The sequence below is a fragment of the Echeneis naucrates genome, chromosome 15 (assembly GCF_900963305.1).
Source record: "Echeneis naucrates chromosome 15, fEcheNa1.1, whole genome shotgun sequence".
NCBI classification, from domain to species: domain Eukaryota; kingdom Metazoa; phylum Chordata; class Actinopteri; order Carangiformes; family Echeneidae; genus Echeneis; species Echeneis naucrates.
In genome coordinates, this window is record NC_042525.1 from 7,392,043 (window position 1) to 7,457,764 (window position 65,722).

Genomic DNA, 65,722 nt, shown 5'->3' on the forward strand with positions numbered 1-65,722 from the left:
CAGAGATGGGGACGGCTACATTGACTACTATGAGTTTGTGGCAGCTCTTCATCCCAACAAAGATGCTTATAAACCACTAACAGATGCTGACAAAATTGAAGATGAGGTAATATCTTAAGCCCTAAAATTTTAATTCTCCCATTTCTAGAATCAGGGTCTAATAAGATCATTCTCTGTCCCTAGGTGACACGTCAAGTTGCAAAATGCAAATGTCCAAAACGATTTCAAGTGGAGCAAATTGGTGCCAACAAATACCGGGTAAGTGATTTTCAGCTGCTAGGATTGTTTAAAAGACATCACTCATCTTAATCTCCGAATACACACTCTGCTACAATTCTGAAATGTTTTTAAAACTGAAGTAACTTCTTTTTTTCTGGGAAGATCTTTGGGAAGGTAAGAGATAAACATGCTGAAAAATGTGCCAGTAAAAACTCTAACCTTTCCATATTTTTATTATCTTTCGCATTGCCAGTTCTACCTTGGAAACCAGGTACATATAAATGTCCTCCTGTGTTTGTATCTTTCTGTTCTCTTCTTGATCAAGCCTTACGCCTTCTTTCATTTACCATGTTTGCTTCCCAATTAACACTCTCTGCCCAGATTCCTGGCTGATGTTTACAGACTGGAACTCAGAAGTAGAAATAAAAAACTGGCCATTCGATTTAATCCACATGGAACCATGGCCTTAAATGTGTTTTCAGTCCAACAAATTATGGTTTCTGAATTTAATCTGATCCTGGAATTTGTTTTAAATTAAAAACAGTTTTTCAGTTGTTGTTTGTTGTTTTTTTTACTTTTTATATTATTTCGTTTTTGTGTAAATTAAGACAATCCAGGTAAAAAGAAGCACAGCAATTGTTGATGTGAATCTGCTTTTGAGTTTCAGAGAATACAATATAAGCGTGCCAGTACCATTTCAGCCCATATTTTTTATTGGTCCATGGGCATAAATTCATCTGCTGGGCATTTGGGAAAATAATGCTTTCTGTGTGCTTGCCTTCGGCGCTTCAGTATCATGGGAATGATTTTTCCTCAACATTGGCTGACACATACTGTAACTGAAACTGTTTATTGAATTATATTTATAGTTGGTCAACCAAGATGATCTCAATGAACACTTTACCTTTCATTTTACCTACTGAGTTAATATTTTGTCTTGACAAATTGCATGTTGTATTATAAAACTCATGACTGATCTGGGTTCATATGCCACATGCTTTCTGAAGCTTGTTGGGTTAATGATGTTAGTGAGAGGGGATAGAAGCTTCTGTGGTGGTTATGAACTAGTTTGTTTTTATGTATCACACTACATTGAATTGAAATGATTCTTTTGACAGTTTGGTCTGGTTCACTGCTTACATGACTCCTTAATCGGCGATGAGACAATAGCAAACAGGGAAAATCAAAATCTTACTCCCCACCTACACGTTGCAGTTTTGGAAAGCTGTATTCTGGTAAATAGTTACTCTTAAGATGTTTCTTGTTCCTCCTTTTCCTCCAGATCATCCTCACCCTTAATGTATTTGATCACTTAAACCACCAGTGGCATTGAATCATTCTGATAATCATACAAATGCAAGATTTCTTTTACCAGTTTAAGAAATACCATAATATAACAGACACAGAGTGGAGGGTCATCAGTGTTTGGTCTTGTCTGCGTGTTACACTGTGGTGGATTAGACAGAATTGAACTGAACCATTCCTCATGTTGTTCTCAGTGTGTCATTGGAGCTAGCTGCATTGGATCTGCATCAGTGTCAATGCATCCTGCGTATTTGAGTCATAGATGTAGAAAGTGCAATAAGTGCTGGATTGTAGGAGGTTACTGTTCTTTCATTTGATCATGGTGTGAGATTTTTTTTATTTGATTTAATTTTTTGGACAGAAAGGCATGCGGCTGTGATTGTGTTGTGTTGACTTTTGTTTACTTTTTATGTGTGTGCTAATGCTCGTGGTCACATCCAACTGGCTGACTTCTGTCTCATGTCACCTCATAAAGCTTGAACCATACACATCCATGACCTGCTGAATGTACTCAAAGTTTGCTGTGTGTAGTTGGACAGATGAAGGCAAGTTATTATGCACTAGTGCCTCCTGGTGGTGTAATAATGTGCCTTCGGTTAATGTTTTTTTCACAGCTCAACCTGCAGTAACTGGTGAGGCCACACAGTAAAGTCAGCCAGTATATCCTGAAAGTACAAATCAGCACCTAGACAACTAGACAATATTGTACAGATATCATTGTGGAGCCTGATTGCTGTTTGCGGGTGACTTATGTTAATTAGTGCACTGAAGTTTACAAAAACTGGAAAACTGATGAACTTTTTCGTGTAGTACTATATACATAGATATTCACATAAAATATTATATTGGTATATGAGTCAATATTAGATAATTGACCCGGCAATAAACCAGTCAGACTCGACATTGGATAGTTGTACATATTTGAGAAAATTTTAAGTATGACAAAATAAAAACAAGTAATTTTAACATGAATTCATTTAGTATTAATGAACTCATATAGTCTAGAAGTATACATTTGAATAAAACAAACCTGCACACACTATCAGGAGAAACCAGTTGGATTGACCTCTGTGAGACTTAAAATTGAAAATTGATGTTTGCCAAAATCCTGGTTGTGTAAACATGGAAAGGAAATCAGAATTGGGCATAAAGCATTGTTGATGGATTTAATCTCTGAATTTAATCAGAAACTCTTGATCAAAGCTAATTCCAGAAGAAAACAGTGAATGGATGAACTATATTAAATTTGATTCTCCAAACTTCTGGTTTCCAGTGTTGCACAGCTTGTAAACCTCAAATGAAGAGACTTCACATCCACAAATCAGCATTTTCACACTACCTCTCTCTTGTTTCCCTCCCCCGCCGTAGTTTGGAGACTCTCAGCAGCTTCGTCTGGTGCGCATTTTACGTAGTACTGTGATGGTGCGGGTGGGAGGAGGCTGGATGGCTCTTGATGAGTTCTTGGTGAAGAACGACCCCTGTCGAGGTGAGTAGAATAGTTGAGGTTTGGATCTGAAGGGAGTTTACACTGACAGGATTATTATATTTTGGGTATTAATGTCTTTTTTTTTTTTTTTTAAATCCCTTTAGGAAACTCAGGTCTCCATAAGTCAAAGTATGACTTCCCATTTTAAGAAACATTTCTATATTCCAGCATTGTATTTATAGTAAAACTTATATATATATTATTATTATTATTATTATTATTGTGCAGATAATTTTAGGAATGTTAAGACAGATACAGAATCAAAACAAAAAAAGGTGTGTGATTAATATTATCACAGTTTCAATAACTAGAATATTACTTCAGAATAACTGGAAAAGGATCAGTATGCCCAAATGTTTGTGACAGATTAAGAGTCAAATCTTCAGTTTGAAAGTTTATTTAAAACACCAAACCTCTCCAGACCCAGAATGAAGAACCGCTGTAACCACATGTATCAAATCTGAAACCTTCTTCTCGGTGACCTCGTCCAGTGCTTAAGCTGTCTGTGCTTATTTCTGCTCTCATAACTTTCCTCCTGCTCAACATAATATTGTTTCTTCTAGTTCATCACCACGGGAGCAAAATGTTGCGCTCGGAATCAAACTCTTCAATTACTCAGTCTCCCATAGGTTGGCAAATCTCACACTTTCTCTCCTTGCTCCATGAACCCACCAGTGGTATGTGTGTCTGCACATCCGAGTGTGTACTGCTTGTGTTGCTCCTGGTCTGTGTTACTACCATAGCCATGTGTGGCCATTCGTTGAACAAATGACATGTCTCATACTGTACAAACCAGCTCCAGTCGCAACAATCATTCACCTCCGGCTGGTTTTCATGCATGTTTGTGTGAGTCACATCACCTGCTGTCACTTTCTCTAAAGCAATTTTTTATTTTTTTTTTTTGGGGGGGGGGACTTCACCAAAATTTTTATTTTTGTCGCTCTCTCTCAGCATGTAGCGAGTGATTCTGAGCTCAGCTTCTTTTTCAGTTTCAGGTTTGCTTGACAATCAATTGAAAAAGCACTTGAACATCATGTAAAAGGTTCAAGAGATGCTGATATTAAAACCTGTAAAAAAAAAAAAATCCTGGAACAATTACTTAATCACATAATGGACTGTTTTTTGACTTTAGATACTAGTAAGCCAGTTTGCTTTGAAAAAAATTGTGAAAAATATGTTTGGTTTTGTAATTTTTCATTGAGGTGTGGGAACATTTACACACACACATTTGAAATTAAATTTTTTGTCACCATTTAATCTGCAGTCCAAGCAAACAAAGAATTTAATCCACAACTGTTGCAGCAGTAACTGGACAGTATGGATGGGATGTGAAACTGCATGAGGTCTTGTGTTTTTATCGTTTACTCAAAATCACAACTCTTAATTATTTCATTTTAAATATTCTGCTTTATGCAAAAGCAGGCTTTCACATCACTGTAACACTTTATTTTACAGGATATGTATTCAACTAATACAGTCCCAATTATTTATTTAGATGTTTTGTGGGAATCCCTTAGTAGTGTGGCGGTTATTATGGGCAAAACAGACATGAATTCTCTATTACTAAGTTTAATAACTTAAATGGAGCAGGAAAACTATGCTCTGGATACATACTGTTGTAATTTCCTGGATATTTACCAAGAAATATTGGCCAAAAGTGAGGAAGTCTGAAATTAAAGTTTAAAATAAAGTGTTAACTCACATCACATCATCACCAATGAAAGAATTCTCCGAATAGTATTAATAATCAAAGTTGTATTTATGCAGTACGGCTTATTTGGGGTGTATCTTCGTAGCTAAAGGCAGGACCAACATGGAGCTGCGAGAGAAGTTCATTCTCCCAGAAGGTACCACCCAGGTGATGGCGAGCTTCCGCTACCGAGGCCGGAGATCTCGACCGTCATCTAGAGGAGCTTCTCCCAATAGATCCACCTCCAGTCAGAGCTGTCCAGTCCCAGCACACCAGGGACTGTCCAGTACACCAAAGGTGAGAGGCTCTGCCCTGCAGTGAGAGCAGGTTGCTGTTTAGTACTCTGTCACACTATAGACTGATCATTCCACAGTATGATTTCACTCTGGTCTAGCTGCCTTAGTTTATTTGTGTTGCATTATTTGACCTCTTTCCTGTTTATTTTTTGTATTTCCTCCATATAGTGTTTCTTATAGTTTTTGATTTTTGAACGCATATGTTTTTTTGATTTGCCATTGTTCCCCAGACTCCCCAACATATAACCCGCAATTATGATAAGCCCTGGCTTACAAACAGCAAACCCTCCACTCCTCTTAAATCATCAGACTCCTTCGGGAGCCAAGGTTCATCCTCAGAGGTATAGTCATATAATAGATGTGGAACGCTTCAGAGTTCTGACCCAATTGAAATCTATCACTTTTCTATATATATGTGTATATATATAGAGTACTAATTATCTTTTCATCTGGCGGGGAGAAACTTGAAATGGTTTGTTTTTTGTTTTTAGTTTTTTTGTTAGAGATTTCAGTTGGGTCCACAAACTTAAACGCTTTTGATTACCTATAGGCTGGATATTTTATTCCTATCTGAAAAAAATATCTGCCTTATTTTAATGCGACTTTAGTGAGAAAATTATTTATTAAATCTGCATGAATTACTATTAACACTGTAAGTTTAAAATGTGGACCAAATACTAACTTCTTCTAAGAGAAATGCACTGATTTCTGCAGAAAGAAGCACTTTGAATGTGTAACTAACTCTATTTGATGTGCTTGTCACGTTCTTCAACCGATAGGACCATTTTCTAACACTGTCTCATACTGTCAGCTGCAACCAAAAACAGATGAAAGTAATGGAAGGTATGCCATTCGCAGGGTACACCAGTCCAAGGCAGCAAATTACGTCTTCCTGGGTATTTGTCAGGCAAAGGATTTCAGTCCGGTGAGGAGGGAAGCTTGATCAGCGCTGCTGTTCTTAAAGCCCGAGCACAGGCGATAGGTGGTGAGTAGAGAGCATGAGAGCATCTTCACTCTATTCAGTTTTATTTATATAGACACATGACCAGAGGACCTCCACAAGAGAAGTTTTCAAGGAGTAAAGATATCAACAGTAGGCCCAGAATTGTTGAGTTAGCAACACATAGCCTCAGACTGCAAAGTGCGTCATTGCTGTTCAGATAGTGAATGACTGCACACAGTGGCATACCTACAGATCATTTTAAACAATAAAAAATATATCATAATTATGCATAATTAAAATGATTGATCGTGTTTTATGTCTGGATTGTAAATTATGCTGAATTCTCTTCGGTACTGTTCCCTTTAGTGGTTGGTGCTTATGGGTTACTCCTCTCCTCATTAATACAAGGACTTAATTTTATGCTTCTAGAGTCAAGAAGAAATTCCAGCCGACCTGGAAGCAAAGCTGGAAGCCGAGGGAGCAGTCGCAGAGGTAGTGATGCCTCTGACTTCGACATCTCAGATATCCAGTCTGTGTGCTCAGACGTATCTGAGACAGTTGGAGAGTCTAGCAGGGCAAAGCCACGCTCTGCTTCCCGCCAGCGTGGAGGTAAACCCTCCAAGATCCCCACCCCTCAAAGAAGAACCACTCCTACAAGCAAACTGGCCAAGGGATCCAAGCGATAGTCAGTGGCCTTTAAAACAAACAACCCAGGAGCTAGTTGCACCCTAAACACATCACAGACACTGGAGATATCTAATTTAAAAGACTGCAAATGTGTTGAGTGTTATTTAAATTGTTGCAAAGATGTAAAATATTCTGTTGAGAGGCAATATGATTTAATTTTCTGTAAGAATGAAATGTTAATGGCCTTGTGTATTTGTTTTTAATGTATTTTTTGTGAAAAATGTCAAATTGTTTTTATTGTATTTTATTTTATTGATGCAAAACCTGTATAGGTTCAACGAACACTAGGAAACCCGGGGAATGATTACGTTGTACGGCGAACTCACATTTCTACACACCAATGAAGAGCAACACGCAGGATAGCGTTGAAAGTTACCGAATGTATTTTAATTTATATATGCTGATGTTTGGAGTAGCTGGTGCATCATGGTACCAAGTCAGGCATTGCAATTATCTATTTAAGTGCTATCATATACTGCCAACACGCATTTAAAGGGCAATGCAATATACTACAATAAATCCCTGTAAGCACTGCTTTCAAAGAAACCTTTGAAAAAAACTATTTAAGAGTAAGTAGCATAAACCTCGTAATCATGAAGCTCCCAAGTCCTCTTTGTTTGTCAGCAGCTACAGCCCCTGTTTTGTTTGACCACCCCACAGCAGCGTGTGCGTTGACCTTGACGAGGTGCCACTCCATGTAGACATTCTTGTGTGCATCTATGTCGATGTATGGTTAATTTCGGTAGAGCTGAAATTGTTACTGTAACATTACTTTGTAATAAACCTGCTTGCAGCAAGCCACCAGAGACTGGTGCAAACCACAGAGTCCTCTCTGCTTTGCTGGTTTTACCGAACGGATGACTGACATGTTGTACGAGCTTTTGACATTTGACCAATAATTTAACATCCAGCACAAGCTTCTGTCCACATTCAATAGATCTAACTGATAACCATCAGAAGAGCTATTCCTGAGATGATGAGTACGGTAAAGAAAAAAATGTGAACAGCACTGAAACTGTGGACAGGCTGGCTTGCAGCTGAAGCGGCTCGAAAGTCCTTCCCTCTGACTGTACGTCTCTGTTTCATGCAGCTGATCTAGAATAATTCAAAAAGTCACCACAGTGACACACACAGGCCTGTGAAAGTGGAGCAGAGACAGGAAACCCTTATTGTTTTAACATTTATTAGAATTTATTTAGGCCATTATGTGTTTTCTCCACGCTTACCCTACAGCCTAGTGGTTAGAGATCCAGTGTGGTGTTTTAGATGGCTGGTGTGGTTTTCTCTGAGTGGAATGTTTGCAGAGCTTCTTGTGTTTAGCTGTGACATACTACATCTTTCTCACAGAGGGATCATGCAGGTGGTAAAACTCAACATTAACTACAACTGTGCCAACTGTGTTTTAATTCAAGCAATTATAGACTTATTGTTTAGGACTTGTTTCGAAACAGTGCCCACTAAATGTAAGATCTACAAAAGCTCTACCTGGAAAAATAAACAACAAATTCCCAGATAACTGAACAAAGCTTTCAGAATAAGCTTATTCTTAAATGGCTGTTAACTTTCTCCTTACAGCAGCCTTAGCCCCCATCAAGGCCCTTGTGTTTTCAGCTACATTTCCCTCATATGATGACTCAGTTGACTTGACCGTGTTATCTTGTAGTGACTGTAGGTAAAACTGGCCTATGAGAAGAAGCAGATCCCCTGGGGACCAAAGGTGGAGTGGAGCTCAGGGACCAAGCTCCTCTGAGACCCAGAGCTTCTACTCTGAATGGTCCTCCTGTTCGGCTCAAGCACTGGCCCCGGGATGGCACTTTAGAGAAGGGATATATCTTCACACCAGGTACTGGAAAAGATCCATCCACAGGAGCCGTGGGACTGTCTTTTTCAAGAATATGTGAGTAATTCTCATGTTCTCTGTCATTTTTCTGCATTTTTATAATAAGATAGTAGGAAATGATATAAATTGGAATTGTCTCTAATGTGAGGTTCCTAATCAAACAAAATACTGCATATTGGTTTAACTGTGTCCTGTAATTTGGTGAAACTTGAGAAATTTTGTATAGACAACACCAGTGCAACTTTTGATACAGCTTTTGTAGGTAGGTTTAGGTTTGTAAGAATACAATCTTATCATATGGTGTAATTTTAGAGAGATGGAACATATTTCATCAAAGAAAGGATCTTCATCTTTTATTTTTTTTTTGATGCTTTTATTCTTTTTTAAATATTTAATATTTATCCATCATAATGGACAAATTGTGATGGTCCCTGAGCTCCACTCCACCTTTGGTCCCGAGGGGATCTGCGTCTTCTGATAGGCCAGATATTATTGCTTTTAGTGCTTTGTTCATTAAATAAACATAATTGAATGGCAGGCTGCTAAGCAGAGCATATTCACAAAGTGTTACAAACTAATATGGATATTGAAACTCGTTCCAACTCACATGCTAATTTGGGAGTTAGGGATAAATCTGCAGCCTCTGTTTCGATTTAGGCTAATTTTTTCTACAAAATACGCATTTGTCAAGCACATTTAACTGAACTACGCCAATGAAATAGTGTTTCATTATAAATCATATTTTTAATCACATTTATGAAAATGCTGATTTATTTTATTGCTTTACTGCAGGCACTTGTAACTCCTGCCTTCCAAATTTTGAAAATGTCAGCCTGCAGAGATATGCTGGTGTTTGCAGCACTTTTCGTCTACTTAGGATTGGCCCATTGTCAAAAATTGCCAAGTAAGTAAACATTTTCATATCGTTGTACTTCAGCAAATTTACGCCTGCACAGACACAGAGACATGTAATGAATGCTGCTGTTTTTTCTTCATATGAACTCACCCATTGAAAATATCTCAGGCAAATTAAAAATATCTTTTCCACCAATACTCTACAAGATACAAACGATCTTTAACTGTGTTTCTAGTTTTGTTGTTGTATTTTGTACTTTTTTACTCGGGTTGATCACTGTACTACAACCTTCTGACCAACAGATGTCAGTGTTATTCAGTTCTTAGCCCATTCTTTGCCGCCACAGCAGTTAAACTAGTATTACATTTCCCTGCTGTTGGAGACGGTGTAGACACTCACAGGTCAGAAGGTCAGGTCGTGTATATGAATGTTTGAAGTGCTGTACCGGAGTCTCTCCCTGAGACCATGAAGTTAGCAATGTGTTCTTTCTACCTGTGGTATTGTAATTATAAATAAAACAGCAGAAATTATATTGATAATAGCATATTGACAATAATTCAAGACTTCAGATTTCAGATATTGTCAGCAGCAGTCATCCCCTCCAAAAAAAAAAAAACAAAAAACTGTGCACTTACACACTTAACTATAATCAAAGGAGCAGCTTGTTAACATGCAGCAGCAGCAGCAGCAGGTATTGAGTTTTCCACAAGCGTATTCTGATTTTCCACTCAAGTCTTAACATTTGTAATTTGAATCTTTCACCAGCTTTCATCCACATGTTTTAACCTCACAGGAAACACCACTGCCATGCTGATCTCATTCTAACTGCAGCAAAGAGCATCCAGTGTTTAGAATTCAGTGGCCAAATCCTCCCATGACAGACAATAAACAGCCTTGTCATGTTAAGGGGTTTAATAAATAACCACATTGTGCCTGTGAAAAGAGAGCACAATCAATAATAATGAGTAATGCAGCTGACATGAGATTTAGAAGTCATCCAAAAGCCTTGATGCTGCATTGCTGTGATGCCAAGCTAAGCTCAGTGTTTGTACTGTGAGGTTTTGATCTCCTGGAGGAGTTTCGTGTGCCTGAGTCAAGAGGAGTGAGGAGGGTGGATGGCTCTCAACCTGAAGCAGTTGCCTACCGTGTCAATCCCTCCATCCATCTACGCAAGACCATGAGGTACCGACCACTTTCGCCTGCTTAACTTCAATGGAGCAGCAAAAGGGTTTAAGTGTAACTGGAAATGTTCTGCTGATTTCCAGTGGTTTAACATTTCATTTGGCTAGAGCAAGGTAGAATTGTAAGCCACAGTGTGTCAGCCCACTGTGACGTCAGTGATGTCACAAGGCCCTGGAGGACACCTGCACATCAGGGCAAGAGCTGAACCCCTTGGTGGAAGATAGAACAAATCATGAATGTTTCTACCCAGATGGAAAATATCAGTAATGTTTAAACCGCACAAATATAATTCCTCACACTAATACTTTAGGTGTTTCAAATTTATATAGATACTGTTTGCATGCAACCTGCCTTACTCATAGGAGAGCAATGATGGCCTGTTCACCACTTTGGTCCACACTTAAATATCGAAATGCTGTTATTAACATGCTAATGTTAGAGTCTGTAAACACAGCCTCGCAGAGCTGTGAGCACGGCTGTAGCTCATTCAGTCTTTGCCTGACAGTGAATCCCAGATATTATTGCTTTTAGTGCTTTGTTTATTAAATAAACATAATTGAATGGCTGGCTGTTACAAACTAATATGGCTATTGAAACTCGTGCCAACTCACATGCTAATTTGGGAGTTAGGGATAAATCTGGGGCCTCTGTTTCAATTTAGGCACATTTTTTTCAAAACAAAACCCTTATGGTCTCACAATTGTTGCTTTGTTAAGGAAGCAGCCGCTGTATGATGTTAGCCAGCGCCCTAAACCTCACTCTTGTGCCACAGTGATGTGTATCCAGATGGCCTTCCCTCCGACTACTCCATCATTGCGACTTTTAAGGTGACAAAAGACACTGCCAAGAAATCCTGGAACCTGTGGCAGGTCACTGATCCCCAGGGACGAGAGCAAGTTGGCTTACGTTTCCAAGGGGATACACGCTATTTAGACTTCTTCTACACTGGCCCCCATGGAAGCCAGATGCTCAGGACCTTCCATGGTGTGGAAAAGCTTTTTGATGGACAGTGGCACAAGTTGGCGCTGAGTGTGAAAGGCGGGCAGGTAAAGCTTCTGATAGACTGTGAAGAAGTCAGCGTGGAGAACATTGATGAGTCAAGGCCAGTGATCCGTCAAGGATACACCTCCATCGTCAAACGAGCTGCAGGAGATCGTTCTGTCTCTGTACGTTGACTGCTTGGTTTTCTAAAAGTTCAAAGTTATAGTTCAGTATCTCTCGACTGGCATTAAAAGTCTGCTGTCTTCCCAGGTGGACCTCCAGCAGATGGATGTGTCATGTGACCCTGAGAAAGCTTATTCAGAGGGCTGCTGCGAGCTTTCCAGTGTAGTGAGTCATCAGCTGTTCAACAGTGTTTCACTCCCACTGTTACAGATGTGTTTGGAATTTCAAAACTCGTTTCTTTATCTGCCCATGACAGTGTGGAGGGTATGCAGAGATTGGTCTAACAGCTGGAAGAGCATCTTGTAAATGCATGCATGGACAACCGGGCATTCAGGGACCACCAGGGCCAAAGGTGAATGCCAGCACAGTGGAAGTTGGCAGAACACACTGTTAGAGCGACCGAGTGCTGACATATTTTTTATTCCTCCGCAGGGTCACAGAGGTCTTCCAGGGAAAACTGGAGACCCAGGGAGACAAGGAAACTGGGTAAATTATTGCAAAATATGTGACACAATGGCCGCATGCTGTGGTGTGTTTACTTGGTTCATTATTAGCTTGAGCAGCACTCCCTTTCCTTTTGCTGGACAATAAAGAGTTAAAACGGATTGTGACATTGTAAAACCTTCACTTGTGAGACAGCAGTGAAGCTGTGGAAAATGGCAATAGAAGTGCAACTGAGACACGACAGGATGGAAACAAATCTGGAACCAGAAGCGCTCAGCGATAGTAAACACTGGGGCTCCTTTCATAGTCTGAAATCTCACGTCCGTTTTGCAAAAGAGTTAAGGAAGCCAAGATAAACAACAAGCAATACCAATGCGACAGTAAATTTAGCTCTGAAATAGCCATTTGTATCCTAAAAAACAAAGAATATAGGATTTAATCTCAATCTGGCGTAAGATCACAGGATTTTGTTATAGCTTTGCCTTTCCATTTGGAAACTAAGCCAAATCTAATGAATCCCACACACAGGAAAACCAGGCAGTTGAGCAACAACCATGCCCTCCAGTGTCTGGTAATAAGGCATTAGTCTGCACAAAGATTGTGTGAAAATTGTCAGATGTTTTGTTTCTCAAATGCTTTTATTTTCATCGACAAGGCTGTTAAATGCACCACAGGAAGACCGAATTGTGAAACAAGGGAACGGTTTGAGAGAGAGATAATGAACAAAATATTGCACTGCAGGAGTCGGTTACACTGGGATCAGTGGAAGAGCAAATATACGCTCACAGTTGTATCCATCAGGGAGCTGCAGACGTGATTATTTCCACGTTAAATTTATGACTTGTTAATCTCTTTGATCCTTAGTGGTTACTGTTGGAGCAGATCTGAGTCTTTTAATAACAGTCCGGAGAACATATGTTAGATTTTTTTTTTTTTTTTTTTTTAAATACATATGTGATGGTTTGGTATATACAATGCCCTTTGAACTCAAGTAAATCCCCCACGCTGCCTGAGAACAGACAAATGTACACATGGAGGGCCATGAGTAGGTTCAGAGAACATTTCCAGAGCTGTACATCTGGGAATAAACATCTGTCTTGTGTAACTTGCAAAGAGTTTTGACCTTCTGCCAGCTTGTGAATCACAGAACCCCAACATGTTTATCTCCTCCCCTGCTGGCACCTGAGGAGGGCATTTCCTGGCACAGATATATGAACTGTCCATCTCATTGGTGGGTGGTCCTTTTTCTCTTCGGCGCTATAGCCGCCTTAGAACTGTCGTAAAGTTCACGGTCATGCCTCTCGCCCAACTGTCGGCCATCTCTGAGGTTAGCCTCCGCCTAGCTGACTCTGCTCAAAGACAGTATTAGGTGAGATGGTCAAATAAACTGACAAAGGCAAAGTCATCTTGGCCTTGTGTAGTCTGTTTGTTGACTCAGAGAGACAGCCAACTGGAAAACACTTGTCCTTCTACTACTGGGGAAGTCGGCATCTGTGCAAACAATAATGGCTGATTTTGTTGCATCAGTGACTAATGTTTCCTAAATCCTGTTGAATAAGCTAGAATATATTCCCCCACAAATGTGAAAAGTGGGAGTGTAATCAAAAATTATAGCATGTTCACATTTAAATACAACTAACATGATTTTTCAGTCTGTTTTAAAAAAAAAAAAAAAAGGTGAGACAGTGAGCTCTCTTATCTAATAGTAAGTTCGAGGAGAAACTCAATACCACTCACATGACTGCGCTGTAAACGTGTAGCTATAAGGGATGCTACATTAGCTTAGCTTAGAAACAGGAAGATGACAAGCAGGTAGAATGTGTCTTCACCGACATGATCTCTTTCACATTTTGTTCAGAATCAACAGTTCCACAAGTTAATAATGAATTTAAGAGTTTGCACTTTGTAAAGCAAACTGTCTTCTCCAACAGTGTGAACTTTACCTTTTCCTTTTTCTTCCTTTTTTTGCAAGTTGCAATGAATTCACAATAAAACTAATGGCAGGAGAAAAGTACAGGCTGCAAGGGACGCTGTTTCGAACTCTTGGGTACCCTGACAGGGTTAAAACAGCGGGCAAGAAAGTTAGGTAACGGCTAGTAAGTTTGTTCAGAATCGCTGCAATATTACTGAAATACACAACAGAAACTCTCTGAACAAACAATTAAAGGAAAATATTGATAACTGTTTGTTGTATACAAAGCCACAGATGGTGAATAGTTTAACTTAGTTCAGCATTGGAGACTTGGCTATAAATAGGGAAACAGAAAGTCTGGCTTTAATTATCTTCAAAATTATGTTCATAATAACCATCAGCCAAAGAGTAAAGTTTACTTTTCCTTTGGACTGAGCAAGTTGAAGTGTCTTCTGCTTAATATTTACCACACAGGCGTGAGCAGGCACCTAAGTCAAATATATACACCAGTATGGCCAACAATTGCTTTAATTGTTCTTGTCTCTTTATCACCCGCCTATCTCCACACTGAGGGGGAAATCAAAACCTTCTTCCTGAGTGTTTATTTGAAGAAAGAATGCCAGATGTCAGCTGAATTTCAAACTTTCAAACAAAATTATTGAATTATTAGTGATCTCTGACAACATCCAACCATCCATCCATGATCCATGTTGCTTATCTGTCAGGGCTGCAGGGGGGTGTAACCGCAGCTGACACTGGGTGCAGGCAGTGTTCACCATGGGCAGGTTGCCAAGTTACCATTTAAAACTGTATTTAACAAGCAGGTCAAATCACAATCACTAGTGATTCTGTGTGCTGTGTCTTGCAGGGGATCAGGGGAAACACGGGAGAGTATGGCAATACTGGTGAGCCAGGCCCAAAGGTAAGACCTCTATATTCTCCTTTGAGGGCTTAGACCTTGTTTTGGCTTGTTCTGATGACACTTTCATTAAAATGTAAATGTTTTTCCTCAGGGTGAAGTCGGAATCAAAGGCGAGAAAGGAATGAGAGGACTCTGGGGCCAAGTGGTAATTAATCACACCCAGATTTATTTTTTTCCTGACGCTGATTCGTAATGAATTTGTCATAATGATATTGTATTAACAGGGAGACAGAGGCCCTCAGGGGCTGAAAGGATTAAGAGGGGCTGCTGGCTTCAAGGTAAGTGTCTCTTCTGGGTTCAGGGTTTAACTGGACTTGTTTAATTAGGGAGCCACTTAATCAAGTTACATGCTTTTCATTGGATTTGCGGGCAGTTTATTACTAAAGTTAGTCTGAGTTTATAGATAAGGCTGAGGGTTTATTGTCAACGTTATAACTTTAAATACAGGGTGTTCGTGGGCCACCTGGGGACATTGGAGAGACGGGGAAATCAGGAGAACTTGTGAGTTAACCTTTCAGACTCAGCATGGGCCCTTTTGTAAGTGATTATATAATTACTGTATTACTAACATTTTGGCCTTCTCCAAGGGCAATAAAGGGGATAGAGGACACGAAGGGATTCCTGGGTTTCAAGGGGTTAAGGTAACCACATTTCATCCTTTCTCTATCTTTTTTTAATGTGTTGATTCTGTGATTTAGCAACATCGTGTTTCTATTTTAGGGTGAAAAAGGACCAACTGGTGCGAAGGGGCGTTCTGGGCCTAGAGGAAAGCAGGTGGGTTGTTGTGGGATTCCCATTCCACAATCCACAATAACCCTTCCATAATTTTGTGACCACTATCTTCAAAACCCCCTCATTTGAGCGAATAGAGCCAGTAAATCATTTTTAATGTGGTCAGAATAAAGCATGTCTTTGGCTTATGAGCCGTCTCCATAAACAACATTAGTGTGGCTGGATTTTGGCTGAAACATGGGGGCTGAACTATATCAACATAAATTGGTGAGTCACTGAAAGAAGAGCTCAACTGCAATGATAACCTACACATGAGGGATAGATTATGCATGAAGAAAGGCTCCCGGGTGACAATGCCTACTGAATCAAATGTTTTAAAATGTAAAATGTTTATGTCTTCTTCTGCTTCAACACTTCAACAGGGTATTGTGGGAGATCCTGGAGAGAGGGGAGCTGCTGGAGAGAAGGGGAAACCTGTAAGTATCACAAGATAATCACAATGCTGTGAAATTGTGATTCCTTCGAGTTTGTCTAATGAAACATCACAAAGACTTTAAAATGCAGCAGTTTGATATTTGATGGTTCTTGTCTAAAAACTAGGGGGTCCCAGGACCTATGGGCAGAGCTGGCACTGTTGGGCCAAAGGTAATTTATTTCAGACACACCAAGCGCCTCACTTGCACCTCAATTTATCTGTTTTATAATAATCATAGCGTGTCCCTATAGGGCATTATTGGAGATCCAGGCTTACCTGGCAGAGATGGAGATCCAGGAATAGAGGTATTTTTTTCTTGATAATAATGTCTTAATGTTAAACTTTGGAAGTAGTGCACATGTTTTGTTACAGCTGTCAGCTGCTTTTTACAGGCTTATCAGGGACCACAAGGTCTGAGTGGAAAAGTTGGACGAACTGGAACAAAGGTAACTCTGTGGTTTTGGGAATAAATGGAAAAATTTGTTGTTTTTTTTTCAGATGTATTCATTTTATTTTATTTTTTTCATCATTTGCCACTTTTACAGGGAGAGAAAGGTGTCCAGGGGCCAGCAGGAGAAATGGGTCCCCAAGGGCGAACTGTAAGTCACTTTTCAGTCACTAAAGACAAGCACATAATGCATTTTATACATGAAGTAGTTTGCCATCTCAAAGGAAAACCATGAAGAATAAAGCAGTCCCTTAGGTTGGTTTAATAAATGTTTTATTCTTGAGGGCCCAAGAGGTTACAAGGGTTCTGCTGGGAAACCAGGAAGACCTGGATTTATTGGCCCACCAGGACCTAATGTAAGTGCTCCAGATGAACTTTCTAAATTCTCCTAAACACTTGTTCCATTTTCTTCTCAAGCCATTAAACCACATCATCTCTTCATAGGGACATGTCGGTCTGTCTGGAAAACCAGGACTTAAGGTAATACATCTTCATCCATTACACATTAGAGATGTGATGAAAGCAAAATGCCTAATTGCTGGCACATGTGTTACTGTTCAGGAATTATTTCACTGGGTCATTTCATCACTTTAAATTAAGGATTCGAAGATGGATTCTTGTTTGAAACTAACTTTTCTTTTTTTTTCACTAGACTTTGTTTTTACAATTTAAGGTCAAATGAGAGATTAGCACTTAACGAGACCAGGAAAGCCGTTCTTCCACCCTTAGGTTGAGTAAACACCAACGGTTTAGTTCAGAGATGGACCGTTAGGGTATGCTGGTCTATTCTGTCCTGTTCTTCCCATCTGGATTGGAGGTCACAGCCCACGCTGAACTCCCCCTCAGGACCTGTTCTTGGTGTTTACAGAACATCCCACGCTGATTAAAGAGGGAGATATTCATGGAGAAACCACTTTTCAGCTGTTTATGTTTTTGTGGCATATTTGCGGCAGGCTAATTCAATACAAAAAAAAACAAAAAAAAAAAACAGCTGGAATTGAAATCCAGTACTGCTCTGTTTATAAATTAAATGAATATTAATTCTAATAATGAATAAAAGTGAATTAATTCAAAAGGGAAAGCCTAACCATATTTTAATTAACATGTTACCAAAAACGGAAACACGGAAAAACGGATTTAAGGAACAGTTGATGGTAAAACCTTTCTACAACATACTGGGAAGCATCTTAAATTAATTTCCCAAGGCCAGTGACCTGTGTGCACAACCCAAAATGTAATCTGGAATGGTAACTCTGCATGTACGACCACGGCAGAGCGAACAGGGGGTTTGATTTGTGTTCATTGCAGCGTTAATTTGATAGTTTATTCACGTATACAACAGTAAGAAAAAATGTATTGCTTCAGAAATCCTGATAGACCAAATTCTCGCAAACTTCCCAATACCAATTTTTATCATTTGCTTTGTGCAGGGTGACACAGGAATCCCAGGAATCCAAGGAGCCAAAGGTGCACAGGTACTGCGATAAAAAGTTAATCATCTCTGTTCATCATTACAGCCTTTTCATGTTTTCTCCTTAACACGAATTTGCTCTTTTCCCAAAGGGAGAAAAAGGAGTTAAAGGCCCAAAAGGAAAGGTGAGTAAAATAGAAACATAATAAAAACATTCATAAATGTAGTAACGCCAATAACCGTGTTAGTTACTATTAAAGCTGCCTTCCAAAACGTTTCACTGTTACTATGTCCATGCAAAACTGATTTCTCCACCTTCACTCTGATGGCTGTGCTGCTTGTGTCAGAAATTCAGACCTGCTTGTGCTGTCATCCTGCTCTTTAGGTTGGGGACAGGGGAGAGCAGGGTCCCCAGGGTGGACGGGGAAAGCGTGGCCCAGAAGGCCCCCCTGGGCGTTCAGGTCCTGTTGGAGTCAAGGGTGTTCGAGGTGAAGGAGGACCAGATGGTTTTCAAGGTCCTCCAGGTCCACCGGTAAGTAAAATACAAGCCTGTGAGATTCACTACTCGTAGACTACAACTATAACTTCATCTATCTGTGAGTGATGGCACAGAAACAGCAGAGTCATCATTTACACTTACATTTCACACTGACTGGCACACGCTGTGTTTAGTAACCAGTCTAGTGTCAAAAACACATTTAAACACTTCTTCATTAGCCTGTATTTTGTAGTGACTCACAATAAGGGTTTCATTAAGTGTGGCTGTAAATCCATAATGAGCCTCAGGAAATATTACTGGCTTCATTTCTTCTGTGAAGCAGCCACTGCTTCAGCATACTGCATCCTGTAATATAGCTTATTACATGTCCAGAGTTGGGATTTGTCCATTGATGGATGTGGTAATGATTTGTCACACAGGGCCCGACCCTGTCTGCTCAGCATGTGATCGATGTTTGTAAGAGAGTGGTGCTCGAGCAGATGTCCACTTTTGCCAACTCAGTGAAGAGGACATGTGCTGCAGTTTGTCCTCTTTATGGAGATGTGCCCATGGGAGCCCCTGGTCCCCCTGGACAGACAGGACCCCCTGGACCTCCTGTGAGTTTTGGTGTCCATGGTCTAGGTACACTATATACACTAAATCATCATGATCTGTCGCCTCACCTTCTGCAGACCTTTAGCTGAGACACGCTGCTGGAGTGCGGTAAACTCTCCATACATTGTTCGGTTTTGCTTCTCTGGCTGGGTAAAATGCAAACACATTGCAATCGTCTGGACTGGACTAAAAGAGCTATTTGGCAGAAAAGCTTGGAATGAAAACATTATGATTTTCCACGTCTCTATGAGGACAAATAAGGAGTCACAGACTAGACACTTGGTCTGTGTTGAATGGTTTTTGGAGAGCATCAAGTCTGTCCTTGGATTGGAAAGCCTTTTCCACATCATTATACAGTGTAGAACCAATCATGTTCCACTACTTCTTTAATCACAGTGACTCTCAGGTTGATAAATACTTTGAAAAAGATTAGTATTAGGAAATATTCCACTACATTCGATTATGGCCAGAAAGCCTCATGTTGAGGCATGTAAAGCCAACTGAGAAGGTATAATTACCATACACAGTTTTCAGAACGCAGCATTGAAAGATAACTTTTACAGGCTTGTTTTTACAGAGCAGGTCAGAGGTGAGTGGAACGTTAATTCACGACTTTAACAGAACCTAAGAAGAAAAAAATATTGCAACATTAATACTGAAAACACCCTAAAGATTGATGTTGTATTTTCCTATTGATGATGTTGTCAGGGTGACCCTGGTATTGATGGTGTTGATGGAGAAGGGGGCCAGCAGGGATTCTACGGGGAAGCCGGGGAACAGGGCCGAAAGGGAGAAACAGGTGTGGAAAATGTGACAGAACACATTTAATAACATGAAAAACAACAACCCTATAACTCATCAGAGCTTGCTTTTGAAAGAAAAAGATTCTGTGCTTAAACCTACATTTACTTTTTTCCCCCCAAAAAAAGAGGCAGAACAAGTTATTAAGACATCACTCATCATCATTATTTACACATGCAGCAGACTTTACCATTCCTTCCCGGCCATCAAACGGCATCTCTTCATGGACTTTACTAATATTTAATACAAAGTCTGCAATACAAATTGCAGGCATGGGCCATGTTAGTATTTGCCAGGTTATGAGGGACTAATGAATGATGGGATCATCTTGAATTATGGGAAGTGTAGTTTACCAAAATTTTGGAGCTGGATTACTGGTAGGGGCCAACAGTAAGGATGTATTAGATCATTAGATTTGAAATCTCCCAGCTACATCAAAAAATTAAATAAAAAATTTGGCATTATTTACAAAACGTAATGAAACACTTGGCCCCATTCAAAATGTGATATCCAAAATCCTATCCTTCATTTAAATTCATTCTTATAGTTTTTAATCTTCAACATTTCTCTGAATTGCATAAATTCATCATGTTTGTATGTAAAATATAGATCATAGAACTGGGCAAGGAGTCATATTCATATAAAGCTTTTAAAACAAAATTCCTATTGATCGTAATCACCATATATATATTATTCTAAATAAAGTTATGTAAATGCACGAAAGATTAATAAACTTTCCACCACTGGAAAGAACAAACATGTCCCATTTAATCTGTATGAAACTACTGAATGTAATCCTGTACGGTAGTGTCGTCGTAAAGCGAACGTACATTCTCAGCTCTAATTTATGGTCAGCAGCAGTCTGAGCATGATGTCACACTCATGCTACATTCCCGTGCCAAGCCAATGAAATTGAAGAATATTTACAGGGTGTTTTAAACATTTATTTAACAATGATCTCAGTAACACATATGGTCTTTAATCAACATGAACAGCATGTTCTTGAGTGGAGCTCTCTCCTGAGGGACCAGCATTGTAGTCTGTCCGCTGTCATTCCTAACAGAAACATGGCTGTGTGTGTGTGTGTGTCTGTGTCTGGCTACCAGGTGACAGAGGAGAACAAGGTGATAAAGGAGCCAAAGGTTACGGCCTAGTTGGTTACGTCGGAGATCAGGGACCAAAGGGTAATTTTGTCTTCCTAAATTTAATGCATTTTGATGATATCGCTGAAGTGTAACATTAATCAGCTTCAACATCTGGGCATATGCGAATTATTAGCTTTACAAACTAAATTCGGCTCAGTCTCTGCTTCAAAGAAAGAGGCAGGAGACGTGTTACTGTACGAGGAGTGTGCTCTATGCCAAAAACAAAACTTTTTTTCTCTGGTCTTGGACTCAATGAAAACTGTGCCTGAAGAAACTGAGAGATTTGGAGCCTAAACAGAACTCCTGCGTTCATCACAGGTCAGCGTGGACGGCCTGGCAGAGCCTTCAATGGCAAGCCAGGGAAACAGGGTGAGCGGGGCCATGTAGGTCAGCCTGGACTCAGGGGCCACGCAGGTCTCAGAGGACCTCCAGGTGTCTGTGTCACCTCTGGGTGTCCTCAGCTCAACGCCACCAGCGTGACGCCTAACCCAACACCGCGGAGGTCGAGGAATCGCCCATAGATGAAGAAAGGGTTCATGTGGACAGTGAATTAAATATTGAGCTTAAAGGAGAAAAACATGATTGTTTTTTGTTAATATGTATTTGTTCAAATAAATTTCATGTAAATATTCAACTGTAGCCTGAAGTGAACTCCTGGGAAAAGCGATAACACCCATGGAATTTGAAGGAGAGTGGGAGCAAAATGTTTGTATAAAAAGAGCATCTTCATTTGATATTTAAACTGGTTTCACAAGTCTGCGTTGTCTTTTAACACCTGCTCTTTATAATAAAAATCCAAAAACCTATTGTGTGAAAGCCTGCCTCAGGTTCATGATCACAGCTATATTAGGCATATCTTACACACATGCCCGCCTGACTTTGTACATTTCTAATCCTCGTCCTGTCAAAAAGAGCAGAAACGCCTAATAGTAAGTATATTTTCATTAAAAATGTTGTTAGCTTGTCTGTAGAAACTAATGATATCAACATGAAAATTTTGAAACTTACAACTTGCGTGGTACTATGACAAAAGAAGCAATGCATCCTGCTTCCGTGCTGAGAGACTATTTCTGTGTAACAGTCATATCCTGTCATGTCGTGTGTTGTTTTTTTTTCCATTTACAAACACTCGTTAAAGTGCTTGTAAAAGCTGGATAGATTTTATTGAGTGCCTCAAAGATTCTCAAGACCAAATGACGCTTCATGTTATCACAACTGAATCGATTTGGTAAAATAAAATGTATCTCTTGGAGCTGTTTTACTGATTGTTTTCCATGTGTGTGGTGAGCAAAGATTTTGATATAATAAGTTAGAAGAAGAAGAAATTTATATTATTCCCCAAATCCCTGAATTTTGAGACTTGGGTTGCAGTGTAGTCTTATATAAGAATGTTTACTTTAAATAAACTGGTGTTCTCCTCAGTAGAGGGAAATCTGGAAATCCTAATGATTTGTAGCAGCGTGTTTTGATGGGATAATAATGATTATACATCAGTTCACTTCATGATTTTCAACCTGTGTTTCTTTCTTTTTCCTTTTGCAGAATTTGTTGTAGTGATAAGAACAAACAATGACACAAACAGCTGTGTTTCCCACGTGGAGGCTCTGTCCATGAGCTGGTTGGATTCCTGGCCTGTGTGGACTTTCCAGCTGAAAAACCTCCTGGTCAACTGGAATGGAGAGTTTAAATTGACTGGATATGAGGTGCGGTGTCTGTCCATCTGCGATAACCATGCGATTGGCTAACACCCTGGTTTGGGCAATTATGCTCAGCGTATGCTGGGTGAGGCTGCAGCCAACACAGACAGGACTTAATAAGTTGTGAAATATATAATTATCATAATAATAATTGGGTGTTTTCCACAGCTCAGATTTGATGGAGAAACACTTCTGAAGGGAGAGAAATGGCGGGCACTCTGCATGTGGCTTTCTTCGCATCTTTCCTGGCTCACATTTACATCCTGTGAGAGGCCCACCAACTGCAGATCATCATCCTCCACCACTCTGTAAATGCAGCGGTGTATGCCATGCTGCTCTGCTTTATTCCATCAAAGGATACTATGGCCACCTATGTCATGGAAACTATTACGAACACACAATTATCCTCTGAATTTTCTTCTGGGCTCAACCACTTGCTTTGGACATGCTTACTATTTATCTCTGTGGCAAACCGTCGAAATTATCAGGACAAATACAACTTAATGCATGTGAGCTGATTAAAACTACCCAGTACAGCCGAGCCTCAAAGTGGTGGCAGAGAATCAGAGCTTACTCGACATGGGAGTTTTATGTTGTCCTCAGGCAGTTCTTTAAAACGTTTCAGAGCAACTGCCAGCCACTGTAAATGTTGGTTGATGGAAGTAATAATCCAAATGTGCCATTATGTTTTGTAGAAGTGAAAATTAGCAGGGCACTGTTGTCGCCAGGTCCAACTTGATTTCATGAACTACCCTGACAGCTCTTTACCACATTCACACATTTTGACATACTGGCACACTGAGCTGCTTCTGGGCAGCAAAAACCTTTTCTAGCACATTTGCCTCCTCGTTAGTTGGATCCAGGGGCGCTGTTCGGGATTTTGGGCCCCATGAAAACAATCTTTACAATTTCTAATTTATATAAATTAGAATTTCATTAGGGGCCTCTCTGGGCTCCTCTCTGGGCTCCTCTCAATCACGGACCCCTAGAATCCTTTTCCTTTTTACCCCCTCTTCGGCGTCCCAGGTTACATCCACATTTTTATTACACGTGAAAACTGATTTGTTAAGAGCATTTGATTCTTTTAGCTTCCAAGCAGACTTCCAACTGATGTCCCATGTTTGCAATGTCTCTGCGGTTGAGCTTTGAACACAAGAGTCATCTGATAATCATGAGGGGAAAAAAGCTGAAGGCCAAAGCTGTTCAAAGGTCTTTCTTCCTCTTGTCTGAGGCTGCGGGGCCATATCATGGGAGCAGTTAGTAACTTGAAGTTATGAATAGTCAAATAGCAAAGGAGCTTTTAACTGAGAATGTCTGTGATCTCTTGTTTTCCAACATGATTGTTTGAAAATCAGTTTGTTATCAAATTTATCATTTCAGAGCCACGTTTAACTGACTTTACCCATTTTTGTGCACATTTGGCACTTTTTAGTGTCTGATAGGTGACTGTTTAGCTTGTTTTATACATCATAATATATGAAAGAGTGGTGTGCATGAACTAATCCAATGGTATGAGAAAATGCAGATTTTGATGCAGGCCACTACATGAAGGAATTATAAATTTAGCTATTGATGCACACAGCTAACAATATTAAGAGCTGTATGGAAACTTTGGGCTAAGTGAATATACCAGAGACAATTCCCATTTTTAGTGGTCTGTCCCCAAAAATGTCCCCCCACCACCTTCTTTTTATTATTAAAAAAAATGCTCAAGGGAAAAGAAAGCAACAGAGCAGACAGACAGACAGGCAAGCATCCAGCTACTGTTTTCCTTTCTTCATCTAGGCTGACAAACTCATTGTTAGTTCATAACCGTCAGTGGTGTGTCGTTCATTTTCAACTAATCTTTGTATGACTCTTGAGTAACAAGTCATGTCAGTAGGTGACCATCTCGTTCTTCAGACTCAGGTTCTTTCTACCGCACATTGTCAGTGTAGGAATGAGATTCATTCACGACTCATAAATACGAGTCTTCGGGTCTTTCGTTCAGTGGCATGACCAATGCTGTTATTACTGCTGAGGACGGCTATCTGACTTCAGCTATGTAGCTATGGGATGGATGTTTCATTTGCCTTTCTGTTGGAATGAATTCATACACTACAGGTCCTCAGTCACCAGGTAGGCTGAAGTGAACAGCCAACATAGTATGAAATAGATGATCAGTCCTACTTTGCAGTGTTGGAGGTTGTTGTTGTCCGTTTTTTTGTAAAATGAACAAATCGTTAAATCACGGAGAATCTATCCTTACTAACAAGTCGCAGCCCACTCTGCACAACCTCTAAGCTGGTCGGCAGACCAGAGTTTTAGTCCCCTTGTGAACTTTTTAAATACTTCCTATAAACGTAAACAATATCAAATAAAATGTAGATTTTTAAAAATTATATCTTGGCCTTGGAGTAGCACTATGAAAAAGATTCTGGAGTGAGAGACCATTTTTGTGTAGTCGTCATATCCTATCACATCGTGTACTTGTTTGTTATCTTTCCTCATTTACAAACACTATTGTTAAGCTGCTTGTAAAAGCTGAATAGATTTTATTGAGCGCCTGAAAGACCAAATGATGTTTCATGTTATCAGAACTGGAACGATTTGGTAAAATAAAATTTATCTCAGAACTGTATTAGAAGTTATTTTCATTCCATGTTTGCTGTGAGCAAACATGAAATTGAAAGAAGAAATTCATGTTTCTTCCTCCTTGTGGTACAGCAAACGCACTGCTACTCAATAATGTCCCCAGGTGCCTGAATTTGGATGCTGGGAGTGCAGTGTTGTCTTACATAAGAATATTTATTTCACAGAAAGAAGGGTTCCCAATATTTCCCCTCAGCCGAGGGAAATCTGTGGCAGCAAAATTTTAGTGGGAATATATTGGTTATAAATCACTTTAGTTCATGATTTTCAATCTGTGTTTCCCTATTTTTTTCTTTTGCAGAATTTGTTGTAGCGATGAGAACAAACAATGCCACAAACAGCTGTGTTTCCCACGTGGAGGATCGGTGGAGGTTCGGTGGATGCTGTTGTAGCTCTGGTGTTTCACAGCAACACAGAGCTGGTTGGATTCCTGGCCTGTGTGGACTTTCCAGCAGAAAAACTTTTGATCACCGAAAGACTTTCCGCAAAAACAACGTTACTCTGGTTGTGAGTCAGGAGCAAATAGTAGAAAATGAGCTGAATTATATGATGCTGCCTCCATTTTAATTGCACAGATAAAAACCTGTCAGTCTGAAAGAAATGTTGCCAGCTCAGTATCAAATTTCATTCTTTTGCTACACTTGTGGAAAGTAGCTTTATTGTTTTGATCAGCCTAAGCTCAATGAAGGCAGTTAAATCTGTCTTGTTGCCTTGGCGTAGTTGTATTTAACCAAACAATGTTTACCAATTATTTATTAATAAATTATGTAATCTTGATGAGCTCACTTCTAAATTTAATTATATTTCCAGATATCACAGCAGTGTGGTTTCTGGATATTGATCAATGTTTCTTGTAGGAAAAAATCATGAGCACACAGATTTTCTGTGTGGGGGTTTCCTTCATGTGCATATCCTGTTGGTTGCAAACCGGAGTCGATACTCAAAAGCTACATCGTATTACTCAGCATTGGAAAGTCTAGTCTCATCAGCAGGTTGGCTGCTCCCAAGCTCCAAACACCAACTCAGTCTTTGCCTGTAGGATCCAGCAGAGTGTGCTCAGGCTGAGGGTCACCAGGGACATCATCAAGGGAAACCACTTCAGGTCAATCTCAGCACAAGATCACATATCATGACATGAATGTGTTACCTGCCACTCAGGGATCTTTGATGATTTTTTATTATGCACAATGGGAGGTGAGATATTAGCAGTGCTGAAAGGTCACATTGCATGTTGAAAAGCTATGTTAGCTAAACAATAGTGCAAAAACTGTTCCTTGGGTTTAAGCTATCACCACACTAACACAAATTTGACCTTTAATTAATTGAAACCTGCCCACTCAGGCCTGTTTATATACTTAAGATAAGTTCATTCTTATAATGAATGGAAACTGTAATACTTACCATTATGAGAATTTGAGTCTATCAGCCCAGTGACTTGTCAAAATGAGTTATATTCCTGTAAATGACTTCAAACAGGAAGAATTTCAATTTAATTTAAACGTCTCCGCCGCACTGGCAGCAGCAGCCAGCCATCTTTCTATTTTTAACTGATTAAAATAGTACTGCTCTGTATTGTTCCTAGCACACTGTCAGGCTGGTTGGAGCCTTCAAGAGTGCCTGCAAACACTGAAGGTCTTGTTCATTGATGCAAAGCAGGCTGCCACTGAAGACAAACATGATAAAACTTGTTTGAGGGGATCAAACTGAGATCTTCCTGCTCTGCAGCAGATGACAGATTCACTTTTGCAATTCTAATAAGTCGCAGCTGTTTGTGCAGGAAATGCGTTGCAGTAGCATTTTGCACCTTGTTCAAAGCTGAATCTCGCGTCCAATCAAGTGATGAGGTGGAAGGACTGGAGCAGTGCAACATACTGCTGAGCCCTTCGGGTCTGGCTGAAGATATCACAAAGATTATAGGGTATGTGATTCAGTTTAGTAAAACGTGTGCTTGTCTTGCATCCGGAAGACGCTATGCTCTCTGGTTATGCTCCTGGCAACGCACACAAGATCCAGACCCTCAACACTTGGCTCCACTGATTACAATTATTTTCCTTTGGGAAGGTCAGAGACGAGCTTTCTGCTTGGCTATTTAAGCTCTCCTTATCTGCTTCTCTTTCCATGGTAACTGGGGATGGCTGTGGGCCAGTAAAAGTCCAGAATGAGTAAGGGTGGGGGGCAGTGGAGAGGAAGACGGGCAGGGCTGCTGGGAAGGGCAGGCTTTCATTCAGCAGAGAAACATGTGCACTTCTCCACTCACTCAGTTTCTGTAAACCTGGAGCTGTGAACAGTATTGATCACTGGCTCTCAATGAGAGGATTAGCAGGAATTCACACAAGGGCTTGGACACTTACCGGTAACTTTTTCTTGACTTTTTTTGGTGAGGCAACATGCTCTATTTCTGAAGTTTAGAGATGCTCTTTTGCATTTTGCAAGTTTTGTTTGTGCATAAAGATACAACTGCAGTATTTTTTTTAACTATATGACAGCTAACTGCAACATCCATAGAATCTGTTTTTGATCATTAAACAGAAACTGTTAGGCTTATTTTGAATGGATTTCATTTCAATTTCAATGTGCAATGAGATGCTCAGAGATGTTTAGCAATGTGTCCACATTTACTTCAGTGCCGCACACTTCATGCTGCAGCAGTTGCATATTGAAGACATTAAGCTCAGTTATCAGTCCCTTGTTTGTACTACTGTCATGCAAAGAATGAATGGAATCATCTCAAGAATTTTTCCTGGCCATTTCTCTCGTCGTAAACGGATATTTCTTGAATATTTCCTGCACGTTGGATAGTGCACCACAGTTTTGAATGCATTGTGCTCATGCAGATTTTAAAGGTGTGAAAAGTGCATGCACATGGCGAACGATAATCTTTGTGACGAGAGAAATATCAGGAACCTGAAAGGAGATATGTTGGCTACAAAGTGATTATACCGCTGCAAGCTTTACAAGACATTTAACTGATTGGATTAGTTGAACAGATTTCAATGATAGGGCTTGGCTTTCCCTTGTTGCTTGAAGAATTTGGCAGCAATGAATAAATCCCCCCCCAGTCCTGGCAACTGATGTTCACACTGAACAGCAGTTGTTGTTCCTGGAATGGAACAACTTACTTAAGCCAAATTTACAAGATAACTATAACTTCAACAGTTTGTGTGGTGTTAAAACTTTGTGATGCACTTCGTTACATTACACATGCATTGCATCAACTGCAGTCATAAAAAAAACTACATTTGTTTTTTCTCTGGGATCAAAAATTCAGATTAGCTTGCTCAGCAGAAAATCTGTGGTCTGACACTGTTAGTAGCTGTGTCATGGCTCTGAGTCGCCCACCAAGAACATTTGAAATCTTATCCGATGAAAAGTGAGGAACCATTTGTTCAGAAGCTCCTTCTTCCATCGCAAACTAGATTATTCCTAAACTAAGTCTCACACATGAATTCTGCAGAGAATTGTGACGAGCGACAGGCTCAAGCCCAGCTTGCCATTGTGTTGTGGATATTTCCGCAATAGGTTTGTCTGGTTAAATATCCAAAATACCAGCTGAGCATCCAAGTGTCTGTGCTGCTGCTGTAAAATCAGATATCCCTGGTGTCTGATGCAAAACTACAACGCAAGTGCACCTGCTAATTCTGCTGCAATATGCACCCGTTCCAGCTCCGAGCACTGAAGCACGGCACGTGTAATGCTGCGAGTTTATTCCTGGATGAAGGCCGCTTCCCTTCATCACGACTACATGTGTTTGGTCCCTGTCCACAGCCGGAATTTCACCGTCTGACGGTGTAAATGAATTCCATGTGGCTCAAGCAGAGGTGTAGAAATACTCAGTTTGGGGAAAGTCAGTTGAGGGGAAAGTCATTCTGTGTGGATGCTGCCAATGAGGGGGTTTTCCAGCAGCCTCCTCCAGCTCTCTAGTGGGGAAAAATTCTGAAGAAAACATCTTCCAGCGCAACGCCTCCTTCGACTGTGTTACTTCAACACTGAGTTTACACGGTGGAAAAATGCAGTCATGTTAAAAAGTGTAACCCCCCCTTCGCTTGCAGAGAAATGAAAGCATTTGGGAGGCTAAAGGTTACATCCTGGCCACTGTTTAGTTGATCTTTACGTGCCACAATTAAAAGACAGCTATGAATAAGTTGTATGGTCAGTTCCTTCCTGTCAACTTCATTCCACAAGTCTTGTTTTGAATGCTGTATGCAGCATATCTGGTCCTCATTTCCAAACTGCTTCCTTTTTAGGATGTCAGCAGTTTCTTACATGTGCTGGAAAATACTGTAACGGATGTTTGAATAGAGTATCAACAGAAACAACATGTGATGTCTGCTGATGTATGTAAGAAAGACTCATTCCATTGTCTTCCCTCTTTCTTAATAGTCATTTTCATCTCTGACTCCATGAGCATGGATGTAAGCTAATGTTGTATGCCCCACATAGAACGTTGTTAGTGTTCAAATCTTACTCTTGCAACTGCAAAACGCATTCAGTTAGATGCTGACACTGACAATGTTACCATACTCAGTCTAAGCTCTGAGCTTGGCTTATTAGTATGCAAGTGTTTGTGTTTGAATCGTGCGATCCATCCATCCAATCCAACTTTCAGAGCACTGCTTTATGAATTAGGTGCTGTGATATTCAACCGTGTGGCTGGTGAACACGGCCTATGGTGGTGTTAGTAGTGTGAACAGTTTCCATCCTGTGTCAGTGCAACAGTTAGTAAATACCACTATTGCATTACAGATCTTCCACTGCCAAAATCTTTGTTTAGTCAAAATCAGGGATTTCCATCAAACAGCACTAATGTTGTGCATGTGTCAAGTGGGGAGCCTCAGGGATGAACACAGAGTAATAATTATAAATTGAAACTCTCAATCAGTCAAACAAAACGAAACAAAACAAAACAATAATAATAAATAAACACATAACACAAACACATAATGGCTCTAGGGCAAAATATGAGCATTAGTAAGGCTGCCTCAGCAGAGCTGTCTCTGGGAAAAATGGCAGCAAACCAAAAGAGATTAATCAAAGTACGGTCTGTTACAGCAGCTAACATCCCAAAATGTCATGCTTGTGTTTTGAAACATTTTGCCAGGAAGTAAAATAATGACACACCTGCTGACAGAACAACTGTCAGTGCTTCAGCAGTAAGTGGTTTAAATTACTTCATGTGCTGATGTGAAGGTATTACAATTGGTTTTGTCCATGAGGGAGGAAAAGTGTAGGAGTGAAACTTTTTTTGGGAAGGCGTTTTGCTTTTGGGCCAAGGGTGGGCAGAGAAAGACAAATGGCAGCAGATTTGAGGAAACAGCTGATAATCCCACTGGAAACAGTAAGCACTGTTTTAAGGCTAGTTGTGGTCAGAGGATCAGCGACTTGTTTACTTAGTAAAGCTCACAGTCTCATGTGAGGATGTGGTACATCAGCCCGAAAAGGAAAATGCTTAGGTGTACTTAGGTGGTGGAGTAACCAGACTGGAAAGATGGCGTGCGCCACATGCTGGATGGATGCAGAGTTTTGGGTATAATTTAGTGGTTGGAGAGTAAATTAGGGATTTGTGTGTGGCAGGAAAGAGATGAACATAGGGAAATGGCTAATGGGATTTGTGCTTTGAAGTTTCACTGACTTATTCAAGATGAGTGGCTAATGAGTGGTACGGTCTCTTTAACTGTCCTCTAATTGCATGATGGCCTGTGTGGTTTCCTTTGGTGGTCTAGAGCTACATGAAAGTCTGTATGAGTCCTATATCACTGTGAATATTAATCCTGAAGTACGTCACAATATGGTTACTGTTGCATTATGCATGATAGCAATATGACTCCAAATTTCAATTATTCATACCTTCCACTCAAGCGTTTTTAGTTTTTACTTTTTTTTTTTTTTTTGTAAGCTGAATGTGTAAATTAGCAGCTTTTCGCTAATATCCACAAGGTGATGATGTGTCAGTTTCTGCACTCCTGTAGAAAGAAATGCAATTATATGGTTATTGATTAAGTAACCTTCAGGTTCGGTCTGGCCGTCACTTCTGGGTTGGCAGCTGCAGCAACTCACCTCTTTAGAGCCTGAGTAAGTGTGATATTTTGATTGGAAAAACAAAATCACAGAAAGGATTGTATCCATTAAAACATGAAAGTGTGGTATCACCAAGCTCTATTGACGGTCAGACTGAGCCTGTCGGTTATAACGACACCAAAAATGTCTGAACCAGTTTTGTTCTTTCTCATATTCTTTTTTTCCTCCATCATTTGAACAGAGCCGTAGCTGAATTTCGGCCAGGACGCCTGGATACGAACTGCTCCCTAAAGCAAAAATAACTTGTTACATCATAATTCCTGAAGTGTTTGAAAATGAGTGATAACAAGTGGTTAAAGTGTGAACGCATGCATGGATTTCTGCTGTCATGCTTGAGTCATACATTTCTTACAAAGCTTTATCAGGTCACCTTCATCTAACACTGACCATCATCCAAAGAGACAATGTGATGTCAGTGCAAAGTTGTTTTTCTAATTTGCATGCTTGGATTTATTTTTTGATTGATTGGAAAAAGTAAGAATGCCGAGCCTGAAAACACAGCCAACATCTTTGCCATGTAACTCAAAGTGTCATTCGCCATTTTTAAATTACTTCTGTCAAATTGCAGTTGATGGGGTAGTTTTGTGTGGCAAAGTTGTTGTTTTTTTCTTTTCTTTTTTTTTGTTGTTTTTTTTCCAAACATTAAACCTATGATGAGGTTACTTGCTGAAAAAAAACTGGCCTTCACACATCTCAGTAATGGAAAAACACGTATCTGGGATGGTAGCACCACATTTCACAAATGCTTGCATTGTTCTTTTCTTTTTCCCTGCGATACAAAGCATGTTTTTCCCTTTCCCCTTAGGTGCACAATTGGAACTTGGTACTGCTGCATAATGGGTTACAAAGCGACATCCATGCATTGTGTCTTAAGATGCCTGTGCTTCATGCTTCTCCATTTGTTTAGTGCAGCTCAAGATGAAGACATAAGAAGTAAGAATGCTTCTGTCTTCATTTTCTCACACTTTGTTATACTTGTTGTCCATACATTAAAAACTGTCACGTACATACGCCTGCCAAAGGTGAACACATTTGAACTAGATGTGGTTTATTGCCACCGTCGTTGCACACTGCTAATGATCTGCTTTCTGTCTGCTTCAGGTTGTAGGACCGCACCATGTGATTTGGTCTTTATTCTAGATGGTTCCTGGAGTGTTGAAGATGTCAATTTTGAATTGGTGAAGCGCTGGCTAGTCAATATAACAACGAGCTTCAACATTGGACAGAAGTTTACCCAGGTTGGAGTCGTCCAGTACAGCGATGACCCCGTTTTAGAAATACCTCTGGGGAAGTACGCCTCCAACAAAGACCTTATCAAAGCGATGGAGTCCATCGAGTACATGGGGGGAAACACGAGGACAGGCGCAGCCATTAAGTTCGCTACAGACAAACTCTTCGGCCTCTCTGAGCGCGGCCCACACGGCATATCCAGAATTGCTGTTGTCCTCACAGATGGCAAGTCGCAAGATGAGGTTTTGAAAGCGGCAGAGGCAGCAAGGAAAAAAGGAGTAATTCTGTTTGCAATTGGTGTTGGGTCAGAGACAGAAGCGGCTGAGTTGAGGTACATTGCGAACAAGCCATACTCAACTTACGTCTTCTCTGTTGAGGACTACAAAGCTATTTCCAGGATCATACAGGTCATACGACAGAAACTGTGCGAAGGTAAGTGACAGCTGAAAGTTTGTTTCTCTTCAGATATCAAATATCAATTTCATGACCGTATCAGTTTTATCCATCGCTCCATCATGTGTTACTCCTTTTCTCCTAATGTTTGTCTGTTTCACCGTGTTATGTCTTGCAGAAACTGTTTGCCCGGCAAGAATTCCTATAGATTCCCGAGATGAGAAGGGTTTTGACATTCTGTTCCATTTAAATTTGGCCAAAAAAACAAAGAAGACACAAGGAGCGTTTTACGGCTCTAGGGCCTATGAAGTGACATCTCGTGTTGACTTGAGTGAAGCTACAAGGTTGTCATCTTGCTTCAATACTTCCTTCACCTTCCTTAACGTATGCAAAGTTGATTTCCTTTTTTTTTTTTATTTGGTCATTCAGGACCCTGTTTCCTGACGGCTTGCCTCCATCATACGTGTTCGTGGCCACGCTGAGGTATAAAGGATCTGTAATGATTGAGGAGTGGGACCTGTGGAGAATACAGACCCGTGATGGGAAACCACAGATGGCGGTCACTCTGAATGGGCTGGACAACACTGTCAAGTTCACCACAAGCAGTAACGCACCAAGTGGAACACAAACTGTTGTCTTTTCCCAGCAGACAGCCAGGGTAACACAACTCACATTTACACATTCACTTTTAAATACTCTATTTTGAAGATAGCTCGGGAAAATGTATGTACGATGCAGCTTAGGCGTTTTGACATTTTTCAAACTAATTTTAGTGAAAGTCAGTGTCATATATTAAAAATTATACATTGAAATTATAAAACATTAGCAACATTTTTGAAGCTTAACTTGATATCTTGGCCTCAACAATTTTGATTATTTTAAGCTGTCTGTGTGTGAGTTAGGCTGCTTATTTAGAATACATCTCTACAAATGTGACTGATATGTTTACGCTGTAAATACCCTGTTTGGGCCTCATTAGGCTGAAACTGCTGCCCATTTTCATTATTTTATACAACTCTGGCAGGAACACTTTTAAATTAAGGTACCCAGGAGGTATAAGAAATTTCATTTAGACACACATAATGCTTCTTATGTAACCAGCAAATCTTACGCCCACACATCCTCTTCCCTTCAATGTTTTCTGTTTAAGTGTTTGTCATGATTGGACCCGGTGTATCGTTCTATTAATGACTACTATTTCCTTTTTCTTACTCACTGACAAAGCTGTTTGATGAGAAATGGCACCAGTTGAGGCTGCTGGTCACAGAGGAGGATGTGACGCTTTATGTTGATGACCTGGAAATAGAAACTCTGTCCCTGGAGCCCCCTGTTGGCATTTTCATCAATGGAAAAACCCAAATTGGAAAATATGTGAATAAGGAAACAACCGTGCCAGTAAGTTGATCAACATCATCATAAACTACATGTTGCGCCCCCCAGAGAACTAAGATGGCGGGATCTCATCTTGACTATTGAAAGATGTTTCACTAATAGCTGATATATGATTTAAACAACACAAGCAACACATACCAGTGAAAGTTTGATTTCTATCACCTCAGCGACGTCCGAAACTGGATAATAAATCCTTGGGGGAAAAAAAAGAATCAGTTTTCCCCACATAGGCTGAGCAAAGTTTGTTTTATTTGTCTCATTTGAGGTAATTTGCGCTGAAAAATGCTGCATTTGCTGTAAATCATAATTGTACTGTGTTGTAATATGCTCTGCAGAAGGCTATATAGTGTGAGCTATCATCATTGAAAAAAAATACATCCCTACAAACCCAAAGTAACATTGTTATGTAATGATGCATTTAAGGTTGAGCTCTGCACAACACATCTCTTTATTTGACTCGTCTTTATGATGTATTATGAAACAACATTACCATCTAACATGCCTCAGACTCATATGTAACCACTTAGGGAGCATTGGCACTATTGCATTTACTGCATTAAATGAGTTAAGATATATAAACAAAAAATGAAAATCAAAGACTGAAGTCCACGTGGCGGTGGAGAGGGTCTGTGCAGAAATCCCTTTGGTCGAAGAGGAAAGAAATCCAGACTGTAACTCTTTCAAGACTGTTACCTCTCTTGTGTCAGCTGGTATGTTGACACTTCATTTGAAATGTGTCAACACAAACTCAGCCTGGCAGTAAACGTTATCGTGGGCACTCACCCACAAAGTGCGTGTCCTTGGGTACGGCAAACACATACTTGTAACCGGAAACAGATTTTTGTAAGTGGACCTTAAAAGTACGCTGTAATTGAACCAAAATGAAATTTTCAACAACACTGTCTGAGTGTGAACCATCAGAGCAGATCCAGATTCTGTTATCGTATTAAAAGCTAAGCTAATCACACGACGCTGGTTATGCAAAGTCATGTTCTGGATTGAGCTTTCCTCCCAATCATGCAGCTGCATTAATGTTTTCATGAGGCTGGAAATGATAGAAATCACATGTGATAATCATCTTTTCCTTCGTGTGTTAAGTGAAGTGAAACGCTGGATGTCCTGGAAGCATTTTACCACCAACATCAGGGAAATGCGTGGTATAGAAAGACTGTGCAGAACGCTTCCAACCACTGAGGGAGGTCTGGCACCATGTAGTGTCTCAGGGCCCAGTGAGGGCACTTATCTTTCCTTTAACGCAACAGCAATTTCAATTCATTGTGTTTAAGAAACTTAACTAACAGTAAATTACCCCATAATACAGTTTTGTTAGCCGGGTCTCCAATGAGTGGTGTGGGGGTGGGGGGGTGGGGGATGATTCATAAAATGTTCACTGCCTTTTTTTTTTGTTTTTGTTTTTCCCCTTTAGTTTGAAATTCAGAAACTTCGTATCTACTGTGACCCCGAGCAGAATAACAGAGAGACTGCGTGTGAAATACCCGGAGTCGTAAGTAACAAAAGTCCAACTGCAGCAACGATAACGTTTTCTCACCTACTTCACACCTTATTGAGCTACATCTGTTTCTGCTCTGGACTCACTGCGCTGTGGCAGCCAGCCCTTTCATCAGCACTTACCTCCACACCTCACAGCGCAGAGTGTGAACTGAGGCTGTCTAGCTTTAGATTTGTAAACTCAGCATATTCTTCTGAAGGCGCATCTGTTTATGCGCAAAACAATTTGCTGGAGTAGAACCACATGGCTCAGCTTCAAACATACTTCACTCTGAATTTTTTTTTTTCTCTCTCTCTGTCGGCTGGCAATAAATGTGTTTGTGAAGCGGTGGCCCATTGTAATGTTGGCCTGGAAATTGCTTTTACCACAAAATCAGATCCAAATTACTGTTTTTAATGTGAAGCTATTGGATAAAAATATCAGTAGACACAATATGAGCAGCCTAAAATGACAAAGGATTGCCAAGCACTGCTGCTCCTCTCCCCTCGCTGTGTGCTTTTCAGTGGTTTATTTGCAAAAGGAATCTCCAAGTTCAGTTATCAATTTCCGTTTGAATGGAGACTCAAACTCTACTCTGGCACAATCTCACATCATTTGATTTCAAAAACAGAAAGACGGACATTGCTCGTATTCAAATGCAAGGCCATTTTTAACAAAGCAGACCAGGCTATACAGCTTTTGTGTCTAGTTTTGCTTTCATTTGTCTTATATAAACTAAACAAAAAACATTTTAACACCAAAAATTACGTCTTTAAAATTGGAGAAAATAACTACCATATGTATTGAAACTTGTCCACAGTGCCAAGTTATGCTTGTCTGTTGCAGTGCTCCAACAGCCCAGATTACACTGAACCCACTCAGGAGCCTTGTGTTTGTCCTCCTGGAGCTCCTGGACTTCCAGGAATGAAGGTCAGCTGATTTGTCTCCTCTCCTTATTTGTCTTGTGTCATGCTGTTGTCTTATATATATGAAAAGAAAGTATTTCCAAACAGATTCACACAACATTAACCTTCCTACACTTGGATATCAGACAAGTAGGGCCTACTCCTGCTCCAGCTCTCTGGTTAAATATTTACTTTGAACAGTGGTGGTCTGTTGAGATTGAATAAGAGAAAAATGACTTAATCTTTAACAGTCCCGGTTTGTGTGTAAACTGGGGAATGACAAAGAGTCTAACTGGCTTCTGTGTGAGGAGACAGAGCACAGACTCTCTTTCTATCAGCTTAGCCTTGAGGAAATCAATGATGAATTCCTCCGTGAGGACTAAATCCTCCTCTTCGTGCCAGATAATTATGTGATGAGCACACAAGGTTGCACTTTACTGATCAATCAAACCCAACTGTCGTTACAGCCCGTAAACACAGACTTCCTTCTAACGGAGAAAGTGCTCTGTGGCAGTTGGTTGTTTTTGTATGTTTTGTTTTGTTTTGTTTTTTTTTATTTGACAACTTTTCCCTCTTAAATTCACAGCTTCCTCCTAAAAATGAGCAGTTTTATGGTTTATGCATTCACCAAATAGTCTCTTTTCTGCACTTTGGCAAATTGGGGCTTTTCGTTGCCAGTCGGTCACAATTAGTCTTATAAGATCCTGTACTGTACTGTTCACTGGAAACAAACCAGACCGCTGCTCCAGATAAACACTGGCTAGGATGGAAAATGACCAAACTAAGGAGTAAGCCCCACATCTCCGTCTTTATTGATCACAGGGCATCAACCAAATAATAGCAGCCCCAGCCAAAAAAACCCTTTACACCAGGACCTCTGAGAAATATAACCTTAGCAGAGAAAATGGTTTCAGGCGCGTTTCTGTTTATAAGGTCAATGGTATGCTTTTACTACAATTACTAATAGATCCAAAATGTTGGGGCCATTGCTGGCTTGCAGATGTTGCTTAAAACCTCAGAGTTCCGGAGAGCATCTTACATTAGTTTTATAGCTAAAATGAACCAACACTGCGCTTTACAAAGCATGCTGTCGCCAGTGATACCTTTAGATGGACGAATTCACTCTGTCATTACTGGTGATGTCGTTTTCATTGCTCGTGACTAAGTTGTGTGATTTTACTTTCTGTAGGGAGAACCAGGAAACCCAGGAAAACCTGGTCAGCCTGGACCTGCTGGTGCTGAGGGTAAGCCTGTGAGTACTACATAGTTCAATATACAAACATACAGTCAATAACTGCCAACAGCACTGTCTCACCAGCGTCCACAGCGACCCATTTGAGTTCATGCAGCCATTCGGTCATGACAGTTTCTGCTTGTTAAATCTATGTGGTCAGGGCTGCATCAGAATGCTCAAACACAGCGGTAAATGTGCCTATTTGCTTATTTTTCCATCAGTTAAATAACAAAAACATGTCTGATTATAGCAATTGTGGCAGCACAGTGGTGATCCTGTGTGATGAAAACCAACCAAAAAGTGAACCACATGTTCTATAGCTTGATCAAAAACGCAAGAGAACTACCCTGCAGCCCAGATTCATTCAATGTGCACAAAACCAGGTTCAAATGTTTAAGTGTCCCCCCTATCCTGTTGTGGCTCAATTTTAGGGCATCCCTGGCATTAGAGGGAATCTGGGGCCGCCAGGTCCTCCAGGAGTAGAGGTAAAGAAAATACCGGGACATTAAAATTAACATCAAGAATAGAAAATTGAAAGGCTGTCTCTTTTGTTTCCTCTTCCAGGGGCCACGTGGGCCAGTTGGGTACAAAGGAGAGCAAGGGAGGCCCGGTGTTTCGGTCAGAACGCAAATTTTTGGCACATTGTCGTGCCGAAGCGCTAAGTTGTTAGGCTCTAACAAAAATTTAGTTACACGTGACCTGTTTTTTCAGGGTGAGAGGGGCATGCCTGGATTATCGGGATCGCCTGGACAACCAGGAGAGAAGGTGATACTCGGCTCGAACACACTGTGTGGACTGACCAAAGCTATGAGAAAGTACAAACGACCCACTTTGAATTGTTAGGGTGCATCTCTTTTTTCTTTATGAGATCAAATTCAAAATTAACAGGAAATCCCTGCTAGACACATCAACTTGAACCATTTGAACACTGTTGCATCAATCACTCCAGAAACCATATGTTATGAATATAAAGCCAGGGCCCTTGGGACAGTTGAAAATCCACCCTCTATACTGGTGGATGAGAGCACTCTGCAGAGAGAGCACAAAGGCCGTCAGAGACTTTTTAAATGTGTTCGTACTTCCTGACTTTTTTCTGCCCTTTTCCTCAGTAAGCTCAAACCACAGGTGTCTCTCTTTTCTCTTGGTGTCTTGTGTTTTTCCCCATGTCTGCATCTCGTCTTTGCTCCTTTCATTCTCAATCGCAGCAAGAGGTAGCGACACCAGGAAGAGGTGAATCAGTTTTACTGTTTGATGAATAATAAAGTAAATCAAGGGGTGATCACACTGAAGTTTATCTGAGCAACATAATGCCCAATAATGCCTCATTACTTTGAGGGACTCTTCCCCAGATTGCATCATCACTGTAATATACTTCCATCTTGTAATCAGTGTGACCACAGGAATACCCCCTCTTAGTCGGCATAACAGCAAAGCAATTGAAGCAGTTAATGCCATTCTGGAAATGGTTGCAGCTGGCTGCAAGCACGTGTCTGCACTTGGAATGAATCCTCCCGTGCCATCTGTCCCTTTATGAGAGTCTAAGTGCAGGATGTATCAATTTAAAATTTTATTAGTGTTTGGACTTTCCTGACACTGACTTTAATTTGTGCATGTCATATACTTTGGATTCTGGCCATACAAAAACTCAAAGAGAGACATCACAATGGGGAAGTGCGTTTATAGAGATCTGGTGGATTTGCTTTGATTTTCCTTTATTTCCAGTTACCATTAACACATAAAAGGATTGTGGCTTCAACTGGTCTGCGAAATAACTCTTAAAATCCTATAATTAGACATCTTAGTATTGTAATGGTCTGACATAAAAATTCAGATGAGTGTGAAGAGGAAGCATTAAAAGTGATTATCCATCGCTTACATGGCAAAGCAAGAAAGCCAGAAAATGTGTTGAAGCAAATTGATTCACTGAATAGGTGAACTTCATTTAGATATAATGTCCATTCATCTGTCTAATCCTAGCTGTCACTTGGCCCTATCCTCCACAGGATTGCCCGTCAATCCCAGGGCAGACACACAGAGACCAGCAACCCTTTTGACGATTTAATTTAGAACCACCTTGAAAGAAGTCAGAAAAATAATATTCAGAGTTGTTTCCTAAATCTTGAGCAGTAAAAGACCAGGCAACTGCTAATGTTCAACACTCTGATGTGGTTTTGGGAAATTATATTGACATATCTTTGAGAATTATTAGGGAAAATCTGCAGCATTTACGAAAATTGCTTGACAGCTACATGAACATCAGCCTTCCACACTCACATTAAACCAGCACATCTCATCCAAAAGTCAACTATGCTGTTCTTTATAGTGGGCAAGTGAAAACATGACATAATTATCAGGCCAGGAAACTCAGTTTCCCTCACATCTGCAGTAAGATGTGTCTGCAGCCTACAAAGATAAAATACACAAAAGATAAAACACCACAGAAACCAAAGATCTAATATAAATATAAAACAAGACGTTTTGATGAACAGGAAGCCGCAAATCTTCATATTAGAAAGGATCCTTATTTTGTTGAGAAGAGGATTTTCTAAACTACAGCATCTCAAATTTCTCCCACATTATAACCACCAAAGGGAGGAGCCTCATTTTCCTGGCAAAGACTTGAGAGGATGGAAACATGAGAGTGCCCCTAAATGAAATCAGAAGTATATAATGCACTCTCAAATCAAAAGAGGAAGAAGGACTGTTAGACACTTTGCCAAAAACTGGCTGTGTTTGTGTGTTCACAGTCGGTGATACTTGCTGATGACCACAGCCATTCATCACCCCTGAAGGGAGGTCTTATAGCAATGTGGGCATCCAGTCTGTGCAGTTCATTACCTCTGCTGAGGAGGTTAAGCTTTCACATGTGTTTATTTGTCAGCAGGGTTATGCAGAAATCACTGCACTTGGACGAGGGATGGGCCATGTGCCAGGGAAGACCCCATGAACATTTGGATCATTTACTGTGAAAACTTTCTGAAATTGGCCTTGGCACAGGTCTTCTTTCTCTCATCGACCCTTGTCAGGATTCATTCTGCCAGAAAATAATTTTCCTAATTCGAGACACCCAGCCGAGGGTGTTAACATGCCTACTCGTGAAAGGTTCCTAAACAGGGCTTAGGGACTGGATTTGTGCTAGCTCTTATTCACATTTTAGGAGTGTGTTGTCACACAGACTGGAACTCCCTGGCATTTGCAGCACATTTCAGAGTGTAACCTACTGCTTTGTTACTGTCTCATTTTTGCAAAAGAAAGCATCCTTTGGCTGTGTACTGAACTATTTATTTCTTCTTGAACATATTAGTATAAGTTTGGATGCTGGTGTACAAGATTAAAAGAAAAAAAAATGATGTACAGTAATGATTAAAAAAAAAACCCTCTTTCTTCATTTCAAACTTGTGAAAATACAGTGACATGTCATTTCCTTAGAGTTTTGGCAACATTCAAGCATAGTTGTAGGTCCACAAGAACTACACAGTGAAAGATGCGATCCCCTCAAGTTTCAGTCCAATGCCAATCCCAGAGAGCAAGACCACTGCAGTGCATATTTCTGACCATGTGGGCTTAGGCCGGGTCTTTGATGCAGGCCTGTTGTTTTTTTTTTTTTTTTCTTTCTGCATAAATTCTGAACATGGATGGCCAATGACACACATCTAATCTATTTAACCTTCTGCTTTTTCTCAGGGCTCAGTAGGATCCCCAGGAACTGCAGGGTTACCAGGGACAATTGGCCCCATGGTAAAGATAGTTTTCCATGCTTAAGCAACAGTTCTGTCTCTTGACGTGACAAAAAAATGGACTCTGATTTCGGTGGCATGATATTTTCAGGGAGAAAAAGGAAGCGTGGGACCTCCTGGTCCACCTGGTTATCCAGGAAAGCCTGTACGTATGAAAGTATTCAGAATCGCAGCCAGCGCTCTTGAGCTGAAAACAGTTCTGTGTAAAATCCCTCTGTCTGATTTCAGGGCCCACCTGGCAGGGATGGAAAGGAAGGCTTTCCGGGAGGACCTGGTCAAAAGGTCTGGTGTTTTGACAACACAGCATACCTTCGTTGCTAAAATGATTCAGGGATTAGGAGGAGTAGGATGTTGACTGAGCGTGCACGCTTTTAAGACTGTTCTCAAAAACTGGTCTGTTGCTCTTTGGCAACAATGAAAAATGAATAATTCAGTGCTGGTTTTCCCTGCCTTTTTACAGTTTACAATTTAAATATCAAAGGCGTGCATATGTGTCTACTTAGTAAATCCAACATAGCGTGTGTGATGTGTGGTACAATGTGTCAAAGTGAGGGCTCATAATGAGAAGTTTGGATGAATACTTTTTGTTTCTCCACTGTATTAAGGGTGAAGCTGGGGTCAGTGGTAATCCTGGAGCTGATGGAAGACAAGGCCATCCTGTGAGTTAAAAATACAGAAATGACTTGATGTTCATCTTCAGTGTGTTGCAGATTGCTTGTGCTGTTAGTTTTCTCTTACAGTTTACTGTTGGAACGCCACCAGATTTCAAATTTGATGCAAAATTTGTTACAAATGGTGCATGAATGAAAAACGTAAGACCGTCATATCATATTAATGTTTAATCACCAAAGAATTTCAAAACAAGAAAGAGAGAACTTGAAGTGTGTGGTCCTTTTTATATATTCGTTCACTAAGTTTGTCGCAGACAAACGTCATAAATTTTCGCTGACATAACAGAATTGTAAAAGAGATGTATCATGTTTTTTAATATAGCAACACTGCTGATATTGTCAGCAGTACAGAGAGCACCCAAAAGAGCCAGTAAATTAAGGGTATTTCCCCTGTAGTTCATCCCAGGATAACCCTGTTACATAACAAACAGGCTCAGGCACTAATCGAAGGCAGTGCAAGCAACTCATCGAGGGAATGCTGTGGTGCTCTGGCAAATCTGTTTTAGGAAGAAAGTGTTTCAACTGGGCAGCCACTCCACTGATCATGATTATAACTGTCATCCAAAAGTTTGAGATGGGTCTACGAAAGATGAGTCAGTTGCTCCATGAGGCTGTAAGCCATTTTTCCGAGGCTGAACAATAGAGTTAGCAGTTTTCCAGGGAGACAGGATTAGTATTGTTCTTCCTCAAGTTAAAAGATGAAGTTAACATCTGAATTTCGGTCCAAATACAGAAATTCTTCACCTTGAGGTTGGCTGTGAGTGTCTGGGTGACTCTATCTATACTTCTGTCTGTCTGGCCGTCTGACTGTCTCATCCATTCATTTTGGACAGATGTTTCTCACACATTTCTGTGAGGTAACCACTATGCATCTGTAAGCAATTATCGCAAGAAGGAAATAAAACAAAACATAGAAAAAAAAAAAAAAAGAAAAATAAAGAGGGTCTCTAAGGCACTTTTCTGGATACGGTGAACTGAAGAAACGTTCACTGTACTAAACCTTTTATTTATGAATTAGTATCTGCTGTCATATTTACACTACAAGCAACTATGCTGTGTCTTATTGCATCCACCAGCAAACAAAACATCTGCTCAGCCCACTTGGAGAACATCTGCTTCACTCCGGCATCCTCCAGTTTACACAATGATTAGATTTTAGACATTGCTCTACTCATGCATGGGGTGATCCTTCTTAGTCAAAGTATAACTTGGGAGTGAAAATAAATATTGGCAGACATTTCCTGGAGCAGCCGCACCATTTTCGTCAGTTACTTTTATTGAACAACTGGTTTAAGTTGTTGTTGACACAAAGGAGTTATTCTTTCAGAACAGCAAAATGAAGCAAACTGGAACAAGAGTGTAGAAACATCACTCAGGATTGAATAGACAAAAATAAAGTTTTTCAACAAATACTTGTTTTAAATATTTTTCCTTTGCGGTCAGGGTTTACCTGGATTACAAGGAGTGCCAGGCCTGGATGGACAAAAGGTAACAAGATCCCCAACAGATGTTCAAAAGAAACAGGTCAGTGATTTCTTTCTTTGTGGAAGCATTCGACTGACTGGTTGATTCTCATTTAAGGGCGAAGCTGGTTCCCCCGGACTGAAGGGCTTCCCAGGGTCGATCGGGCCCCCTGTGAGTAAACAGCTGTTGGACTTTCTGTTCAGAAATTCAGTCGACATCAACGTGTTAACACTGAATCTGAGGAGTGTGTGCGCTCTCCTGCAGGGTGAAATGGGTCTACCTGGTGCACCTGGATTAAAAGGACCAATTGGACCCAAGGTAATTTTTTTTTTTTTTTTTTCCCCCGCTTTTAAGCCTTTTCAAAACTGCTCTATTGATGGTGATGCAAAGGTACAGGGAAATGCTCCAAAATAATGACTGACTTTCATCTCACAAGCCTTCATCAAAAAGATTTTATAAAGCCTTTAAAAAGGATAAACTGTTCACTCAATATAAAGGCAATTTATCCCTCTTTACATCCCCGGGGCCATGAGCGCACTGGCTCAGACTGTGACCTAGAAAATCCAACTGTGCAGATCAGCAGGCTGCAGGCCAAGCAATGTCATGATTTAAATTGACTCCAAGCAGAGTGTAGTACAATTAACCTGTTGCCAACCCCTCTGACATCCAGCCTGTATATTGCTATGCAGGGTGTCATTACTTTGGATAACCCTTTGAAGGCCTCTTGAAATGTTCAAAAGTTGCCTGGGTCTGCAGCATTACATGTTTTGTTTGGTCACTGTTTTTCTAAAGTACACTTCAGAACAAGTAACGACCACTTGGCCACATCGACTGCGCTAAATTAACCGATGATCCAATATTACTGCTTTCGTCAGTGGAATTTCACTGGAAATATAAGCAGTCTGGGCTTGTCTGGTCTGGCTGTTCTGTCTCCTAATCACTTTTCATTAGCTGATCTGCCTTTAACAACCCAGTGTGTATTGGTAAAAGGCATACAAGTGAAAATGTAGTTTATGGATCGGCAGGAGAAGACTACGAGTTTATGGCCAAGCTTCAGTCTGCAATTATCGAGGCTTGTTCAACTGGAAAAGAAAGCATTTGACCAGACACAATTAAACATCTAACTTCCATGTCTCCAAACCCCATGAAGGTATACTGAAATGTGTGCAGGCAACAAAAAAGAAAGAAAGAATCACACTAAGAAAATACTAATTGCGTCAGCATCAGATGTTATTTCATTTTATGCTTTCTGTAACATAAAACTTGTTTTATATCTGAATCAAAGGGGAATAAGGGTCAGAGTGGAAATCCAGGAATACGAGGATCACCTGGGCCTGCGGTATGTTTCCGTTTAAGGAATCTAATACGAACCAGGTGGATTTATCTCTGACTTCAATGCTGTCAAAATATATTTCAGTCAATAAAACTGTGAGTGAATAAATATGTATTTATCCACAATGTAACTACAATATCTCTGGAAGATGTGTGTCATGCAACAATTTAAACATAAAGCGTGCTCTTGTTTTTAATGATTGGTTCCACGATCCTGCAGGGAAGTGCAGGGGAACCAGGAGCAGCAGGTCAGCCAGGGCACCCGGGCATGCCAGGCCTGAAGGGCAGCAAGGTACCACTTCCTCTGTGGTTCAACCTTTTCAAATATAATAACACTGTTAATCCAGGCGAAACCACTCTACCCAAACAGAAAAGTCACAACATGTCCACTGATTTGTAACTTAAAACATCGGTCTGTCTGAAATTCTAGCTGTAACAACGACTCAGCTTCAATATCAGCGACCAAATAAGGTCACAGTCCCTTTTTCTTCAATAACTGTTGTGGTTTTCGAAGGAATTTTATTCCTTCATTATTTTTAGACAACAAAAGCTATTGAAATGAGGTTGAAATATGATATTAAGTCGAAGAATGTACTAAATGAATAATGTATGCTTACTTGTTCCAATACAGCAATAAAATCATAAACCATGTATTTATTGTTTTTCCAGGGACAACGAGGAAATCCAGGAGAAAGAGGGGCGACGGTAAGACACTACACCTTTGTGATGCTATTCCTAAATAATATTTGCATTGAGAGGTCGGGAGTACATCTTAAGCTTGAAATAAATATAACTGCCGCTTAACTCTTTCTGAATGGTGGATTAAAATTGAAAGGAATTTGTCACCACTGGGGCTTCAAATCAGATCATTCTCATCTATTTGTATTCAGCGCTGTCCGTAATCATTTCCAGCAGAAATGAAGCTTGATGTGCTGCATGTTGGGTTTGGAAAACTGCCATGTGTCACCTATACATTAGTAGCTGTGAATTCCAAGATGGAGTTCTCTGTTACACTTCACTGGATCAATATTATGTCAACAAAATTAACTCCAGAGCCGCAAGCATACATTTATGTGATCAACTGCAATGCGTGTGAATGTGCTGTGTTTAAACATCAGCACCTGTAGATACGACCATCACAAATGGATGTTTTAATCCTCAATTTGTAAAACATCAATCGGAGTGATTTTGTGACCGTATTCTGCTCTAATGATTTTCTCATCAGGGATTGAGTGGTGAAAAAGGAGAACCAGGGCGGCCAGGCAATCATGTGAGTTCTGTTTGATCACATTTGTTGTATAATGACTTCCTGACCGAACACATTTGGATGAAAAAGCAAAGTTAAATATGACTAAGCCGAACTTGGGAAATATATATTAATATAATATATTGATGACCTCCTTCACAGATTATATTTTGTCTGTGTTGAACAGTAGTATAACAGATTTTTAATGGACTTTGCTGGAGAAGGAGGTTGTGGGCCAGGAAAGAGTCTTGAGAGTTGATGGTGCCACCATGTGGCCCTTTATAAAACGCTTTAAAAATAACATTTTCATTTGAAACTTCTGAGCTATGAAATTTAGATTTCTTTCTCCACATATCATTATTAAATATGTACTTTACATAACTTTTTCTCTGACCTGTGCATATGTAGATGTTTTTTTCCATTTGAGAAACAAACCTTTCATCCCTTCTATGAATTGTGTTTTTTCTAAATTTGGTGTTGCATCATTTGTATTTCATGTGCTGCCAAGTTTTTAGAGGCGTTTCTGACATAAATTCCCATCGTTCTTGGCCAAACTGTGCAACAAGCTCGTATTTCAGTGACTCTGCACAAATGTCATTATTATGTTTAGCCTGGAGGTGGCGCTACAGACACATCACAACTATTTATATCTCATCTTCCTAATACTGACTTGTAACCAATTTGTGCCCAATATTCCCATTATTTCAACTCTATCCTAAAATAATCATGAATATTTTCATTTGTCATTCAGCTAAATATCTAAAGGGCATTTCATGATTTCAATAATATATGTTTAGAAGTGGCCTTTCTGCTGTAGTTTTTAATAACTCGTGCTCACTGGGATTGGCAGGGTTCCCCTGGACCAACAGGACTACAAGGAGAGGTATGTTGTGTTGAATTCATTAACAGCTTTACCTCCATTTAGGTGGAATCAGCATGTGTTACCGGCTTGTTTTTTTGCCAGAAAGGGACAGCAGGAGATCCGGGGCAGAGAGGCCAAGAGGGACAAGTGGGACGACCTGGACAGCCTGGTCAGACAGGTCCACCTGGCCCCCGAGGGCTGCAGGGGGGCAGCGGCCCACCTGGCCCCCCCGGGCCAGAAGGAAGATCTGTATGTGTGACACACGTGTTAACAGCGCTGTTGATATTGTCATAATGTTGTGGTTGACATTGACTGATGTAATTGCACGGCCATTCTCTGGAGAACGATGTGATCCATTTCTTTATTACAGGCAAGTGAAATGTCAGACAGTCACATCCGGCAAATTTGCAGAGACATCCTCCAGGGTGAGTACCATCAGACTGACTAATGCTGCGCTTCTCTGTGTTTTCGCCATACACTGAAATCTGGTCCTTGTCGATCCTCCTAGCTGAGCTGCCTTTATTGTTGCTGAGCAACCAGCAGGGCAGCTGCACCAGGTGCCAGAGCAAGCCTGGATCTCCTGGGCTCCCAGGTCCAGCTGGGCCCCAGGGACTCAGGGGTCTTCCTGGACTTAGCGGCTCAAGGGGACAGCCAGGCCACCCCGGTCGGCCAGGACACCCTGGCATGAACGGGCTCAAAGGTAAAACCAGAATCGGGTCAGCTGCATGTTATTAACAGTATGTGGCAGCAGGCTCTAACAGTGACATTGGCGCCTGCAGGAGAACCAGGCTTCAAGGGTGAGAAGGGGAATCCTGGTCGAACCTCGATTGGAGACCAAGGACCTCCTGGGCCTCCAGGTAAACATGAAGACACCTGTTTAGTGCAAACCAAGTGGAAGCTGCGTTAACCAGATTACCTTTGACTTCCTTTAATGTGTTGATCACTTAGTGAATTTATATCCTCAGGTCCAATGGGTCCACAGGGGTACAGTAAACCAGGCACTCCGGGTAAGCCTGGGCCCCCTGGTGCAAACGGAGCGGAGGGTAAGAGTGGTAACCCTGGCATCCCTGGCCAGCCTGGGGTGTGTGATCCATCCATGTGCTATGGTAGCATGATGAGGCGGGATCCTTACAGCAAAGGGCCGCGCTATTGATGTAACGCAGCGCCACTACAGGCACCAGTTTAGAGCTTATGTGGAACAAACAGCCATTCTCAGGAAGATCTCATCTTTACCATTCTCTCTGTCGTGCAAAAACAAAACGGACCTCTCCCAACACCCTGTACGAGACACCCCAAAGAACTAGATCCTATCACATTTCCTCTATCAGTTTTTTGTATTACATTATTCATATCTTTGAATATGCTTTGAAGCTTTAATGGCGAGAGAATTAGTAAATGGCTCTATTTATACCTCTACTCTGATCACCTTGAACTTCAGCCTGGGTCTCCCCGTACAGCTGGTACATTGCTCCACATCGCCCCCTAGTGTCGCTTTGCTGCATGTAGCTGTCTAAATTTTCACAGCAATGAGTGGGTGCTATATGCCACCTAAAAACAACCAAAACCCCAACAATTTCTACGATGTCTAACCCCCATGTTCAATTGGTTTCACCACAGATGATCTCAAAAATTGGCATGTTTCAGCACAAAACTGTGAGTTTAATTTCCTGTAGCTGATGATGAGCTGCTGTGAGCATCCAGTTTGACTGAAAAGCACTTAACCCTTCAGAAAAATCTTTTCCATCAGCACATGGTCCAAGGTAAATGCACCCCTCCTCCCCATCTGAACAATATGTGTTCATTTATGTGTCATTTTAGCAAAAATAAGAAGAAAAATGAAAAAGAGGTTTGCCATCTGAGAACAGGTTGACATTTTAGTTTGGAAATTTGTCGCTAATGTTCCTGAAGCTTACCTTTCTTTACTGTAGCAGGTATTTTATTGTTATTTATAAGAGTCATAGCTGTGTAAGCAGTGTCATGTCTTAAGCATCAATTGTGAGTTTATTTTGTGTTAAGGTGACTTTTGTACGAGACGTTCTTTCTTTCTTCTTCTCATTCTTTCTTTTTTTTTTTGTTTGTTTCATGTTTTCTACCAGAATTAAAACATCTTTTCTGATTGGTGGACGTAGTTTCTTGCCTGCTGTTGGTTTTAAGTTTCGAGTTTATTTCAGGACTTCATCACTTCATCAATCCAATTGATTCTTCCATTTGGAAATGTTGGGGTGTGGCGTTTGCTGTTTCCATCTTGACTGCAGCATCAGAGGAAGAAGTGTGGTGGCTGTGGAACAAAAACAATAAAGCCAGAGAGAGTTAAAGTGATCTTCATCTGGATCGTCCACTGCATTAGGAAAATTGGATAAAGCTCTTGGATGCAGGTTTCTGTAGGCAGTCTGAGTGTGTGTGTTTGAATTCAGTCCACTGGATGGTGCTATGTGGCAGCTCACAGCATGTCCAGCGTTAACTTGACCTGCTTTGGAGCCATCTGTAGTCTTTCTTTTATGTTTTCACTTTGGACATCAGCCATCCATCAAATGGAAACCTCTGATTGTTTATGTTTTTAACTATCCAGACACCCTTCAACGCACTGTTTTCTTCATGAACCTCTGGGACCGAAACTTTCCACAGATTGGCCTTAAATTGGATGAATTACATGAATATGAAATCATTTCAGGGTGTAGAGACACGCAGTGGGTCTGTACTACCGAACAATGATCACACAGCCCTGATCGACTGTGTGTGTGTGTGTGTGTGTGGAGGGGGTCACGTTGTGCAGCACATCACAAGCAAGCGCGCTTGTTTGTTGAGTTCTTCTTCTTTTTTCTTTTTTTGTATCTATTTTCCATCCTGTCTGTCCAAGTCGCAGCTCACAAACAGGATCCCTGCTGGGCTGCAGCTGAGCCATCTTCAGTGAAAACACGCGGACTTCGGTGAGTTGAGGTGATTAGAAGGCTGTCATGACTCTTTCACTGCTTAAAACGGGATCTCACGTTTCAAGTGTCTCCTTTTACACACTCCACATTCATCATGGCACTGGGGCTTAAGTTTTATTGTGGCCGCTAGAGGTGGATGCAAAAAAAAAAAAAAAAAACTAAAGTTGGGAGTGTGGGATGGACTCAGAGGGCAACTAGTCCCAGTCGTCTCTCTCTCTCTCTCTCTCTCTCTCTCTCTCAGGGTTTGTAAAAAAAAAAAAAAAAAATAATAAAGTCAGTCAGTCGGGAGCTGTTCTGTCTCCCACTTTGACACATTTCATCCATTGGAAAGTCCTGGTTATCCCTCGACGTTATGGGCGTACCTCAGTGTTTTCTTTCATCACAGAGGAGTAAGGTGAGGGACGGGGTCAGAGCTCCATAAATAGTTGGTGTGGCAGAGACTTTGGATGGACCCTGGAGGAGTAAAAACCGCCGGAGGAGCCTCGCAGCGCGCACAGGAGAGCAGCAGCGGACACTTTTCTGCAAGCTGATACCTCATCTGTTAAAAAGACACACAAAAAAAAAAAAGAAAGAAAAAGTTCCGTCTCAAGTTGTGGCTGATATGGAAAGTCTATGATCCCGTGTTGGCAGAGATATAAATTGCTTTATTCTGCTCACAGAGTGCGATGTAGTTCAACTTGACCTCCGACAGAGAGCTATCGGTCACGATGACAGCGCTGACACTGCTCGGCCTGGCCTGGAGCTGCCTCAGCCTGCTGTCCTGCGCTCACTGCGGCTTCACTGACAACCATGTGCACTCCAGCTTCATCTACCGGAGGTTGCGCAATCACGAGCGCAGGGAGATCCAGAGAGAGATCCTGTCCATCCTGGGCCTGCCGCACCGGCCCAGGCCCTTCTCTCCGGGGAAGCAGGCGTCCTCCGCGCCGCTCTTCATGCTCGACCTGTACAACGCCATGGCCGTGGAGGAGGAGGAGGAGGAGGAGGAGGGTCAGGCGGTGCAGCAGGGCGCAGCCGGGAAGAGCTTCGGTGCCAAGGCTCAAGGGCACTCCAGGAAGGCTTACTACAGCGCCCAGCACGCCGGGTACTCCCGGGTGGCTCAGCCCTACAGAGCGGCCCCTCTGCTGGGCCACAGCCCCGCTCTCACCTCGGCGCACGACACCAACTTCCTGAATGACGCCGACATGGTGATGAGCTTTGTCAATCTGGGTGAGTGACAGCCAGCCTGCTTTTATCACGAAGGGAATTTCGGAGATTATTTTAAAAATAGACTCAAGCGGTTCTCGGTTAGAAATTACAATTGGAGGTGAAACTGTTTCGTTTGGAAACATTTTCAATGCTCAAGAAAACCCCCAGTCCCAATCCAACTCATTCTGTTAGTTTATCATTGAAGCCAGAGATATTTTTAGATTCTTATTTTTCTTACACACACTGCAGACAGTTCAACATAAGGACAAACTACTACTACTTCAGTGGACTTCACTGAATTTGTCCAAATAATTGCACATTTACTTTAAATGATCAAAATTGACCCATTCAAAACATAAAAACTGTGTCTGAGCATTTAAGTATGTTTTACAGTATTTGACTGCCTCTCTTTCATTCATTCATTTTTTTATTATTTATTTCATTACCTAATTGAAAGTTACATTTCTCAAGTACTCACTGTCCTTAGCATCATTATCTAGACCCTGAGGGGTCCGGCTGCTATGAAATATTTGTCATTTAACAGAATTAACCACAACGTTTTCTCCTCCTGGCTTTGAGCTGCATTCTATTAAAAAGCAGCTGATGTGTATAATGATTGTGTTTGTTCAGTAGCTGCGACCTTTAACCCTGCAGTTCAGAGCAACTTATCAGATGACTGTCTGACCTTCGGAAAATTGGTCTAAATTATTTCCTGTTGTTAAAAGGGGAGTGATATTGACTGATGTATTGAGGCTGTGTGGCTAAGGGAAAGCAGCAGCGCTGTTCTCTGTGTCAGAGCTGTGTGCAGAATTTCTCAAGAATCAAAATAAGAAACATACTTCTCAAAAATGTATTTAGAAGTAGGCCACTCCAAAGTAAAATATAATGCAGCTTTGCAAAACCGGAAATGAACAGTAAACAAAACAGTGCCAGTAAAATTTTGATGATGTATTTTTTACGATTTCATTTTCTTGAATATGTAACAAAACATGAAAAGCGAAGTTGTGTGGAGTTTCTTGGTAGTATAATCCCTCACCTTGGCCTGAGCCCATCTGTTTCCACTTACAACTATACCAGGGCATGCACACTGTCGGCCCTGAAAGCTCGGCTCTCATTCTGGGGACTGTCAGTGAAGTGTTCAATGGCGCTCTGTCTTTATTACAGTATGCTCAAATATAGCTACTGACCTCAGCTGTTTTACAAACGTCTACGTGGGAGCTCATGCACTTTAATGTGCTCACTGTAAGTATGAATAGAAGTAAGACATTAGCATGCAAGTAGTTATGAAGACAGTACACTAAATTTATTTCATATGCAAACCAACAAAACTGCTCACGGCTCACCTTTTTCAGGGGAGTGAGGTCATTATTATTTAATCTCGAGCTATTTGAAAGTTCAATGTTGCACGCTCTCAGTGGCGCTTCTGCTTCAGATTACTGCCTGTGGCTAAAATAATGGAACATGCTCAGTGGGTAAAAGGCAGTCCTGACCTCTGATCTCTGCGTGCTAAGTGACCGCAGGTGTTCTCTCGATAAAATATCAGGGATATGCACAGCATGATATCAGAATATCAGAAAATTCCCCGACCTCAGCCGCACGCCTCTCCTCTGCTAAGAGCCCGGGATGGAAGTCAGACTTTCTTTAGTCAGCAGGTGGTGAATTGACATCCTGATATTAAAACCATTTTATTGATGGGCTTCATTAACAAAAGCAAGAAGTGCATGTCTTTTATACATTCCCATTGTAACTTGTCGACGATTTAAAAAAATGTCGGCCTGAAGAGGTACCTCACATTATTAATGAATTAGAAATATTTGCTTTTGAAGGTCAACGGTCATCAAAGACTCTTAGTGCATTGTATTGAACCAACAGGAGGTCAGTAAAAGGTCAGAAATGAGGTCAGAGTAGATGCTCACATGACGTTAAAGAATCCTGTCTGGTCTTTTCTCGCACTTGAGGATCAGACCAAAGTGTTTTTAATTGAAATCAGCCTGTTTTTCTTAACTGACAGCCCATTCATCATGGCCAGAGAATGCAGTTAAGGCGCACAGTAGAGGGCCTGTCTGGGAACTGCTACCTGTATTCACTTGACTGATTTAATGAACTGGAAAGTGCTTTTGTTGGTAGTCAAAATGTTTGGATTGGATCTGGAATGTAAAGGAAGATGTAGTAAATTACTCCCTTTCTGTGAATTAATACTGGCATGTTTTCTCTTTTGATCAACACACGCAGAGGTTTGAGAAGCAAAGTGATATTTTTTGATCGGTGTAAACTTTGATTCCAGTAAGAAATGAAATTCATCATAAGATATTTTCTTTCCCAGTGGAGAAAGATAAAGATTTTTCTCACCAACGAAGACACTTCAAGGAGTTCCGTTTCGATCTGACTCAGATCCCAGACGGAGAGGCAGTGACTGCTGCAGAGTTTCGGATCTATAAGGACCGCAGTCATTCCCGTTACGACAATATTACTCTGAAGGTTTCCATATATCAAGTCGTCAAGGAGTATCAAAACAAGTAAGTGACAAATATTAAAGCCAGAGGTGGATTGTCACTAAGCGCTGCAATGAAGTACATTTTTGTGGTATTGCTACTTTAAATATTAATATTTTCTACAACTTAATACTTCCACATAAAAAAAAAAAGAAGAATTTTCTACATTTATGTGACTCAAACATACAATCAACTTAGAGAGCTTCTTTTATAGATAATTAGATTAAACAAAATGTATATTTGTGAAATTATGAAGTAATTGTGCCCTTTCTGCAGTATGTTGCTTTCTCAGTTTCACATTTATAATTATGGACTAGTATTGTCATATAACACTTTGTTAGAGGGCATATTTCATGAGTATTTATTTCATTTAAGTACATCTTTTAATGTACTTTTGTACAGTTTTGGTTGTCAGCATTTCACTTGCAACAATCGTCTTCATTACAGTCTTTTATGTATTAAGGTTAAAAGCAGATGCTGATCATTGACATTTGACAAAAATTTTCCCTGGCCTCATAAAATCAGCAATTCCCAGAAAAATTAAGCATCTAAAAAATAGATAAATAAAAAATACAGGCCAAGGAGGACTGTTCTCAGTTATCTGAAGTGCTGTTAAACACGCAGAGCACAAAGCAAACATCAACTACAAATGAATGGAAAGAAAACAGTTATAGCTGGCCCTTCAGCTGCGCTTTGATCGCCTGCAGTAATCTTACTTCATGGTTAAAAATTAAAAAAAGAAAAAGGGAAAAAAAGACCTAATAGTCCAGCAGCTATTGTCTTGTACAGCAGAAAGTTTCCACTTGTACAGAACGTCCTTCTATCTCCAACTCTGTTCTCCTTCATTCGCACCACGTCTACCTTACAAATATAGTTCTCGGATAAAGAGAGCTCCATTAGCAAGTTGGCCACTTATGAGGCTCAGAAGGTCCATCAGTTATCACTCGTCTTGTGTTGCCTGCCAAGCTGGCTGCGTCCCAGATGAAACCCTGAGGGCCCATATTAGTGGGGGAGGGGGCTCCCTCGGGCTCTCCCGTGGTCACTGTTATGCCCACCACCTGCCTGCCTTAACAATATACCGGAAGTTTAAACCGTGACATAGCTGAATACACAGGGGTGCACTTAAAAGTGGGCCCACATTTGCTTGCCAAAAATGTGTGTGGGTGATTGAAGGGGAGATACGGCCCTCCTGGGCTTTGAAAAGGTCCAAGTCAATGGACTCGGCCGCCTTAAAGGGGAAGACTGCTTAGTTTAAGTTTTCACACACTTTTTCAAAATGCTTCATTCAATATTCCCTCAGGATATTATATATAAATGCAGTTGCTTTCCCAGTTCTAGAAATCTTAAAAGCATGACCAGAAAATGTGAACTCAAGGAATTTTTTTTCAAGATTTTATTCAACTTAACTTAAAGTTGATTAAATTCTTGTTCATAGTTTTGTCACCGTGTGAAGCCAAACGTGTGTCCACTTTAATCAGACACTATTTAAATAAATATTGATGCACAAACTGGTCCCCGGCTTTCAGTACTAAAAGTACAGTTAAGTTACGGTTTTTAACTAACAGCAGCGTCGTCGCTTCATGGTCAGCAGGGATTTTGTGGCTCTCTCTCCCTTCACTTCCTGTCAATACTTTTGTTGGAGAATGAGGTCGAACCGGAGATGCTGGTGTTAACGTACCATGAAGAAGTTTCTTTATGCTTGCAGTCACTGTTGCTCCTCCACTACCAACCTGATCTGACCTTTCACTCAGCTGTATAAACGTCCTGTATTGAACTTTTCCATTGAACAAACACTGCTAATGGAGACTGGTGGCATTTTCAGAGAATTTGCATGAAACAGACTAAAAGGTGACTAAAATTGTAAAAGGAGGTTTTTTTGTCGTCTTTGGTATCCGCCCAGTTAAACATGCTCAATGTGGAGCAGTAAAATAATGGGGGTGCTGAGTATCAAAAACCTATCTACAGAAACTGAATTATCACAAGATGGAAGCTTAAAGCTGCACAGTTCAAACAGGAAGTTAAGCAGGAAGTAACTCATAAGGATTAACCTTGTGTGGTTGAGTTTTATTACACCTGTAATAAACACATGAATAGTTCCTGAACTCTTGAGGCCACATGGAAAATCTTGGTTCTCTCCAACCAGCACCATGTAACCACAAAAACTGAAGAGGCCTTATCCAATCTGCTGCCTGAAAGGAATCCAATGCAAATTGCGAAGTGGGGCTTTTTCAACTTAGGGATGATTGATACCTTATGTCAGAGAAATACAGAACAACTGATACGCAGGTTTTAACCAACACAGAGATAAAGAACACAACTCTGCAGTTCATTACGAGTCACAGCTTCTTCAGCAACGGAGGCGCTATTTCTTTTTATGTCCACTACAAAGCTGGCACACAAACATTCACCAAATTACTCTTACACCCCAGATCACCAGTTTTCAATACCAAGAAGGATTTTTGTTGTTTCAAATGGATGATGAGATTTTAATAAAAGCCTCTTAGATTCTGCTTTCTGCTTCAGAGTTTTTTCTCAGGCATCAGTCCAATACCTCCTTATCTCTTGTCTAAGTGGCTAAGACCTCTTTGGCTCACTCTAAATATATTAAAGAAGCATATGGTTCTTTTCTGTGTCCTATTAAAGTTATGCAGAGAGGTGCATAGGTCATTTTTATTTTGCTCACTAGCAGAGAGGTTTTTGTAATTTGTTTATAATGCAGCATTAAAGTGAGCACGTTCATTTAATTATGTTTAAGCAGAGTAATCACTTTACAAACCAAAGTACCCGCAGAGATAAACATTCATTTGCACATGATTATCATCAAATTTAACCAGGAGACACGATGAATGTTTTGGCTGCGTGATAGCAGCTGCAGTTTGCATGACTGTTTTTCAATACACAGATCGCTATCTCTCGTTGTTTTTCGTACCTTCAGAGATGCGGAAACGTTCTTGCTTGACTCCAAGAAGGTCCAGGCCTCCGACGGGGGCTGGCTGGTGTTTGACATCACGGCCACCAGTAACCACTGGGTGATGAACCCACAGCAGAACTTGGGCCTGCAGCTCTGTGTGGAGACTGTAGATGGCAAGTGAAGTTCAAGTTTTCTTTCTATGAATGATGACACTTGTTCCTTTATTTATTTTAGACTCCTGGACTGTAGGAAGGGTCAGGAAGTTAATCATTTCAGGCAATCCACAATGTCTGTATTTGATTCAGGTTGCTACTTTCATTGACTTCATTTAAATGTGATTTGTATGTTTGACTGTGGATTTTGAACTCTTTGCACCAATAAAGAATCAAAAATCCACTTAAAAGATTAATGGGTTGATGTAATCCCTCCGTAAAAACACTGGAGTAGAGCCTTACCTTGAAAGCTGTCATAAAATAATAAAATATCTATTTTTCTTCAGTATTGTTTTGAACATTTCATTTACCTGCTGGCTTTTAAAGGACGGAGTGTCAACATAAAATCTGCTGGAATCATTGGGAGGAACGGGCCACAGTCCAAGCAGCCCTTCCTGGTTGCCTTTTTCAAGGCCAGCGGGGTGTTACTTCGCTCTGTCAGAGCTGCTGGTGGGAAGAAAAAGAACCACAATCGCAATAAATCCACCAATCAACAAGAATCGTCCAGGGCGCCAAAAACTGGTGGTATGTGCAATTTAATGATGTGATAGATTTTCTTCGTCTATAATTTCTTTTCCATCAAAACCTCTAAATTAGGTACATATCGGCCACATGCTTCAACTTGTCCATCCGTTTGTCAGGCTAAACAACATGATTTTCTGCAGCTAGACTTCTCCACAAATAGCGGCCAGCTTGCCACAAAATTTTGAAATGATATTGTAATCATCTGTTCACAGTGGTGGGCCATCTGCTGGGAATCTGGTTTGGAATGAACTTTTAATCTTGTCAAGAGCTTCCTCACACAAAACGCTCTTTTGTTTCTTCTGCCAAAGCATTTCATTGTAAAATCTCACTCTGGAGAAAATTCAACTTTTTATTTGGCAACAAACAATTCCCTTCAGAATTCATTTCTGCACGTCAGCTGTGCTGGACTGCTGTGAACGTATGAATACGCAGAGTAATTAAGAGACGTAACGGATGGCTCGGCTGTACATTTCATTAATCATCAATCATTAAAAAAATTCATAGGATAAAGAATAATCTAGGATTTAAAAGAATGTTTTACTGTCATCCTTTCGTTCAGCGTGCCTGTTGTATAAAATATTGATCCTCTGCTGCTTTACAGCTTCTCTGTCACTCCACAGGCAGTCATTTTGGTGCATTTAGTGTTTGTTAATAGTTTTATTGAACATTTCCAAACATTATTGAAATGGAACCGCAGTTTCTATTTACACAGTGCTAAGTAGTTATTAGTTCAGACTTCCAAATTCAAGTTGTGTTAATTTTCCCACAATGAGAAAACAGCATAAATGTTATTTTCTTACATAATGCACCTTCGTCTTAACTTTCAGATTATAACACCAGCGAACAGAAACAAGCCTGTAAGAAGCATGAACTTTACGTCAGCTTTCGAGATCTGGGGTGGCAGGTAAGAAATGTATTTCGACTACTTTTGAGCCAAACCTTGGTGATGGGCCGTGAACTACACACGTCTCTAAACCAGATTACATAGTCACACTGCGAAAACATGTCTTTTCTCAGCGTGTCATTGTCATAAATGAGGAAAAGCAAATTAGAACTTTTTTTTTTTTTTCCTTACAAGGATTGGATCATTGCCCCTGAGGGCTATGCTGCTTTTTACTGTGATGGCGAATGCTCGTTTCCACTCAACGCACACATGAACGCAACAAATCATGCAATAGTGCAAACCCTGGTAGGTGGAATGCACGTGTCCTCTAATAAAGTCAGGTTTAAACGGCCGTAATGTTCCCAGCAGTGTTTCTTCATTTCAATCTTGCCGTACAACCTGCTTTCTCGCTGCTCTCTTTTATAGGTCCATTTAATGTTTCCTGACAATGTGCCAAAGCCATGCTGTGCCCCGACCAAACTCAACGCAATATCAGTCCTTTACTTCGATGACAGCTCAAACGTTATCCTCAAGAAATACAGAAATATGGTAGTTCGGTCTTGTGGCTGCCATTAGTGGCCTGGCTGAGTTTAATTTATGTTATCTAGTGTGGGATTCGCTGGAAAACACATCTACTGCAGGTGTGATGTGATGTACAGTATTATGTATATAAAGTTTTATTACCTAATTTATTTTCTTTTTCAAAAAATAGCACTGAATATTGTGATATTTAAATGATTAGGACAAAATGATTTAACTTTACAGCAGTTACCTTATTGTGTTTGTGTCCATTGGCATATACTCCATTTTAGTTATGTCTGTGTAACTTTTATGAGTAAGTTATCCACTGGAGTCATTGTGATGCGTTTAGGTCGCCTCTCCTCCTGCTTGTTTTGCTCCTTTTTAATATAAAATGTGTGGGTTTTTTTTTTTTTTTTTTTTGCCTTTGGCTGACCAACAATCCTAAACAACAGACTGAATATTGGCACAAATATTGTGCTTAAAAAACGGATTTGATAGAAACAGGAGACAAACATCGCAACCTGAACAGGCTGTAATCAGATTGAATCACTGGAGAAAAAAGAGAAAAAAAATATCGAGCGTTTTGTAAAACAAACTGCCCAAAGCTATTTTCAAGCTGTCACTGTCTTTCAGCAATGATACTGTTTCACCTCTTCACCTTTTCCATGTCAACTATTTTTTGCTGTATTTTTACAAGTGAGCTTGTTCTCAGAAGGGAATTTTGTCAGTCTTGAATGAAACTCATGATGTTGAGTGTTCATTTATATTTTTTTTTTTACACAGAGTCAATGTAAATCTCTTTTATAATCACTGTTCTTCTGTATGCTCCTTTAATTCTACTTCTTGTTTGGGGAAAGTATATCTCAATTTAGAGTGTTGTGTATTTCAATAAATATACCACTTGAAAACGACAATTTCTTGTTTTGCCATTGCTTCACCCAGGATTATCCCAACACTGCCCACAGAGAAAGGCATATCATTTTGTAACCAACCCCTTTCTAATCAGGGGGGAAAGGACACTCTCCATTACATGATTTATGTGATGTGTGTGGCACACCTTGGATTATTTGCATCCTGTTCACTCACATCCTGAGAGCGATGATTCAACGCGAAAAAAATAAATTGAGACCATAAACTAAACTGAGTGAGCCGAACTTCCAGAGACTTGAGAGAGAACGTCCTATTTCCAGAGAAGCACTCTGGTTCTGTCAGGATTTTCAATGGCCTTGGAAATGTAGGGATTAGGTTAGGGATTAATATTTATTTACACAACTGTGTTGACCTTCAGCGAACACAGGATATGTACTGTTGCACTTTTTCTCCCCCCACCATCTCACATTTTTTTTCTCTGACATGGCAGAACATTGAGTGACTGTATTTCACTTAATTAAAAGCAGTGGCTGGCCTGCCCAGATGTTATGTGGGCTGCATCTAAAAGGAGTGTTGACATTCAGTGAATAGAAGAGGCCACCTGCTAACTTAACTCTTGGCTTGAGGGGTGATTTGCATTCCTGTGGCCTGTTGCCTGGCATGATTACTCCTAGCACTTCACAATCCCATCTACTGTTTAATATCATGGATTCTTTCCAATTCAACTACATTTCTTCCTTTTCTGTAACGCGGGAACTGTAATGAATGAGCTCCTATTTAGGTCGTCCGAGACTGCACAGCTCCTTCGACAGCTGCCTCTTCACCACATGAAAGGAAAGGGTAACAATTGCCATACTCAGGGCAGATTAATATATTGGCCCCCTCTCCTCTGAGACTCCTGCGGTCAAAAGCAGCTAGCAGTGAGTCAGAGGTGCCTTGACATTCATCAGATCAGTACTTCCAGTGGCCACTTTAAGCTAAGAAAAGGTCACAAACCATGGCAGTTTACTTTTCACGAAGGGTTTTCTTGTTCATTATTAATACATCATGCTCTCCGGTTTATCGTATATGTCGCAACACACGGTTGACTTTACATAAACACACTTACATAATGTCAGGATGTCTTCCCAGGTACCGATATTAAGTTTTGTCTTCTCGCACAAACATGTTTACTCTCTTAACCTGATTGATAAAGCAGATCCGTCCATGTGAGCCGCTGTTGAGAACATGTTTGTTCGAAAATAAATAAATAAATAAGATAAATGAAGTGAAGAGAGGTCATCTTGAAACTCTTAGCAGGCGGGACTGACTGTCTGCAAACTCTTGATGATTCAGGTCATTTCTGCATCTAATCTAATCCATCACTAGCAGGAAATAGATTGACAAATACTGCAAATCCAGACCGTAAAAAGCTGCTGTTATGAGCCGCTGATCTTTTCAGACCACCGACAGAGGTGGACGTGCACGCAGGGGGCCGCTCAGAGATGTCCTCTAACAATGTATCACCTGCAATACTTTGTTTTCTGTCTCAGTACTGATTAAACCCACATTCTGTGCTGTTATGTCCTCAGTGAATAGAAAAGTATATGAGCACGTGAAAACAGGCAACAGAAACATTAACTGTGTTTTGTGTAGACAAACTACTTCCAGGTCTCAGCTGCTTTAATTTCTCATGTGTGGTTTAGAAAGTATTGTCTGAAGTTCTGTAATTCATTTTTACAAACAAGTGTTCTGAATGAGACTTATTTATGTTTGAAATAGAAATAAAATGTGCTCAGAAGTCCATGAAAGAAAAGCAGGATTTTACAGAAGCATATTATAAACTACTGAGCTAAACATTTGTTCACAGTCTTAGTGAAGTTTATAAGACCAACTACTGTAAAGACTCACTTCCAGTTAAATGTTACACTTTGACTTTTCGTTAACGTGCAGCAGCTGACTGAAATGTTCGCATTCTAGATGACAGACGCGATGTTTGCTTTGCTTTTTTTGCTTTGATCAGCTTTTGCTCAATTTATTACAACTACAAAAACATAATAGTTATTGTTCATTTGGTTTAGTGGTTCCATGTTTCATGGATTTATCTCCCGTTAACCAGAGATCTTTTTCTTTCTGTCGGACAAAGTTTATTTTCAGAGTCTCACCTTGCAGTCCATTCACAAGGCAAGTGAAATTGTATCTAATAAAAATGTTGTGCAGTTTACCTTATTCATCTCCCCACATATGGTTCTCCTTATTTGTGTTCTGTGGGTGGGCTATGACTTCCATACAGCTCAATCAGTCCCTCTCGAAAAGGGAGACCATATGGGTCACATTTTTACATGTTGTTTGGTATGACAAGGCTGCAGCAAGACCAGTGAGGAATGTGTCCTCTCAGAGGGCCATGCAGAAACTCTGTTATATTTGCTTGTTATTCACATATGCGCTTTGCTGTCTGAGCCAGAGATGAGAGGAGTTTGGGGTTCTCGCAGCCACAGCAAACTGTTTGTGAACTCAACTGTCACTCCCATTCACCATTAGAGGGGACACCTGTGCATGCAATCATTCCTATATTTTGGAATCATGTGCTTTTACTCTTTAAAATTAATTTGCACGCGTTTTCCTAAAGCAAATCCTTGTTGGGTTTTCCATCTTGTTCCTTCTCCGTTCCATGCAGCCAAGTGCACATTGTCTGTGCTCTTCCTTTTTGTGCAGGTTAGTTACGTCCTCCTGTCGCCAATCTACCCAACAATTTAGGGGCGTCCCTATGCTGTGTTAATGACGCTGATATTAATCATGCTGATTTACTGTATCACCCAGCTGTAAACCCACGTTTAATACCCTGAGAAACAGGCCAGATCAGAAGAATATGGGCATATCTGGGCACAATTATAAATGAAGCAATAAACAAAAGATCAAAAGCTAGACCAAAAAAAACAAAAAAACAACTTCAATCTATAAAAGTAAACTGTCTATTAAAGCCCGCTGCTGTTGCCTCTGAGATAAAAACTCTCAAAAAAGTCGTAAAAAGGGATGATTAAAGGTATGTTTATAATGGAGATTCAAAGTAATATTTTGTGCAGCTGAAATGCAAATAGCAGGATGTCACTTCTCTGCAGCTGATTAAAAAGCGACAACACATTTTGGAGCCTCTTGATTCAAAAGCTTTTGGAAGATATCGCCAGTGCTCTTTTTTGTTCATCCAAGGCTTTAATAAATGGAAACTATCATTCGCTGCTTTTGTAGATTGAGCAATGCTGAACGATGAAAATGATACTAAGACAGTTTATACCAAGTATTTCTGACCTTACCGCACAGTCATGGTGGAAAACTGGGGAGGATGTCTGAGACGGACACAGCCACTGTCACGCGCTGTGAAGTTGCTGTTGCCAGCGTCAGTTTTGTCCAATAAAGTGTCAAATCAGACATCAGAAAATTGTTGTTAAACCTAATTTACCGTGCATTCATGAACAAAATACATTGTACTGAGCTGATGTATCCAGCATCTGTCCCGTCTCACACAACCATGAAATAGTGAACAAAAAAGGCTGTTATTCCAAATTAGACAGAAAATAGAAATGTCAACACCCCCCATTTATCCCAGTTCATGGGAACACTGCATGTAATAAATATTCCTGTGAAATTTCATTTCTCCCACAATGCATAAGGCTACACCCAAGGAAACCTCCGTGCTTTATGATCCAGCCGGAGCAGCAATCCAGCCGTTAAGTCCTCTACATTGCAATATAAAAATGTACCCAATAAATTTCGGGCTGCTTATAAACAATCTGCTTGTGAACGTGACTGTGACCACCTGCTGTTGACTTGTGCCTTTGTGAAGAAAAAAAAAAAAAAAAAAGCATTGTAGACGACGACCACGTACGAGTGAACTGACTGGTGATTGAAGTGTTTTTGATCAGGCTCCTTGTTGAGTACAGCGTTGGCCATTGTGAACTGGCAGCTTGTCAAACAGGAGAAATTGCAACGTATAAATCAGTTCTCAAGGGTGCTGTGTGTGAACGCAAAGCCAACACACAGGTCAGCGACTTCTGTGACGAAAAATCACGGGACGCTCTGTGGTGTGATTGCTGTGAGGATAATCTCTAACACACATGGTGTCTCTGAGGGGAGCTGTGGAAAGTTGGCTCAGGCGACCGGCCTCACTGAAGAAACGGTAAGGTAGACTACCATTTTTATGAAGACCTTAGATTTCATTTCAAAATGTGTTGGTGGTCAATTTTTTTTTCTTGTGGCAGAGGTGAACTGAAATCTGAGTATTGATGACTCGATAACTTTATGTTTTGTCTTTTTTAATATTCAACAGCATCTGTTTTTGCATATACTCGTTCTTTTCTGTTTTTCAGGCCTGTTTCATTTACAAAGCATCCACTGGTCGAACCCTCCCATCCTTCCTGGGTATGAAAGACTATGTCATGATTATTGCTTTCGGGGGTGATGATAATGTGGTATTCGCGCAGCACCAGGACTGTTTTGTTGTTACAGTTCAGCTAAAAGCACGATGTCGAAATTGAAGACGGATGGAGGATGAAAATTGATTTAATCTGGTTCCTGTTTTCTTTCTCCCACTTTGTTTTCAGTATATATCTGAGAGCTTAAAACCTCTTTCATGCCATGCCGAAACCTGTACTCCATAAAGTGCTGTTTTTCACATCTGTTTCTTTCTTAGGACGAAAAAAGGAGAATGGTCCCTTTCTTTTATAGGCAACGTTTTCCAGTGGAGAAACATGTTGTGGCTGTTTGATTTTATTTAATATTTCGAAGCATTCATCATCCAAATCCTCATGTGTAAAATATATTTTTCTCAGGAGATGGATCACAACCTAGAGCAGAGATATCCTTTTCCTGTCAGGTCATATCTGTTTGCCTAATCTACTTAAACAATATTGTCCATTGACTGAATCTAATCTCCCCTAAACATCCTTGTATTTGTGTGGTTAGCACAATTCATTTGATGAATGAAATAACTGTAAAAATGTTGTTGTCACACAAAAATTCAGTAGTTGAGGTGTCAGATACCAAACTGTGACAATCCTGAAAATCCCGTTAAAAGTTGTATAACATCAACATTTTTTTCAATTTCATTGGTGATTTGTAAATTAGATCAATTAAGACTAAAACTAATCCGCCAATCGGTGTTTTTGATATTTCAGATGAATGTATGTACGGAAATATGCAACTACAGTCTTTGCGTTAAACCAGTTTTAATATTTCTTTTAAAGCTTACACAAAAAAGCTGTTTTTCATTTGTCACGAATGTCAGATGAACTGTATCCAAGTACTATTTTCTGTAAAATATGAACTTTTCCTCTACTTACATCCACTTTTAAACCTTAAACTTTTTACTCACCTGCATTAAATTATTGATTCTGCAAAGCAAGAAACCCCCTGAAGGCCACATCTTTAAAGTGACCTTCTACACCTGGTATTTGTCAAGATAAACTGTAGCTGCTGAGTTTCCTTGAGAACAGAAATGGTGAAAGGTCAGTCAGGGTTAAGTTATTGATGCAGTTATCATTTATTGAAACCTTACTTTGTGATATTAAGAGGAATGGCTTCCATTAGATTAATAAAACAGGTTTTACTTCCACTAAACAAACAAAGTCCTGTACTCTGAAGTAGCAGACGGATTAATTGGCACTAATTTAGGGTGTCTGCAAAATGCTGCTGACATTATTTTCAAGCTCTGATGCATTGAGTGCACAGCCGCTTCAACAAAGTTTACATCTGAACAAACCACTAAAACCATTAAATTGTATTAAAATGAATTCACAATTATTTTCAAG

The 65,722-nt window shown here is 40.4% G+C and overlaps 4 protein-coding genes across 15 annotated transcripts in view; all 4 read left to right on the forward strand.

Annotated features, from left to right (window-relative positions):
• Positions 1 to 8,047, forward strand: part of dst (dystonin) — a 92,362-nt gene extending 84,315 nt beyond the window's left edge. For 5 of the 7 annotated variants that reach the window (XM_029520288.1, XM_029520291.1, XM_029520286.1 and 2 more), the window contains 9 exons: positions 1 to 106; positions 184 to 258; positions 473 to 490; positions 1,338 to 1,454; positions 2,893 to 3,010; positions 4,807 to 4,997; positions 5,227 to 5,337; positions 5,855 to 5,981; positions 6,369 to 7,472. The exon at positions 1 to 106 is cut by the window's left edge and continues 49 nt beyond it. In XM_029520288.1, coding sequence (XP_029376148.1) covers positions 1 to 106; positions 184 to 258; positions 473 to 490; positions 1,338 to 1,454; positions 2,893 to 3,010; positions 4,807 to 4,997; positions 5,227 to 5,337; positions 5,855 to 5,981; positions 6,369 to 6,625 — 1,120 coding nt within the window. In that variant the 3' untranslated portion in view covers positions 6,626 to 7,472. Of the gene's footprint in view, positions 107 to 183; positions 259 to 472; positions 491 to 1,337; positions 1,455 to 2,892; positions 3,011 to 4,806; positions 4,998 to 5,226; positions 5,338 to 5,854; positions 5,982 to 6,368 lie in introns of all 7 variants that reach the window. The other 2 variants (XM_029520290.1, XM_029520285.1) reach the window with 2 other exon arrangements.
• A 6,892-nt stretch (positions 8,048 to 14,939) lies between these two features.
• Positions 14,940 to 21,770, forward strand: LOC115054991 (collagen alpha-3(IX) chain). The gene is made up of 20 exons (XM_029520341.1): positions 14,940 to 14,946; positions 15,038 to 15,091; positions 15,171 to 15,224; positions 15,394 to 15,447; positions 15,534 to 15,587; positions 15,667 to 15,720; positions 16,101 to 16,154; positions 16,279 to 16,323; positions 16,405 to 16,458; positions 16,546 to 16,599; positions 16,699 to 16,752; positions 16,886 to 16,957; positions 17,046 to 17,081; positions 18,032 to 18,076; positions 18,165 to 18,197; positions 18,398 to 18,544; positions 18,931 to 19,107; positions 19,814 to 19,904; positions 21,013 to 21,090; positions 21,370 to 21,770. The coding sequence occupies exons 2-20, from the start codon at positions 15,068 to 15,070 to the stop codon at positions 21,570 to 21,572; spliced, it is 1,383 nt and encodes a 460-aa protein (XP_029376201.1). The 5' UTR covers positions 14,940 to 14,946; positions 15,038 to 15,067; the 3' UTR covers positions 21,573 to 21,770.
• A 5,853-nt stretch (positions 21,771 to 27,623) lies between these two features.
• Positions 27,624 to 49,525, forward strand: col21a1 (collagen, type XXI, alpha 1). Of its 3 annotated transcripts, none has more exons than XM_029520308.1 (29): positions 27,624 to 27,732; positions 32,260 to 32,387; positions 32,556 to 33,116; positions 33,256 to 33,421; positions 33,507 to 33,735; positions 34,302 to 34,472; positions 35,896 to 35,973; positions 36,805 to 36,888; positions 38,053 to 38,115; positions 38,529 to 38,582; positions 38,662 to 38,715; positions 38,809 to 38,862; positions 41,782 to 41,835; positions 41,926 to 41,979; positions 42,063 to 42,116; positions 42,440 to 42,493; positions 43,949 to 43,993; positions 44,087 to 44,140; positions 44,234 to 44,287; positions 45,255 to 45,308; positions 45,522 to 45,593; positions 45,971 to 46,006; positions 46,527 to 46,571; positions 47,398 to 47,430; positions 47,512 to 47,658; positions 47,780 to 47,834; positions 47,918 to 48,109; positions 48,189 to 48,266; positions 48,375 to 49,525. In XM_029520308.1, exons 2-29 carry the CDS (start codon positions 32,291 to 32,293, stop codon positions 48,560 to 48,562), a joined length of 2,880 nt encoding a protein of 959 aa, XP_029376168.1. In that variant the 5' UTR covers positions 27,624 to 27,732; positions 32,260 to 32,290; the 3' UTR covers positions 48,563 to 49,525. The 3 variants fall into 3 exon arrangements, with proteins under 3 accessions (XP_029376168.1, XP_029376170.1, XP_029376169.1); XM_029520309.1 differs by having other exon boundaries at positions 27,626 to 27,756; XM_029520310.1 differs by lacking the exons at positions 48,189 to 48,266; positions 48,375 to 49,525 and having other exon boundaries at positions 47,516 to 47,658; positions 47,918 to 48,078.
• Positions 49,526 to 50,613: 1,088 nt separating this feature from the next.
• Positions 50,614 to 59,937, forward strand: bmp5 (bone morphogenetic protein 5). 4 transcript variants are annotated; one of them, XM_029520343.1, is made up of 8 exons: positions 50,614 to 51,420; positions 51,472 to 51,545; positions 53,848 to 54,040; positions 56,952 to 57,100; positions 57,467 to 57,664; positions 58,492 to 58,568; positions 58,743 to 58,853; positions 58,974 to 59,937. In XM_029520343.1, the coding sequence occupies exons 1-8, from the start codon at positions 51,047 to 51,049 to the stop codon at positions 59,121 to 59,123; spliced, it is 1,326 nt and encodes a 441-aa protein (XP_029376203.1). In that variant the 5' UTR covers positions 50,614 to 51,046; the 3' UTR covers positions 59,124 to 59,937. The 4 variants fall into 4 exon arrangements, with proteins under 4 accessions (XP_029376203.1, XP_029376205.1, XP_029376202.1 ...); XM_029520345.1 differs by having other exon boundaries at positions 50,614 to 51,317; positions 51,429 to 51,545; XM_029520342.1 differs by having other exon boundaries at positions 50,614 to 51,545.
• The last annotated feature ends 5,785 nt before the right edge of the window (positions 59,938 to 65,722 follow it).

Bases quoted from the DNA above. Each gene is read 5' to 3' on its own strand.
- LOC115054991 (XM_029520341.1), top strand. From the start codon at position 15,068: ATGAGAGGACTCTGGGGCCAAGTG. The intron at 15,092-15,170 runs GTAATTAATCAC...TTGTATTAACAG, and splicing joins GAGGACTCTGGGGCCAAGTG to GGAGACAGAGGCCCTCAGGG. The intron at 16,600-16,698 runs GTAACTCTGTGG...CCACTTTTACAG, and splicing joins TTGGACGAACTGGAACAAAG to GGAGAGAAAGGTGTCCAGGG.
- col21a1 (XM_029520308.1), top strand. From the start codon at position 32,291: ATGGGTTACAAAGCGACATCCATGCATTGTGTCTTAAGATGCCTGTGC. The intron at 38,116-38,528 runs GTGAGTACTACA...GCTCAATTTTAG, and splicing joins CTGGTGCTGAGGGTAAGCCT to GGCATCCCTGGCATTAGAGG. The intron at 42,494-43,948 runs GTGAGTTAAAAA...CTTTGCGGTCAG, and splicing joins ATGGAAGACAAGGCCATCCT to GGTTTACCTGGATTACAAGG.
- bmp5 (XM_029520342.1), top strand. From the start codon at position 51,047: ATGACAGCGCTGACACTGCTCGGCCTGGCCTGGAGCTGCCTCAGCCTG. The intron at 57,101-57,466 runs GCAAGTGAAGTT...TGGCTTTTAAAG, and splicing joins CTGTGTGGAGACTGTAGATG to GACGGAGTGTCAACATAAAA. The intron at 58,569-58,742 runs GTAAGAAATGTA...TTTCCTTACAAG, and splicing joins TTCGAGATCTGGGGTGGCAG to GATTGGATCATTGCCCCTGA.